At 35.9% G+C, this 72,089-nt stretch overlaps 2 protein-coding genes and 1 non-coding gene across 3 annotated transcripts; 1 reads left to right on the top strand and 2 right to left on the bottom strand.

Moving 5' to 3' along the window:
* Positions 1-13,477: 13,477 nt before the first annotated feature.
* LOC145105438 (uncharacterized) lies at positions 13,478-15,381 on the top strand. Its single transcript, XM_079042542.1, has 5 exons — positions 13,478-13,510; positions 13,599-14,242; positions 14,475-14,641; positions 14,729-14,962; positions 15,248-15,381. Exons 1-5 carry the CDS (start codon positions 13,478-13,480, stop codon positions 15,379-15,381), a joined length of 1,212 nt encoding a protein of 403 aa, XP_078898668.1.
* A 33,629-nt stretch (positions 15,382-49,010) lies between these two features.
* On the bottom strand, positions 49,011-52,734 carry LOC145168662 (uncharacterized). The gene is made up of 9 exons (XM_079087413.1): positions 52,568-52,734; positions 52,281-52,465; positions 51,698-51,879; positions 51,321-51,605; positions 51,198-51,256; positions 51,076-51,112; positions 50,215-50,286; positions 49,816-50,140; positions 49,011-49,737 (listed from the first exon to the last, which is right to left on the bottom strand). Exons 1-9 carry the CDS (start codon positions 52,656-52,658, stop codon positions 49,357-49,359), a joined length of 1,617 nt encoding a protein of 538 aa, XP_078943539.1. The 5' UTR covers positions 52,659-52,734; the 3' UTR covers positions 49,011-49,356.
* A 5,510-nt stretch (positions 52,735-58,244) lies between these two features.
* On the bottom strand, positions 58,245-58,351 carry LOC145110279 (small nucleolar RNA R71). The gene has a single exon (XR_013709664.1). It is a non-coding gene; the product is annotated as a small nucleolar RNA R71 (small nucleolar RNA).
* Positions 58,352-72,089: the final 13,738 nt, after the last annotated feature.

Raw genomic sequence — 72,089 nt, 5'->3', positions numbered from 1 at the left:
ATCACAAGAGGGATCCAATTCTGCATTGATTTCTTCTTCCAATTCTGATAAAGTATCATCATTGACATGTGTACTCTCCCCCTCGAATGATGACACGAATTCTGGATCAGAATGCTCCCCTTCGTTTGGAATTTCGGTTGAGCCAAATGATTGTGACGTTGAATTCTCCCCCTGGAATGAAGGACCTTGATCTTGTTGTGGATTCGGACCCTCCCCCTGGACTGAAGGGCGGTCATTTGAAGGTTCGCCTTCGACTGGCCTCTCGGTTGCTTTAGGATGATCAGCAGCCATCTTTTGAGCAGCATCATCAATGATTTGCTTTAGACTGTCAACCTTGTTGTCTTTCGCTGTTGATTCAGAATTAATTGCCGTTTGAGGCTCATCAAAAAGAAGCATGTATTGCTCGAAAAGATTTGAAATTGGGGCTGTTACGTGACTAGTCTTTGGAAAGATTTCCTGAGTTGTACTTTCGGTTGCCTTCATCTTCTTAACATATCTATCGTCAAAAGTGACATAGTATGTTTCTTCAATCTTCTTAGAACGCTTGTTCAGAACTCTTTATGCCTTAGAATTTAGGGAGTAACCTAGGAATATACCTTCATCATCCTTAGCATCGAACTTATTTCACTTCTCTTTAGAATTGAAGACGAAGAACCTGGAACCAAACACATGGAAGAATTTCACATTCGGTTTGTGATTGTTTAAGATCTCATAAGGAGTGTGAGAGAATTGCTTGTTTAGATATGATCGGTTCTGAGTGTAACAAGCGGCAGCGATAGCATCAGCCCAGAAATACAGAGGCAATGAAGCGAAGCTTAGCATAGTGCGAGCTGCTTCGCACAGAGATCGGCTTCTTCTTTCAACAATTCCATTCTGCTGTGGAGTATATGGGGCTGAAAAATTATGAGTCGTTCCCTTCTCAGCAAGAAAATCTTCGAAATATTTGTTTTTGAATTCCAAGTCGTTGTCGCTTCTTACGTTACGAACAACTTTCCTTAGTTGAATTTCAACCTGCTTTATGAAGAGCTTGAGCCTTGGAGTAGCCTCAGATTTTTGCTTCAAGAAAAATAACCATGTGAAGCAAGAGAAGTCATCGACAATGACCAAAATGTACTTATTTCCACCAATGCTTTCAATGGAAGAGGGACCACACAGATCGATGTGCAATAATTCCAATGGCTCTATCACTTTTGTATTGATAATGGAGGGATGACTTTGTCTACTCTGTTTTCCCAATTCACAGGCTGCACATAGATGTTCTTTGTCGAATTTGAGAACTGGAAGACCTCGAACATGATCTCCTAAAACCAGTTTGTTTATATCCTTGAAATTAAGATGAGAGAGACGTCGATGCCATAACCAGCTTTCATCTGAATGAGCCTTCGTGAGTAAGCAAACTGCTGGTTTACCTCGAATTGGATTGAGGTTTAAAGGGTGCATTTCCCCTTTTCGCTTCGATTTCAGTAGAATGTTATTTGACTTCTTCTCGACTATCTCTGAGCCTTCATCATCAAATGATACCTTCAATCCAGTCCCAACGACTAGCTGTCATACGCTAATAAGGTTATGTTGAAGCCCTTCAACATATGCGACCTTTCTAATTGAGAAATCACCATTCGTAATCATTCCATAGCCTTTAATAGTTCCAAACGAGTTGTTGCCATACTTCACAATACCACCATCCTTGAGAGACGGAAACTCCCTCAGTTCGTCCTTCCTGCCTGTCATGTGACGTGAGCAGCCACTGTCAATATACCATTCTTCGTCAAACTGCTCGTCACGCATAACCTGCAAAATATTAAGCAGATTTAGGAACCCAAAGTTTCTTGGGTCCTTGTGAGCCTTTTACAGGAGAGGGAATAGTAAGAGAAATATCAACCAAATAAGTACGTTTAATTAAAGTTGTTTCATCTTTTCTTTTTATAGTGAAAACTTTAATTTTGTTTGACTTAAATTTGACAGGCGTACGATTTGAGGTGTTGACGTCTGCATTCTTTTGGATTTCTTTTGGACGTCTGTCATCTTCTGGAAAGAGATTTCCTTTCCCCTTTAAATCCTTGAAAGAATTAGAACGAGAAGAGTTAGGTTTAGAAGTGACATCGGATCTTCTGTTCATTTGATTGGTCTTGCAGGGTTGAGAAACGTAACCGCTCTTTCGGTTGTTATTGGGTTGAGGACCGAAACCGTTCTTTCGGTTGTTATTGGGTTGAGGACCGAAACTGTTCTTTCGGTTGTTATTGGATTGAGGACCGAAACCGTTCTTTCGGTTGTTATTGGGTTGAGGACCGAAACCGTTCTTTCGGTTGATGTGGTTCTGAGAACCGAAGCTCTCCCTTCGGTTCTTTTCATTTGAGGGACCGAAACCACCCTTTCGGTTCCTTACTTCCTGCGAACCGGTGCTTTCCTTTTTGTTCCTTACCTCCTTTTGTTTAGAAGGTTTTTCATAGCGAACATAATTAGGATTTTGAGATCTCCAGAACAGCTTCCTTTCGGTAAGGTTTTTCTTATACCTCACATTTCTTTGATGCTTTCTGTCTCTCACCTGTTTTGGGTTTCTGTGAATGTTAGCCTTTTTCTCAGAACTTTGAATATTAGCTTTGCACTTAGGTAAATTAGTTTCGTTTGAAATTACTACTTGCTCGTCTGAGGACATTTTAGTCCCACTTGTGCTCGGCTTGTCAAAACGAGTAGGATCATTAAGTGGTTCGGCTACATATCTGCCTTTCACTCTCCATGAGGTTTTCTGTGACAGACCTACTGTTTCATCAGCATTGTCAATAGGTGCTGACCAGAAAAATTCATCGCATCCGTCAGCATTATCTTCGGCTACTATCGCCGTCAGTTCGGCTGTTTGTTGCTGAGTTACTCCATTAACTTTGTATACCTGATTTGGAGTGGATTGTACCGTTTGATACACAACTGCTTTTTCTTTAAGGACTTTGGTCTTGTTTTTGGACAAACGATCGAATTCCACTGAATTTTCAGAAATCAGATTTTTGTGGGTTTTAGTTTCGCTTTTGACAAACTCAGAACAGTCCACCGCATCCTCTACCGAGATTTCACTCAGATCATCATCCTCATTAAGTTCAGATGCATTTTCAACATCAATTTTATTTTCTGAACTTAATTTGGCATTCAACGAGTCAAATTTCTGTACAGTTTCGGCTCTTAACTTCAATCTATCATTCTCATCTAACAGATTTTTGAGCATGTCCTTATGGTCCTTGGACTTTATGTAGGATTCAATTTTATCAAGACCGATTTTGTATGCAGGAGAGATCTCATCAGATGATACAACGCTTTCACAGTTGTATGCTTCAGCATCAATTTCATCCTCCTTTAACTCAAGAAAGGGCAAAATCATGCGATGTATCTTCTTTCCTATTTCACAATCGAGATGCAATTGAGTGATATTAAAATAAAGCCTTTAAGCAATCAAACAAAACACATTTCTTTGTTTTAAAAGTTTAAGATTGTCTCTTTGCAAATAAATCGACTCATCCTTAGACCTAATCAACTCTTTTTCCTTCAGCTCAATCCACATCCTCCTTTCCTCACTCTTCGACGATACCCTGCTAATTTCATCAGTCAGGTTAGAGTTTGTGACACGGGTTTGAGAGAGACTGCTACTTATACTAGTGAATTTTGATTTTAAGTTATTTAGTTCCTTTTCATAGTCATTAACAGGTATTTTTAGAGAAGCAAGAATATATTGTACCTTCTTGATCAACTCATCACATTCATTTATATGGGCACTAACAGGTTTCGCAGCAAAACACCTGTCCTCTCGCTCCTTCTCGCCTTCTATTCCTCCATCAGTGGTATATTCTCTTATCTGGGATACACCTTCGGTCACCATTAAACACCTTCGAGTAGCATGTTCTTCTTTTACCAGCATCGCCTTGCCATGAGTGGGTTTTCTCACTTCTTCGTCCTCTGAGTCTGTGGACCATACTTCCACACCACCGAATTCATCACGGTTGTATGTATCCTGCACAATCAAAGCATTCATAGTTTTATTGTTAGCAGCAGACTTTCTTTTCTTGATTTCCTCCAGTCGTCTCAAGAGGCTTGCTTCCTCATCGTCATCATCTGTCTTTTCTGCCCTCTTTTTCAGCATGCAGTCCTTGGCAAAGTGATTCTTGCCTCCACAATAATGGCAATCGAATCCTGAGTCTCCACCAATTTTTACTTCTTTCTTGGACTCTTCTGATTTTGATGTTGTCTTCGGTTCCTCCTTGACCTTTTCAGCGCTGTAACTTCCCTTCCAATTTCGGTTTTTGTTGGCTGGTAACTTCCTTTTAATGAACTTTCTAGGATTAGACACCATCAGGGCATACTCTTCACTGGTTAGATCATAGTCAGAAAGATCTAATTCCTCCTCTTCTTCAACAGAACTTTTTCCTTTAGAAACAAGGGCTAACGAACCCAAGCTAGACACCACACTCGTTTCCTTAGTCAGAGCACTTTCATGGGATTTCAGAATTCCCACCAGTTTCGCCAGAGAATACGATTTAAACTGTTCATGTGCCTTTACTGTTGACACAACCGCCATCCATTCGGGTCTAAGACCGTTCATGAAGGTAACTTTCTGTTCAATAACTTTCCTTTCGATCCCATGCTTTATCATCTTACTCAAGAGATGATTAAAACGATCAAAAGCCTGAACCAGTTTCTCTTCGGGCTTTTGTTTGAAATCACCAAACTCTGAAAGCAAAAGAGTTTGAATCGAATGTTCCAGATCTGCGTCGGTGGAATACAATTCTTTTAGCCTGTCCCATATCTCTTTAGCTGTAGTGCAAGAATTCACCAAACGAAACGTATCTGACTGCAATGCAAACCTAATCATTCTTAAGGCTTTAATGTTACATTTAAACTTATCTTTCTCGTCTTGAGGAATGTCTTTCACATCACTCACAAGCTGATTGTACTCCTTTTGAGTTTTGACAATCCTTGAGCTGTTTGTATGAGCAAACGGGCCAATAGTGATAGCTTCCCAGATCAAGTACCCATCATCTTCTGAGCCAATCACATAATCTTCGAAGTGATGTGTCCAAACCTCATAATCTTGAGTGTACAAGATTGGAATCCTAGTCGTTGATCCGATACTGTTGGAGATGTTGATTGGATTGGTTTGCGAATCATCCATGGACATTGTGATGAAGTTTGATCGATAACCTGTTTAAGATCAGACTTGTAATTTATCGTTAGGGTAAGATCGACAATTAATGAGACACGCCAATATGGAATGACGGCTCAATTAATATCAATCAATGCGGAAAAACCCTGATAACTTCTTCAACAGAAGAGATGCGTATGAATTACACAGTCTCCTGCTCTGATACCAATTGATGAGAATTAATCTAAGATCGATTAGATCTTTCACAGGTAAAAGATAAAGATCAAACAAAACAAACACAATAACAGAATCAACAATATTCTTATGATTCAAATATAGTCACGCCTCAGCAGAGCTCTATGAAGAACTTCCACTGTAGAGGCGAGCTAGGGTTTACAATACTCAAAAAGAATAAAAAGCAAAGCGTTTTTCTGCAAAGACTGCATGCATGCAGCTTAAATACTAAACCCTAGAGAAAACATGCACGGTTGGACAGGCCTAAACCGGCAATCAAAATTGGGCTAAGGACCGAGCCCATGACGCAACACTATAAGCCCAACAGGAGCCATTAGGATTAGAGCCAGAAGCAGCATTGTTTGAAGACATCTGAAAGAAGAGAACAAGATTAGTTTAGATATTAAGAGAGTCCTTAATAAAACACCCAAATGTAATATTAAGGCTAGGATCCAATCACAATATATTATAACTTAGAAGAGGTATGCCGTAATCCAAGCTATAACATATTTGAAAGGTAGGTGAATGACGATTCACCAATTTCCACCATGAAAAACGAAATACAGATATTAGGTTTTTAATTGGTTCTTAGAAATTCCTAGATTCTTTTGAGATTCAATGAACTTTTCAAAGGCATGTTTCAATCTCGAGTGTGCCCTCCAAGTTTTGTGACTGGGATACCGAGGATCAGAAAACGAGGTGTGAAGTAACCATGCAAATCACTTGGTACACTCAATGTTTATTACTCAATCGATGTGCCGGTTAACCACACGAGCTCCACCGACCTATAATAAACTTTAAGTCACCCTTTACCTACCTTGTTAAGTCCAAGTTAGTGTGCCGGTTAACCACACGAGCTCCACTAACGACTTAAACAAAGTGTAAAGTGTAATTTCATGGATTAGCACCTTATTCACATTTTCCTAAAGTAACTAAGATTGGGAATTTAATAAAAGCATTTAGTTACTTTATAATATTCATCATACTTTTAATGAGAATTTATAAGTCCTTGTCCTACCCGTTCGGCTAATGACCCTCCACCGATCAAGGAAGCGGTGGGTGAGAGTGGACACCCATTAAGTTGCCATTTTATAGGCAACAACCTTATACCCCCCTTATAGACCGGCTTCGTGAATGAGGCGTACTAGCGGTAAGACGACTTGTCGTTATACATATATATATATATATATTAGTAACTTATAATATTATAAAGTATAAGGGTTGAATTTTAACTTTTAAAATTCTAAGGGTTGGAACTAAAGTTTTAATCAAGACTTTACACGTTCCAAAACTTGAGGGCAAGTTTTGTAACACATTATGATCATGAATTAAACTACCATGAAGGTTACAAACAATTCTTATGATCATCTAATCTTCATAAGTTCAAGAACATGAATATGAACACTTTCAAGAATAAAAAATTACACTTAAAAAAAACTTGTAATTTTAATAATTGCCATTGTAAATGGATTAGCATAAACATTACACCATCTAAAACAAGCTTTAAAACATCAAAACAGTTTAGGGTAATGTTTCTAGTCCATTTCCAGCAACAAATGTGCAAACTTTCATACGAGCAGAAAACAGAAAAACGATTTTTTTTTCAAGCTGTTTGCGCACAAAAAAAAACAACAAACAAACCTAGTCTCTGATACCACTGATGGGTTTTTGAGCATTCTAACACTTCCTAAGTGTACATGCAACCCTAATAACCTTGGATCTATGTTTGTCTAATAATCATGCAAAGTTGAATTCCAAGGTTATATTCCTATCTAGCATACATGGGGAACATTTTTAACTTGAATGAAAGATAGAATAACTTACCTTGTTGTTGATTATGATCCTTGAAACCTTGTGAGCCTAGCACCCCAAGTGTGATGCCTCAAATGCTTCACACAACACCAAATGCAAAGGAGTAAACTTTGAGAGAATCTTACACTTGCAAAATCGGCTCTAGCCCTCTTGTTTCTTAGTGTCGCCAATTTTGGTGGAGAATGGGTTTCTTATATAGTGTTGACACATCTAGGGTTACACCATGTAAACCCTAATGTGTCATGACTCTTCACTTCCATGACCCATGGGTTTGTAACACACATGGAGCATCCATGGAGCATCCTAAGGATGGAACCCAACTTGATAATCCATGGAGCCTCTTAGCCCACTATATAAGATATGGAAGATTTACATAATCTACCCATATATTTAATTAGTTATCTTTTGATCACTTAATTAATTCTAAATAAATTCTTGATCAAACTAATTAAATAATATTATTAATATATTAGAACTTATAATATATTAATAAACCATAAGTTTTATTTCTCTCATTTTAGTTTATCCAATTGCATGGTGCCATGCAACCCAAATGGACCATGCCGGGTCGGGTCAAGTACATACCAGAAATAGTTATGGACTTAGACACCTTATCCAACATCTCCCCCTGGAAAGGCATGTCGTTTGGTTTTGGTGTAGACGAACCCTCCCCCTGGAGTATTGAGCTTTCTTTTGGAGGGTCATCAGTAGCTGGATGTTCACAGAATTCATTAGCTTCGCTTTGATTCTGCTTCTCGGTTGGCTGATGAGGCTCGTTTTCCATGACTTTAGCAGCTTCATCGATTATTATCTTCAAGTTATCGATTTTGTTATCTGCTGCTTTTGCTTCTGAGTTGATCGCCTTTTCTGGTTCATCAAAAAGTAGCATGTACTCATCGAACAGGTTAGCAATAGGAACCGAGACTGGACCAGATTTTGGAAAGATTTCCTCCGTTGGACTTTCTGTTATTCGCATTTTCTTCATACAATTGTCGTCAAAAGTGACATAATAGGTTTCTTCAATCTTCTTTGAGCGTTTATTTAGAACCCTATATGCTTTTGAAGTAAGCGAATAACCAAGAAAGATTCCTTCGTCTGCCTTGACATCAAATTTGTTTCGGTTCGCTTTGGAATTGAAAATAAAGCATCGGGAACCGAACACGTGGAAAAACTTCACATTGGGCTTACGATTATTCAAAATCTCGTATGGAGTGATGGAGAATCGTTTGTTTAGGAAGGATCGGTTCTGAGTGTAACATGCAGCAGCAATTGCATCCGCCCAGAAATATAGAGGAAGAGAGGCGAAGCTCAGCATGGTTCTCGCCGCTTCACATAAAGAATGGTTTCGCCTTTCGACGATCCCATTCTGCTGTGGAGTATAGGGAGCAGACAAGTTGTGAGTTACTCCCTTTTCAGCCAGAAAATCTTCAAAGTCTTTATTCTTGAACTCAAGACCATTATCCCTTCGAATGTTTCGAACCACCTTTCGCAGCTGTACTTCCACTTGTTTGATGAAAACCTGCAGCTTGGGAGTCGCTTCTGATTTCTGTTTAAGAAAGAAAACCCATGTGAAGCGAGAAAAATCATCTACAATTACAAGTATAAACTCACTACCACCGAAGCTTTCGATAGCCGAAGGGCCACATAGATCGATGTGCAGTAGTTCCAGAGGATCGATGATCTTTGTATTGATTCGAGAGGGGTGACTTTTACGACTTTGCTTGCCCATCTCGCATGCTGCGCACAGATGTTCTTTGTCAAATTTAAGAACAGGAAGTCCACGCACGTGATCACCGAGCACCAGTTTATTGATATCTTTGAAGTTCAGGTGCGATAGTCTTCGGTGCCACAACCAGCTTTCATCTGAGTTCGCCTTCCACAGCAAACATATTGCAGGCTTTCCTTTTATTAGGTTGAGATTTAGAGGATACATTTCCCCTTTTTCTCAGATTTCAACAGGACTTTCTTCGTTTGCTTTTCAATTATGTCTGAGCCCTCATCGTCAAACGAGCCTTTTAAACCGGTTCCTACGACTAGTTGAGAAACACTGATGAGGTTGTGCTGCAGTCCTTCCACGTAGGCCACTTTTCGTATTGAGAACTCTCCGTTGGTGATCATCCCATATCCTTTAATCGTTCCGAAAGAGTTGTTTCCGTATTTCACACATCTACCATCCTTAAGGGACCGAAACTCCCTAAGCTCTTCCCTGCTTCCAGTCATGTGACGAGAGCAGCCACTGTCAATATACCATTCTTCGTCAAACTGCTCGTCACTGATAACCTGCAAAATTAAGCAGATTTAGGAACCCAAAGTCTCTTGGGTCCTTGTGAGTCTTTTACAGAATAGGGAATTGCAACTGAAAGATCAACCATATATGTTCTTTTTATTAAGGTGGTTTCACCTTTACGTTTGATGGTGTAAACTTTGATTTTATTTTTATCTTGTTTTAACCGGTGTATGGTATTGTTAGTAGGTTTCTCAGTAGAGGTTTTCTTGGAAGTTCTAGGGGTAGCTGACTTTTTGGTGTGTTGGATTTCAGTATCTGAGTACAGCTTTCCCTTTACTTTGACATCCTTCACAGAGTTGGGTTTCGGATGAGAGTGAGGAGGATGGGATTTAGGACCGAAACTTGACTTTCGGTTCTGAGCTCTTGTGTTGGGACCGAAACTGGACCTTCAGTTTTTGGCGTAGTAGGAGCTGGGACCAAAACTTGTCTTTTGGTTCTCGTGACCACAAGTATTAGGGCCGAAACGGGTCGTTAGGTTCGCCTGACGGTACGATTGATGTTGATTGCTAGAATGAGACTTGGCATGTGCTTCCTTTTTTAGAGTAGAAGCTTTTTCAGAGCGAACATAAGAGGGGTTTTTTTAGTGCCAAAATTGCTTTCTCTCATTGAGATTTTTCATGTATCTTTTGTTCCTCTGTCGTTTCCGTTCAGTAAGTTGCTCTTGAGTCAAGTGAATGTTGGCCTTAGGTTCGCTTTCTTCTCATGAGCACCGGTTGTTGTTGATGAATCGTTGGTAGCTTTCAGTGGTTCCTCTGGTATATCTTTTGTACCACTTGTGCTGGGTTTATCGAAGCTTGAGGGCTTGTTGAGGGGTTCGGGTATGTATCGTCCCTTAACTCTCCATGAGGTTTGCTCTGACAGACCAACCGTTTCGTCTGCATTATCGATGGGAGCTGACCAGAAGAAGTTATCACACCCTTCAGCATTATCCATGTCAACCATGGAGGTCAACTCAGCTGTTTGTTTCTTAGTCACTCAAGTGACTACATACACATGGTTTGGTGTAGTTTGCACTTTCTGATAAACAACAGCCTTTTCCTTGAGTTTCTTGGATATGTCTTTTGACACTCGAGCGTATTCAACCGAATTTTCAGCTATGAGTGGTTTGGCTGCATCGGGTTCGCTTTTAAGAAATTCTGAACAATCGACCTCATCTTCTACAGAGATTTCACTCATCTCACTTTCCTCATCAAATTCAGAAGTGGTTTCCAAATTTATTTTATTTTCTGAACTCAATTTGGCGTTGGATGAGTCAAACTTCTGTATAGTTTCGGTCTTTATCTTTAATTTATCGTTGTCGTCCAGTAAATTCTTAAGCATGCATTTATGTTCTTTAGACTCAATGAAAGATTCAATTTTGTCCAGTCCATATTTGTAAGTGACAGAAACTTCATCTGAGGACATTATAGATTCACATTCAGCAATGACTTCGTCCTCCTTAAATTCAAGGAAAGGCAAAATCATTTTATGAATTTGTTTTCCTATCTCACAATCTAAATGTAAATGAGTGATGTTAGTATATAAGCGCTTAGCAATCAAATAGAAAACATTTCTTTGTTTCAAAAATTTTAAATTGTCTCTTTGCAAATAAATAAGTTCATCCCTAGCCCTACTTAACTCTAACTCCTTCTGCTGAATCCACATCCTTCTCTCCTCACTCTTGGAAGACTCCCTGCTGAGTTTGTCAGTTAGGTTAGAATTAGCTAGGCAAGTTTGCATAAGACTTCCACTAAAATTTGAAAACTTGAATTTTAATTCATTTAAATCTTTTTCATAGTTTGTTATTGGCACTTTATGAGATTCTAGGATAGTTTGTACCTTCTTGATCAATTGATCGCAGTCGTTGATCTTTTAACTCATGGGCTTGGCAGCGAAACATCTGTCTTCCATGACCTTCGCTTCCTCATGCTTACTTTCGATTGTAACCATTAAGCATCTCCCAGCCGACTCAGCAATTCCTTCTCTCCCCACAAATGCTCTTCCATGCGAGGGTCTTCGTACCTCTTCATCCTCAGAATCTGTGGACCAGATTTCCACTCCACCGAACTCATCATCAATAACATTTTCCTGAACAATCAAAGCATTCATAGAAACGTTAGTAGCTTTCTTCTTCTTTATCTCCTCCAGCTTTCTCATGTAGTAAGTCTCGTCATCTTCGCCATCCTTCTTCTCAGCTATCTTCCTTAGCATGCAATCCTTGGCAAAGTGGTTCTTGCCATGACAGTAGTTGCAATCGTACCCTGAGTCTCCCACAAGCTTATTCTCCTTCTTTTCATCGTCCTTTTGAGTGGTGATCTTCGGTTCTTCTTTCACTTTTTCATAACTATAGCTTCCCTACCAGTTTCGGTTCTTGTTGATCGGGAACTTTCTGCGAGCAAACTTCTTTGGGTTTGTGACCATCATAGCATATTCTTCGTTGGATAGATCACATTCTGACAGATCAGATTCCTCCTCTTCGTTTGCTACATTATTGCTTTTAGAAACGAGGGCCAGTGAACCCACACCCGAAACTACCTTCGCTTCCTTTGTCACAACGCTTTCATGAGATTTTAGAATACCCATCAGTTTCGCCAGTGAATATGATTTAAATTGCTCATGAGCCTTCACAGTCAAAACTACCGCCATCCATTCGGGCCTTAATCCATTCATGAAGGTAACCTTTTGTTCAATTACCTTCCTTTCAATGGCATGCTTCATCATCTTACTGAGCAGATGATTGAAGCGCTCGAATGTCTGAACAAGCTTCTCTTCAGGTTTTTGTTTGAAAGCACCAAACTCATAGAGCAAAAGGGTTTGGATTGAGTGCTCTAGATCTTCATCAGTTGAATATAATTCTTTCAACCTATCCCATATTTCTTTAGCTGTTGTGCATGCACTAACCAGACGAAAAGTGTCAGATTGCAAAGCGAATCTTATCATTCTCATGGCTTTAACGTTGCACAGCACTTTGTCTTTTTCGTCTTGAGGGATCTTATCTACGTCCGGCAAGAGTTGGTTATACTCCTTTTTAGTCTTGACCGTTCGGTTTCTTCCAGAGTGAACAAATGGACCCAATGTTATTGCTTCCCAGATGAGATAACCGTTGTCTTCAGATCCAACGATATAGTCTTCAAAGTGATGCGCCCATACTTCATAATCTTGAGTGTAGAGAATGGGAACCCTCGTAGTGGATCCTATACTGTTGGAGATGTTGATTGAATTGACTTGAGAATCATCGTGAGACATGATGATGAACTTCTTCTTTTAATCTGCTTGAATCATACTTGTAAAGTTGAAACTAGGGTTTTATCGAACAACAGATACACCGTCGACAAGATGAAGACGGCTTCTATATATTCAATAAAAGCGGAAACCCTAATTGATTCTTCAAACAGAAGAGATGTGTATATATTACACAGTCTCCCGCTCTGTTACCAATTGATGAGAATATTGAGTTATAGATCGATAGATTCCAAACAGAAAAACAAGAATGAAGTAATCAAAGAACACAAGAATGGATCAAATAGTGTCGAATGATTAATAACTCACACCTCAGAAGAGCTCGATGAAGAACTTCGACTGTAGAGGTGTGCTAGGGTTACAATGCAAAGTAATTAATGAGATCCACAGACTTAAAGCAATACATGCATGCAATATATAAATGCTAACCCTAATGATTATCCACGGTTGGACAGGCCCAAACCGGGTAAACTAAATGGACTAACGAACCGAGCCCATGACGCAACACTTAGACCCAATATATATATATATATATATATATATATATATATATATATATATATATATATATATATATATATATATATATATATATGGAACAAATGGGCTTGTTATTGGACTAGGCTTATTTGGACTAAGATTTTGGGTTTCTAAAATATTCAAAAAAATTTCTACTGGGATTGAAAAATATATTATTATCTAAATAGTTATTTTTTTTAAAAAAGTTATTAATAATATATATTTTTAAATAAAATTTAGGTTATTAATTAATATTTTTATTTTTTTTTTAATTTTTGCTGGAAAAAATGGAGAATATTTCAGAATTTTCAACGAACCAAGTATATCTCTAATCTTATTTACTTATCTGTAATTAATTGATGTGTTTTATTAATTTTTTTAACATGAGTTTTTTTTTTCAATTGTTAGGTCTTTAGATCTCGTGCGGATTTAATGACGTGGGTGCAAAATGTGGCACGTTCACGAGGTTACGTTATCGTCACTAAACGATCAAACGCAATAACTAAGGACTTCATTTCTAAAATAGTACTTGGTTGTGATCGTGGTGGTATAGCCAGGAATAAAAATGCGCAAACAAAAAAAATTAATTGTCCATTCGAATTGATAGGAAAGTATTTGAAGGCACACGATGGTTGGAAGTTAAGGGTCGTACGTGACGAACAAAATCACGAACCATCAATGTACATGGAGGGTCATCCTTTTGCAATGCGTTTTCCGGATAAAGAAGCTCTTTTGGTGCGAGATTTGACAGAGTTGGATGTGAAACCGCGAAATATTTTGCCAACACTAAAAGTGCAAAATCAAAATAATGTGTCTGCGTTGAGAACTATATATAATTTTGTCCAGAAGTTGGGGAGATCTCGGCGAAAAGGTAGAACCCCGATGCAGAATGTTATGCACATTTTGCAAACTAAAGGGTACAACTTACTGTATCGTGTAAACACGGTTACTAACGAGTTAGAAGAGCTATTTTTTATTCATCCAATATCGTTAAAGATGTGGCAAGTATTTCCATATGTGGTGTTGATGGATGCTACATATAAAACAAACAAGTATAACCTTCCTTTCTAGAAATTGTTGGTGTCACTTCTACAAACAAGACGTTTTCCATAGCCTTTGCATTCATGCATAATGAAAAACGAGCAACTATATATGGGCATTGACTTGTTTGAAATTGACGATTAATGATTCTTTGTGCCCTCGTGTTATCGTCACTCATAGAGCTTTGGCATTGATGAAAGCATGCGGAGATGTTTCTCCACAAAGTAATCATTTACTTTGTAGGTGGAATATATTCAACGATATAACAAAGCATTGCAGACAACGAATCAAACCACAAAAGACATGGAATTCTTTTCATCTAAAGTGGAAGAAATTAGTCGAATCTCCAACACTAAATGCATACATGCAAAATTATGCAGACCTTCAAACATTATTGTTCGAACATGCAGGTATTATTCATATATTATTTGAAGTCTTAATTTTTTTAATAACTATTATTAATTCATTGAAAGTAATTTTTTTTCTTTGTCTTTTAGATGTTTTAGATTATCTTTATACTGTTTGGTTGGGGAAGTATGCTGAAAGATTTGTATCGTTGCGGACTAACAAACATGTCAATTTTAGAAATTCAACAACAAATAGAGTCGAGAGCCAACACGGCAAGCTCAAAAAACACCTGGAATCTGTGAAATGTGATTTGGACAAATTCATACGTGTTATTGAAAAAGTTTTACAATCACAAGCAATCGCTATCAAAGAAACTTTCACACGTTGCATAATCACCTATATGCCAAGGTTTAAGGATCGGATATTTGAAGTACTGCGAAAACATGTTTCAGTGCATGTTATGGATAAAATCTTGGAAGAACTTCATCGGTCAAAAAGAGTTGTACCAACTCCTTAGAATTGTGGATGTTAATTGCGGACATGTTTTGGATTACCATGTGCTCACGAACTTGTGAACTATGTTGGTACAGGTATGTTTAAACTATTGGATAAAATTGAAATTTTTATACTTATAACCACTTTATGATATTTTGTCTCTTTGACTATAGGTTCACCTATTCCATTAGATTCGATTGATGATTTTTGGAGAAAGCTTGATTTGAAGCCTTTTATATCTATGGAATATGGTGATCTTAATGTTGATCATCGTATGCAAAGGTTTAAAGAAATATACAACAATTAACCATATCATATCAAGTACAATTATTTAAGGAGGATGGAGGAGATAACAGATCCATCAACAAATTTGATCAATGAACCTTCGGTTAAAAACATAATCGTGGACGCCCAAAAGTAAAGCGTGTCTAGCATCAAAGTCAAGCTCCTTACAGATACAGTTGTTCAGACTTAAATCAGGAGCCACCACGGTATAGTTCATCATTCATGGACTTGAACGATGATCCGGCCAAGCATAGTTCATTCTCCATGGGTTCGTACAAGGAACCAATAGGAAAATGGTCATACAACATAGACTTAAATGAGGAACCAATAGGTCAATGTTCATACAACATAGACTTAAACGAGGGACCAATAGGGCAATGTTCATACCAGACAGACTTGAACGAGGATCTGATAGGCCAATGTTCATACAAGATTGAATTGAACGAGGAACCACCATTGGGACATAATTCATTGTTGGAGGAAATTTCATCTATATTTCATCCATACATCACACATATACAACATGTATTGGGTGATGGAAATTGTGGTTTTTATCAGTATTCGTTTGTCTTGGGTATGCTGAAGATCAGTGGCTTTACATTTGTCAACAATTGTTAGACGAGTTATTGACTTCATATGACGACTATGCAAGAGTTTTTGTTGGATGCGATGAAGTAGTTACTTCATTGTCTTTCTTTATGAAGACTAAGTCAGCACCAACAAAACATTGGATGCTTATGCCTGGGACAGGCATCTTGATAGCAAACATGTTTGGTGTGATCGTTCAATTTTTGACCACTGAAGGCCCCGTAACTTTTTTTTCCTCTTTGGATAGGTCTTAGAGAGTTTCAAAATCATCGAGTCTTTACATTTGCACTTGTGTACACCAATCATTATGTGATGATACAATTGGAAGGAAAGTATTCAATGCCTCCCATTGCGGCATTGTGGATCCGCCACAAAGCCTCGTCAGCAACCGAATGACAAACTATGCATAAGTCGCGGCTAAAACTTTATAAGCATCTGAAACCTACTGAAAGATCTTTTATGACTATAAATGATTAGTTGTTGCTTATTTTTTTTTCAAATTTTTGCTATGTAATATTTGAAATTTAAAAGAAAAAAAAGATTGATGAGGATTTTTTTAGAATATATTTTTCTTATAGTAATATTTATATTATTGTCTTATTAAAAAACTTATATCGTTGTTGTCTTATTTATCTTATAGAAAAATAAGTTTGAAAATTATCAATAATGATAATAATAAAGTAAGTAATGTTAATATAATGATTAAGTAATAAGGTTAACAATAATAATATAATAATTAAACAATAAAGTTAATTTAATGATTATATTATAATAAAGTAAAAAATAATAATTAGTCAAATTATGAGATAAAAAGTTAGTCAAATAATAATGGCCTATAACTTAAGATTAATTAGATTAGAGTGGAGTGTCCATATCATCACCCACTGATATTTAATTAGTTAGCAACATGGCGGTTAAACCAAGAAAAGAAAATATAATATCGCCATTTTTATAGGGAAACATATTTAACCTTTAATCGTTTCAACTTTCAACAATTTACTTGTTGCCCAATGATAGAATATTATAAATATCTTACCACGATAATTAAAATTCTTAGTCTAGAAAAATAAAAAATAAAATATTTTTGTTGTTTTTTATAATATACCTATTTTCAAAAATTAAAAGGTAGAATTGGTAGCAATTATGAGATAAACAAAAAAAACTCAAAACCAATTATTGTACAAGTATAGAAAGCAGAGTATCACTAAACCACAATGTCATTGAATCATGTAGCAATTAGGGTTTCCACCATCTATGAACAACTAAATTTCTTTCTGATATCAATAGAATTTCGAAAACATGTTGTTCAAACTATACATCAAACAATGTCTTACCATAATCAATCTCCAGCTTTGGACATAACGGAGAGCCGACTAGGCATCAGTTGAAAATCACACCACCGTCTCTGCTGGTGTGAGGACGGACGAATCAACGACGCTAAATCTTGCTTCACCAAATCTCCTTCCACCGTTCCAATTCTCACTAGTAAATTCGTCATTTCCGATCTCCGGGCATAGAATATGTGCAAGTGATATAACAACTCACTGTTGATGTTCTTTCCATTTCTCGCACTAACAATCTTATGCAAACTACACCGGAATGATCTAGGAACACATGCAAGTCTTCTTCTGTCGATTACTCCACTCCTTGTTGCCATCCCTGTGATTCCCGCTCTGATTCTTCTCTCTAGACGATGAAGACACGACTGCAATATCAGTGGAAGCGTTGCGATGGTCAACTGAAAATGGAACGGAGGTAGACCAATACGCAACCGCGGTGAATTCTGATTAATAGGGCACGCCACCTATCACTGATCTGATTAGGTGATGAAGATCTTTTCGGAGACATGAAACTCGACATTAACGTAGAGGAAAATGAGGATATTTCGGAGGAACAGAAGTTTCCGGAATGCGAAATTGATTTTTGAACCTGTTTGGGTATGATTGATGCTCCATAAGATTTTGTATTTAAAGAATCATCATTGAATGTACAAATGAAATTGAAAAGTTGGGAATTAGGGTTCTTGTTTTTGAGTGATGAGAGTTTGGGTTTTTAATTTGGCAAAGCTAGTGCAACTGGAGAAGGCATCGTTTATATATAGTAAGTCGTGTTTTGAGAGAGATGGCAAAATCATGATTAGAGTTCGTTCTAGTGGCCTTTTAATTTTGAAGTTTTGGTCACAGGAAAATATTCCTAACGTTCCGGTGGTAGTTTGAACATCAATGGAGGTTATGAGAAGTAGGTTCCCAAAGCAAAGTTGTTGATGGTGAAAATATATCTTTTAACTTTCGCATCCAACTGAACTTACTAGATCTTGATTGTTTTTTCAACTCTGTGTTAAACGTTTGGCCTTCAACATCAACATCATCATCTTCTAGTCGGATGCATGGATCTAAATTAATTTTTTTCCAAAAGTTATGAATGGAATCAAGTGGTATTGGATTTTCATTTTATAAATATAGCGCTTGTTCGTGCGCACATGGTAGCCCGTAACTAGTACGCATTTGACATCCACAAATTTAAAGGAATTTTATTTGTTCAAATTCCTTGAAAATTATTTCAAGTGCATGAATTGAAACATTACCAACCAAATATCTGAAAATTGGACGAACGAAATGATGTCGTGCAATAATCATTCTCCGTCCTAAACTTGCTTTGATAGCATAGTCATGTGATTGAACAACATCATGAATTCTTTGTAATACTGTCGTTAAATCTAATTGTGATGAGTTCAAGTGTTGTTTTACTTTGGCATGCTGACTCTCCACTCTATTGGTTGTGTAATTCCCAAAATGGAGAAATTCGTCGGTCCAAACATATACAAACTTTTATTTATATTGTGTCAACCACGTTTTCTTCAAAGTAATAACTTCTGAAACATAATACACTTACATCAATTTTGATATACATATATATATATATATATATATATATATATATATATATATATATATATAAACTAGCCGTTTACCCACACCAAGCGATGGGTGCAAATAGTTCCTTTCTACAATTATTTCTACTCGGAAACATGTATGATTGGGCACCCAGCTTTGATATGAAGGTAATGAAAAGGTAAACCCCTAACATTGAAATCTAATTTGCTTTGGACCATATATGTAAGAAAAAAGAAGTTTGGAACGAAAACCAAGAATCTGGGAAACCATAAGGACCATTTATGTAACCTTTTCGTGAATAGTTTTCTTTTGCATAGTTGTAACCTTTTGGTGAATAGTTTTTTCAAGAACATGAAATATTAAAAAGAACACACAATGCACAAGCAAATAGTTAATTTTGGTGAGTAGGTTTATTTAGGGTTTACGGTTTTGGATTTAATGATACAAATTTTAGGTTTAGAGTTTTGGGTTTAAGGTTTTTCATTTTGGGTTTTGGGATTAGGTATAAGAGAGATTTGGTTTGGTTAAGTCATTTCCTTATGTTTAGGTAGAAACAGATTTCCATCCCTTATTTTTTATAGAATAATTTGTTTTTATATGAAAAAGATCTTGATGGTCGGTAGTCATATGTAGGTACATAAATTGGCAAAAGGTGATCAATCGATCTTCGATCCGTAATTTTTTTATCGAATAAGTTAATAAAAAATGACTAAAATGAGAGGGTGTTAATTTGGAGCAAGGAATGGAAGACACTCACATAAATTACATGGAATCGGTCGCGGAACCGGATCTGACAATTTATAAAATGTTGGAACCAGTTGCACAACTATTTAAAATTTGGAACCTCTTTGAAGTCGGCCAAAATAGTTCCAATATCATCAGGTTCCTTATCTTACATGTTTCATATTTTATCAAATTTTATGAGTTTAATGTAATCTCATTTTTTATAAACATAGTCCACATCTTTTTTTCACAATGTGAGACAAACTCAAGGAGTATATTACTCCCATTTCATGATCAATCCTCCTAAAGTCTCAACCACATTATATTTTCCTTATATATACCAAGTTAGGACTCTTAAAAAGGATATTTGATCTAAAAAATTACTCAATTCTCCAAATAATTATTTGGATTAAATAAATATATGGATGAATGTTAAGTAGAAATATGAATATCAAAAAATGAATAGGACACAAGTATTATTGGAATTGGGTTAAACCATTTGTCCAACACATATCAATTAAATTATAAATACTTTTTATAGTTTTTTAAAATACATGTAATATATTCAAATAGATATCGTATGAATAACTAAATGGAGAAAGGTAGTTACTCCAAAAGAGCAAATCAAATTTTGAACTTCACAACCTGAACTTGCAATGTGCAATTTGAAAGTAAAATTTGCAAGCCTTTTGATAAAATTAAACTTCAAAGTAAATGGAGTTACAAATTATTAATTATATCAAACGTTGAATGAACCTATGTCACATACAAGTATTTGGATCTTTTTCTCAACAGCTCTAAGAAGATCCAGATTATGGTGGTACATCGTGCAACCATTCAAGTTCAGTACTCCCATGGTCTCTCACCAGCTGACCAAGCGGCCAAGAAAATCATGGATATTTCATACACTCATACATATCAGATCATGCCATACACACATACAGATCAGATGACACACACATGTGCTGAGAGATTCAGTGGAGATATATTTTTGAATCTTATGTTTTGAGGCCAGGAGTGAGGGAGCTATAACCTGGTAATCATGATGGAGAGAATGCCGACATTAAACCCAAATTCAAGAATCAAGAGTATAGATTAGGGAATTTTGAGTATATTAAAAAATGTCCTTGAGTTTAGTTGATCTTTTCTGTTTTGGAGTGTCCATAACTTCGTGTGTGCCGAACTCCATATTTCACTTCAAAGTGTGTCCATAACCTTGATTTTTTACCATGCAACCTGAAGATAACTGGTTTTCTTCTTATGCATCCTATTTCCAAATGAGCTTTTAAAGGTAAGAAAGAAGACAAATCATTGTATTACATATTAAAGGGAGGGGATGAAATATAGAACGATGGAGGGTAAAAATGGCAATATAACAATATTCAGAATAAAGGTGAAAGATATAATGATGGAGGGTAATATGGTCATTTGCTGTTTTCAACAATTCTATTGAAGTTTTGTCTCCTATCAGGGTCTCCTAATGCCATTAACATGTGTTGTTAATAAAGAATTAATGTGAAAGTATGAAATTAGTCATTGCATATAGGATTTCAACATTCAAAACTTAAGAACAAAATATGACAGAGGAACATAACGTAACCAAATTTGACTAATTCTTAAATTCCTTTAAATCACATTACAAATCAAAGTAAAACTGATAGTTTGAGATCATAAAGAATTAATTCACATGAAATGCAAAAAGAAAAAAGAAAACAAATGCAATTTAACATGAAATTGATAACTTCATTATTATTTGAACCAAAAAAGTTTTAATTTAAAAATTCAAGAGTCAATATAATAAAACCCCATCTAACTAACGGGTCATAATTCTTAATTTGAACAAAAACCCATAACTTATCACTAAATTACATCAGAGTACTTCGTTGTTAGGCTCTTATCTTATCACCAAAAGATATTAAACCCCAATTATTTAAATCAAGATTTTTAAGAAAGAAAGAATGGATAAGAAAAGAAAATACGCTCTTTTGAGAAACATCTATGTTACCTCCTTTGAGAAGCATCTTCCAATATAATTTTGGATGTTTAAGCTGGTGCCACTATCCATGAAGCTCTGTGGCTCTGTAGATACTGAATCAATAATATGAGAAGAAAATGAACAAACAAGTCCGAATTATAGAACTTGGTCAAGGGGACAACGACAAATGAGTCAAATATATCATAAAACCAAAATCACTATCCAATCAACAGAAAAGTTAATCTAATTTCAGTTAATACAAAATTAAAAATTACGTCAAGCTTGTTAACAAAAATTGGAAATTTTATAGGAATCGCCTTTAGTGTTGACTGTACTGATGAACATAGAGATAACATCTTATGTGCATCCAAAGAAACAAAGGATGCTTGTAAAATTGAAAAGGGATCAATCCTGCATTCAACGACAAATAAAGATAGGTACTTGTGAAGAATATTTGTGAAGAATATCTGGTGGAATGTCCTAAATGAACAAATTTGTTATAGATTCACCGCCAAATGAAAATCCTGCATTCACATCACATACAAATCAATTAAATATCTAAAAGAGGTTTAAGCATAAGGACCAAATGAACGTTATGCTGCAGAAAAACAATCAATACAGGAAAGATGAGAACAATTGCTTACCTTCAAATCGGAATCGAGAGTGAAAGAAAGATAGAATCGTGCTTGCCTTAAAATCTATATCGAGAGAGAAAAATAGGAAATAGCGAAGGATGAGAGTAGTGGTGGTGGTGGTTGCGTTAGCTGCCGATAAAGGTGGTGGTAGCGACCTTGATTAGGCTTCGATTCATGGTGGTGTTGAGAAATTTCAATACCAATCATCTTCCAATGGATGCCAATGTTTAAATAAAATAGAAACACTGTGGGATAAATAGACAAATATAAAGAAATTTCAAAATAAAAACAATAAAATACCTATATCCTGAAATCATGAAAGTTCAGATTCAAGAATCAAATTTAAGAGATGATGTATGCCTTCTTGGGAGCGAGTTCCCGACTAGTGAAGTGGTCCAAGCAGATGATTTTGTCTATGTTTCTCCCGAAATCATGATATGATAAGTTTTGATTTAAAAAAATGAATCGCCCACTCTTCCTGGAGCGAAGATGGGATCGAAAGTAGAAAACACGGCTCCATCTGTTCGATCATTCTCCCTTTTAACTACCATAGAAGTCATAATCTTCTGGTTGCATGAGTGCGATTTTGAAGTTGAATGATGACCTACAAAATCTTGATTGAGTGGATCAGGCAACAAACAGATGGTTGGGGTGTAGAGGGATAATCGAGCAAATGGTTGTGTATGTATGTAGTGGTGAACAGTGGTGGTGGTTTAGGGGGAGCAGCAAATGGCGACGTAGTAGGAGGCCAAAGGCTGTTTTTTTTTTTCAAGAGGATGCAATCACCGGTGGTAGAGTTCGACGGTTAGGGTTTCTAGAGAGACCCATGCAAGATAAATGTGATGAGGGAGTGATGAGGAGCTTCTATTCGAATGTGTCTATATATGAACAATAAACGAAACTGCCGAGATACATGGAAATGTTGAGATGAGAGGAGCCAGGTCAAAACTCGAAACAATAACCCCTTGATAATAGGGGCGATAAGAGCTTTCTTGAATTTTCTAAATGTTAACCCGATAAGCTATGATTTCTCTGAAAGGCAAAAATTTGTTGTAAATGATGCTTTAAAGGTTATACCTCTTAAAATTCAGTATTGTAGGCTAAATGCTTATTAAGGTATAAAGATTAGGGTGAACATGGGTCGGTTTGGGTCGGTTTTGACCTAAAACCGAACCCAACCCAATAGTATCGGTTTTTAAATACATAAAACCGAATCCTAAACCCAAACCTACGGGTTCGGTTTCTCGGTTTTCCGGATCGGTTTCGGGTTTAAACTTAAACCTATTCCAAACAAAACTTTTAAGAATTGATAGCTTGGTATTCCCCTTATCTATATCTATATCTATATCTATATCTATATCTATCTATATCTATATCATACATACTTATAAAGCTAACATTTTTTCTTGAATCTCATGCATTTGAAACCCCCTTTTTTAACTTCCTCAAACCACATGCATTTGAAACCCCCTTTTTTAACTAGTTCAACTCAAAAGTTTTTCTTAATTATGATTTAACACTCAAAAGTTTTATAACTTATATTATGTTTAATTAGCATTTAATGAAAAGTTTACTATAAAAAGGCCAATCTTTTGTGCATTTTGTGTTATATCAAATCTTACATGTAAGAAGGATGTCATAAGAAAATGAAAAGAAAAGTTTTCAATAGGCACAATTCTTTTAGAACGTATTTGCAGTGATGGAGTCCCTAAAAGAGCTCTACAAGTCAAGGTTGTGGATGAATGTATCATTTTTTACTCATCATTTGATCGTGTTATATTTTTTTTCCAGTAATATAAACCATACCATTGAAAATCATATTTTTAGAGATATTTTGTTTTCTCAAACCATATTGATTTGAAACCTACATAACTTTTCATATTCGTTAATTAAAACCATTTATAGTATTTATAAATTTCCAATAAATTTTTTGCATTCTCTTATTATATATGTAGTTATATTAGTACATTTTTCTTACAAAAAGTCGTCATTTGGTTGAAGATATTGTGATTCAAAAGTTTTCATATAGTTGAAGCATTCACGATCCAAATATGATGATTTGAAGAAATGGATTATGTCGCATCGATGGTAATTGTAATAAGATTTTTTCTTTCAACCAAAACAAATGAAGCTTTTCTATTATTTCTTTATATTTAGTTTCTCATTTAATCTTTATATGTGATTTGTGTGTATTAATCATTCTTGAATGTGACTCTCCAAACATCAATGTTTTGTTTGGAATATCTTTCTGATTCTTCTTTTTCAAGAAATATATTTTGATTGCAGGTTAGTGAAGAATTGTCATCAAGTTTCTATGGTTGAATGGTGTTAAATGAAGAAAGAAGATTCATAAAACAGAAATATATTTTGATTATGTTTATTTTCTATTATTTTTTTTCTTGGGTTGTCCTACGCAACATATTTAAAAGACAATATTTAAAAGATAACATAGTCTTTAACATTTGATATGTAATTATGATAGACTTATCATGATATGTTCTTCATATGAAAGTAATTTATCCATATTACTACGACAAGAATTACATATGACATTTACGAATATATATATATATATATATATATATATATATATATATATATATATATATATATATTATGTGATTTGTTTAACATGTATATGCACCTGTGTATGTTATAAATTTATAATTAAATATATTTATGTTTAATAATTGAAGGGATTAAAATGATGCATCAAAACCAATTATTTAGACGAATATAATAATAATAATAATAATAATAATAATAATAATAATAAATACACATTTCCAAATACCGCATTCATTTGAAACTCACACTACAACTCAAGAGTTTTCTAATTTATGTATATTTATTAGTTACCACTCAAGAGTTATTAACTTATGATTATTAATTAGTAATCACTAATAACTTTTTATTTTCCTTTCTTTTATAAGGTTGTAATGTTTTGCTCATTAACAACATTAATGTATTTGAAGAGATTTGTGATTTAAATATGAAGAGTTAATATAAATGTTATAATAGATGTTTTAGTGTTTTTATGTTATTAAAAATTATAGTGTTTATTTTTCATATTTTTTATTATTCGTTGTATATATATATATATATATATATATATATATATATATATATATATATATATATATATATATACATATATATATATATATATATATATATATATATCTTTTTTAATACAAATGTTATAATAGATGTTTTTCTATTTTTATGTTACTAAAAGTTGCAGTTCGTATTTTTGTTCATAGGTTTTGTTACCCGTTATATTATCATTCATTTGATATATAATTTACACAATTTTAAACGGTTTATAAAATTATCAAATAATTGTATATATCACAATGACTTAAAAATTAAACTATAATGTTTAATAAAACTAATATGTTAACTAAATGTTTGCTTTACTACTAACATTTTGTTTCAAAGTAGAAATATTAAATAATAATTTGGTAATAGTTATTATTTTAACTATATAATTCTATTCTCGCGCAACGCGCAGTGATTCGCCTAGTCTATATCTATCTATATCATACATACTTATAAAGCTAGCATTTTTTCTTGAATCTCATGCATTTGAAACCCCCTTTTTTAACTTCCTCAAACCACATTCATTTGAAACCCCCTTATTTAACTAGTGCAACTCAAAAGTTTTCTTAATTATGATTTAACACTCAAAATTTTTATAACTTATAATATGTTTAATTAGCATTTAGTGAATTTTTTACTATAAAAAGGCCAATCTTTTGTGTCTTTTGTGTTATATAAAATCTTACATGTAAGAAGGATTTGAAGATATTGTGATTCAAAAGTTTTCATATAGTTGAAGCATTCACGATCCAAATATGATGATTTGAAGAAATTGTTATGTCGCATCGATGGTAATTTTAATATGATTTTTTCTTTCAACCAAAACAAATGAAGCTTTTCTATTCTTTCTTTATATTCAGTTTCTCATTTAATGTTTATATGTGATTTGTGTGTATTACTCAATCTTAAATGTGACTCTCCAAACATCAATGTTTTTGTTGGAATATCTTTCTGATTCTTCTTTTTCAAGAAAAATATTTTGATTGCAGGTTAGTGAAGAATTGTCATCAAGTTTCTATCGTTGAAAGGTGTTAAATGAAGAAAGAAGATTCATAAAATGGATATAGGTTTTTTTGTTTGAGCAAAGTTGACGAATGTTAGTTTTTTCTTTTGATTTAAATGTATGTTTATGTAACATCTTTATTTATATATTCAACCACGCAATGCTCTTATTTATTTGATTGTAGTTTTTCTATTTTGATTATGTTTACTTTCTATTATTTTTTTGTTGGGTTATCCTACACAACATATTTAAAAGACAATATTTAAAAGATAACATAATTTTGAACATTTGATATGTAATTATGATAGACTTATCATGATATGTACTTCATATGAAAGTAATTTATCCATATTACTACGACAATTATTACATATGACATTTACGAAAATATATATATTATATGTGATTTGTTTAACATGTATATGCACTTATGTATGTTATAAATTTATAATTAAAATCTTTATGTTTAATAATTGAAGGGATTAAAATGATACATCAAAACCAATTATTTAGACGAATATAATAATAATAATAACAATAATAATAATAATAATAATAATAATAATAAATATACATTTCCAAGTACCGCATTCATTTGAAACTCACACTACAAGTCAAGAGTTTTCTAATTTATGTATATTTATTAGTTACAACTCAAGAGTTTTTAACTTATGATTATTAATTACTAATCACTAATAACTTTTTATTTTCCTTTCTTTTATAAGGTTGTAAAGTTTTCCTCATTAAAAACATTAATGTATTTAAAGAGATTTGTGATTTAAATATGAAGACTTAATATAAATGTTATAATAGATGTTTTAGTGTTTTTATGTTATTAAAAGTTATAGTGTTTATTTTTCATATTTTTTTTATTCGTTGTATATATATCTTTTTTAATACAAATGTTATAATAGATGTTTTTCTATTTATGTTACTAAAAGTTACAGTTCAGATTTTTGTTCATACGTTTTGTTACCCGTTATATCACAATGACTTAAAAATTAAACTATAATGTTTAATAAAACTAATATGTTAACTATATGTTTGCTTTACTACTAACATTTTGTTTCAAAGTAGAAATATTAAATAATAATTTGGTAAAAGTTATTATTTTAACTATATAATTCTATTCTCGCGCAACGCGCGAGGATTCGCCTAGTATCTTATAAAGCTAGCATTTCTCCTTGAACCCCACGCATTTGAAACTCCCATATATTTTTCCTTTCACCACATTCATTTGAAACTCCCATGACTTTTCAATTTCTTTCTAATAATAATTATAAGTTGGTTAATAAGGTTCAATAAAATATCAAACATAAAGTGTAATCATATGTAAACTAAATTGCAATATTAAAATAATATATTTACTTCTTATAAAGTTATGTTTTTAACTTTTAACATATTATACTTAATTTATTAGTTTAATATATTGTTGGATGTAAACGATTATCATTTTAAAGATACAATTTTGGAACAATTTGTATAAAATAGTTAAACTATTAATTTAAATATAACATTACATGGTCAACTTAAATGTAATTTTAGTTTACCTTAAACAGCCCAAAAAATATTTTGTAATAGTTAAAAGTGATAAATTGTAGTGTCTTTCTAATAATGATTATAAGTTGATTAATAATGTTAAATAAATATCAAACCTAAAGTATAATCATAAATAAACCAAATTTCAATTTTAAAATAATATATTTGCTTCTACTTATAAAGTTATGTCTTTAACTTTTAACATATTATATTAAATTTATTAGATTTAAAATGTTGTTGTATGTAAACCATTATCAGTTTAAACCTACAACTTTGGAACAGTTTAGACAAAATACTTAAATTGTTAATTTAAATATAACATTACAGTGTCAACTTAAATATAAATTTCAATTCCACTTAAAAAAAATCAAAAAATATTTTGTGAATAGTTAAAAGTGATAAGTTATAGTGATAAATGCAAAAAAACTAAATTGTAATATCAATTTAACTAAAATATTTCTTAAAGATATTTTTATAATCATTAAAAATTTTCAAATAAGTAGCTTAAAATAACTTACAAAAATAATAGTTAAATATAACTATATATAAATGATTATATTGTTACCTTTAAAATCAAAAAACAATGTTTGATGTTTTAAATAAATATAATGATAGAAATTAAAACATTAAGCAAATAAATTTTAAAAACTTTATTAATAATAACAATAACTATAAATAACATCAAACCATATATTATATTTAATTTTATTCATGTGTAACTCGTGGGTAGCAGTTATTCAAACGATTGAGATAATGCAGTTATAATAGATGTATATATTATCATATAATTCAAAATAATCAATATATTATATCAATTTAGTATACGAATTATATATTATATTTAACAACAACATTATTGTTATATTTTAAAAAAACATACATTTGTAAAGACTTCAACTATATAGGTGTTTTTGCGCAACGCGCGGACATTCGCCTAGTATCTTATAAAGCTAGCATTTTTTCCTTGAACCTCATGCATTTTAAACTCCCATGCATTTTTCCTTTCACCACATTCATTTTAAACTCCCATGACTTTTCAATTTCTTTCTAATAATAATTATAGGTTGGTTAATAAGGTTAAATAAATATCAAAGCTAAAGTGTAATCATATATAAACTAAATTTCAATATTAAAATAAGATATTTACTTCTACTTATAAAGTTATGTTTTTAACTTTTAACATATTATACGTAATTTATTAGTTTTTATCTATTGTTTGATGTAAACGATTATCATTTTAAATATACAATTTTGGAACAATTTTTATAAAATAGTTAACTTATTAATTTAAATATAACATTACAGGGTCAACTTAAATATAAATTTTAGTTTACCTTAGACAACCAAAAAAATATTGTAAACAGTTAAAAGTGAAAAATTGTTGTGTCTTTCTAATAATGATTATAAGTTGGTTAATAAGGTTAAATAAATATCAAACCTAAAGTATAATCATAAATAAACTAAATTTCAATTTTAAAATAATATATTTACTTCTACTTATAAAGTTATGTCTTTAACTTTTAACATATTATATTCAATTTATTAGATTTAAAATGGTGTTGTATGTAAACCATTATGAGTTTAAAGCTACAACGTTTGAACAGTTTAGACAAAATACTTAAATTGTTAATTTAAATATAACATTACAATGTCAACTTAAATATAACTTTCAGTTCCACTTAAAAAAACCAAAGAATATTTTGTAAATAGTTAAAGGTGATAAATTGTAGTAATAAATGCAAAAACTAAATTGTAATCTCAATTTAACTAAAATATTTCCTAAAGATATTTTGATAATCATTAAAAGTTTTCAAATAAGTAGCTTAAAATAACTTACAATAACAATAGTTCAAAATAATTATATATAAATGATTATATTGTTACCTTTAAAATCAAAAAACAATGTTTCATGTTTTAAATAATTATAATGATAGAAATTAAAACATTAAGCAAATAAATTTTAAAATTTTTATTAACAATAACAATAATTATAAATAACATTAAACCATATATTATATTTAATATTATTCATGTGTAACTCGCGTGTAGAAGTTATTCAAACGATTGAGATAATGCAGTTATAATAAATGTATATATTATCATATAATTCAAAATAATCAATATATTATATCAATTTAGTATATGAATTATTATATCAAATTTAACAACAACATTATTGTTATATTTTAAAAAACATATATTTGTAAAGACTTCAACTATATAGGTACTTCTGCGCAACGCGCGAACATTCGCCTAGTATACTTATAAAGGAAACATTTTTCTTTCACCACATTCATTTGAAACTCTCATGCAATTTTCTTTTCTCCACATTCATTTGAAACTCCCATGACTTTTCAAATTCTTTCTAATAGTAATTATAAGTTGGTTAATAAGATTAAATAAATATCAAACCTATAGTGTAATCATATATAAACTAAATTTCAATATTAAAAAAATATTTTTACTTCTACTTATAAAGTTATGTTTTTTAACTTTTAACATATTATACTTAATTTATTAGTTTTAATATATTGTTGGATGTAACCATTATCATTTTAAAGCTACATTTTTTGAACAATTTGTATAAAATACTTAAAATATAAATATAAATATAACGTTACAGGATCAACTTAAATATAAATTTTAGTTTGACTTAAACAACCCAAAGAATATTTTGTAAATAGTTAAAAGTGATAAATTGTAGTGTCATTTTAATAACGATTATAAGTTGATTAATAAGGTTAAATAAATATCAAACCTAAAGTATAATCATTAATAAACTAAATTTCAATATTAAAATAATATCTTTACTTCTACTTATAAAGTTATGTCTTTAACTTTTAACATATTATACTTAATTTATTAGATTTAATATCTTGTTATATGTAAGCCATTATCAATTTAAAGCTACAACTTTTGAATAGTTTGGACAAAATACTTAAATTGTTAATTTAAATATAACATTACAATGTCAACTTAAATATAAATTTCAGTTCCACTTAAAAAACCCAATGGATATTTTGTGAATAGTTAAAAGTGATAAATTGTAGTGCTAAATGCAAAAAACTAAATTATAATCTCAATTTAACTAAAATATTTCCTAAAGATATTTGTATAATCGTTAAAAGTTATCAAATAAGTAGCTTAAAATAACTTACAATAACAATAGTTAAAAATAACTCTATATAAATGATTATATTGTTACCTTTAAAATCAAAAAACAATGTTTGATGTTTTAAATAATTATAATGACAGAAATTAAAACGTTAAGCAAATAAAATTAAAAAAATTAATTAACAATAAAAACAACTATAAATAACTTTAAACCATATCTTATATTTAATTTTATTCATGTGTAACTCACGGGTAGAAGTCATTCAAACGGTTGAGATTCTTCAGTTATAATAGATGTATATATTATCATATAATTCAAAATAATCAATATATTATATCAATTTAGTATACGAATTATTATATTAAATTTAACAACAACGTTATTGTTATATTTAAAAAAACATATATATTTGTAAAGATTTCAACTATATAGGGGTTTATGCGCAACGCGCAGACATACGTCTAGTATAGGAGATGAAGATGGCGTGGTTTTATATGAGGTCAATGTGGGACAGGTTCTGAACTTAAATAAAGAATTTAGAATGGATGTGGGATAAGCTTGGTGAACAGAACAAAATAAATCACACGTAAACGACGATATTCGAACATGTGTGCTTTAGATGTTACATCCAGCGCCTTAACCAGCTGGAGTAGTTCATGATTTTGTTTAATTTCCCTTCAGTAATATATAATATCTATATAATACGTATTTTTTATATATCATTATATAATTCGGTTCGTTTCGGTTTCTATCGGTTTTTATATATATTAAAAACCGAAACCGACCCATTATTTCGGTTTTTAAAAAACTTAAACCCAAACCGCCGGTTTCTATTTCGGTTTCGATTTTGTCGGTTTTTTTCTGTTTTTCGGTTTTTTGGTTCGGTTTTGCTCATATATATATATATATATATATATATATATATATATATATATATATATATATATATATATATATATATATATATATATATATATAGGAGTAGGATCAATTGAGAACACCAAAAAGGTTGAGAACGCGAGAACACATCTGGCCCATCTAAATATTCAAATCTAAGGCTATTATCAAACGAGTAATTTATGTTAATTCTAAAACTATTGGTAGTAAAATGTAACTTTTAAAATGGCATAAGGGTATAACAGTAATTGAAACTTTAGGTCAATCCTATAATTTCTCATTCCCACTCTTGTTTCCATTAAAGATTGCCGTCTCCCTATCCCCTCTCAAACGATTTTCGTAGCCCTAGTATAACCTTCATACCAGCCGCCATCTTCTCTAAAACACCGTTGCCATCTTCTCTGCCTCACCATCGTATCTCGCAACCATCACAACCAGCGTTAGCAACATCGCTTCGCCATTACAGCCTCTTGGCCTCGTCAATTTAATATATTTCATCAGCCTCCATAGCCCCTCATCCTCTCCACGACAGTTTGAGTTGAAGCTTACAATAGTCACATACACCTTACTTTCTAATTATGCTTCATAATACGACCATCGACATCTTCAAATATATGATTTTCATATTTTTTCAACCCTGGCCACAATACCTCTCCAGCTACTGTTAAAACCACCTTGCCTCCTCTATCCCTTTAACACCCTTATCGCTTCTAGCCACCAGGGAAAACCTAACTCTTGAAACCTCTGCGATAACGTCTCTTGCATCACTTCACCTATCCCATCTTTCTTTAGTGTTTTTATCATCTGGTTGTTTCATGTATAAGGTTTAGAGAAAGAAGATGTTCAGACTCTAGGGTTCAGATCAAGAGGACAGCTTTGGAGCCAAGGTTTGATTACATGTCATTATGTGGTTTCTTCTGATGAATAGCGACTACTGTTTTCATCATTTAACTAATTTTTATTATCATGTATGCCTTTACATTTGTGCTCCTTTGTTAATTGTATGCCATATTCCTTGTCAAAGTTCTTTTTTATATTTTTTCAAATCTTGAAGCGAAGAGAAAAAAATGTTGACAGGTTGGAGCAAGTGATTTTGATGTGTATACAAAGGACCAACAACTCAGCAAGTATGTCCATAAAACTAAGTTTTCTAAGGAACCCTTAATGTTCCTTAATATTTTTTGATTTTTTTTTTTCAACTAATATATTATTCATATATGAATAAAACTCTATTCATATATGAATAAATAATATTAAATAAATTTCCAGAAAATATTATATTATAGGATAGGAAATAAAAAAACTTAGAAAAGTACTAAACTGTTAATAAAGGTTTCAAGCAATCGAAGTTAGTGACATAAAAAAATGATTCTCAGTTCACTCCCATATATAAGTTTTTACTATGAAAGTATTTAAGAAACTTGAAAAAAAGATTCATTCTCTTTGATATAATTTGATTTATTGTTAATGATTACAACTGTGTTTTATTCACTTAGGATCAAAATTATGTTTGATTAATGAGTTAAACATTTACTTTAGACGATTACACATAATTGTTTCTTTAATATTTTTGCAGATAGAATGAATAAATATGCATATAGTGGGAGATTTACCAAATGAAACACCGACACCAACGCCTCTCTCGGAAGAAGTGAAAATGTGTTTTATTTATTTATGATTGTCATTGTAGGACTAGTTGTCGTTTCATTCATTTTAATATTTTGTTGATCTTTTTATTGTCTTTACATGTTATTGTCATTTTTGTAGATATTGATCGAAGAAAAAGGAATGCTAGAATTTTTTAGGTATCGTGTCTACTCCTTCTCATGCTCGTTACATAAGCTCGCAAGTCATTTGATTCAAATAGAAGAAAGGGGTTGCGACTGATTCAAGAAAATGATTGATATAGGGATGAATTTTGCAATTTTTTTTCCTTTGAAGTGGGTTAATCACTCTTGAATATACTTATGTATAAATGTATGAAACTAGTATTGACATATTCTTTTATGAATATAAATATATAAATGTATAAACTCAATCTTTGGAAAATTTATTTTATGAATATAAGTTTAGTTGTATTGATTTTTTTATCTGTTACCATATTCATGTATGATTAGTAGTTTATTTAAGAGTAAAAACATATATTTTTATAGTTACAAATGTTTTATTCATATATGATTGAAAATATTTTGATGAATAATAAATTAGAAAAAAATTTATTTGACATAAAAATTAATATGAATTATCTTTATCACTTATTAATAAAAGAAATAAAAAATCAGTTAATATTTTATTTTAGGTAAATAATCATTATCGCTAAGTTTTAGGAAATTAAGATTTGTATTTAATTTGTTTAAATTAAAATAAATACACAATTACTAATATACCCTTATAATATGATTGGTCCAGAAGTGTTCTCGTGTTCTTAACCTTTTTGGTGTTCTCATTTGATCCTCCCCCTATATATATATATATATATATATATATATATATATATATATATATATATATATATATATATATATATATATATATATATATATATATATATATATATATATATATACTAACAAATCTAAAAGATATGTTAAATAAATACCTTTATAGTTCAGCAGAATGTTTTCGACTTGTATGAGATTGGAATTGTATGCTTCCTCAGTTTCAGATTCAACTAATTTTTTCCAACCTTTATAAAAGGAGGTCCAACAACGACGATGCACTAAACACGTTTTATATTTTTTTCTTAATGCTTGTATTGATATGTCATCTACAAAGTAATCCTTTAGCTTCTGGAAATACATTATTGCATGCATTCATGCAAGCCATGTCTCTATCTTTGACAATTACACGTGGAAACATGCATCTATCTATTGTTGATTTTAAACACTCTAGTGCCCAAGTGTAATTGGATTCTATTTCCTTATGCATGTAGACAAATGCTACGCAAAAGGTCTGATTAGTTGGAGTTACACCAACTATTTCAAGGAGGGGAATCCCATATCTATTTGTTTTGTATGTCGCATCCATTAACATGACATGTAGGAAAGCACGTCACATCTCCAATGATCTTTGGTGAGCAAAAAAAATCTTGAAGCTCGTTGGTTGATGTATCGACGCGACTGTAGTAGATATAGCCATTCTCAGCCAAGAAAGACATAACAACTTGCATTTGAGTTTTGCCACTATTCTCCTTCATCCTGAATTTTTAGCGTGCATTATAGATAGTTGGAAGAATGGATAATTTTTCTACATTTTGCTACTTTAATGTAGATAATATATCTTTTGGTTTCACATTTTTTTCTTATCAAATCTTCCACTAATCGAGTTTCATCTTCAGAAAGACACCTTGGATATGGGTGACCTTCTAAATATAAGGCAGGCTCGTGATTATGTATTTCACATATGGCTTTTAATGACCAACAATTATCTTTTGATGAATACTTGCCTTTTAGTGCAAATGGACAATTTATTTTTTTGGTACCGGTATTTTTTGTGGATGTTTTTTTTACTTTTATATGTACCGTTGCGATCACACTGAAAAATAATATTTAAGTTAGCAGTAGATCTTTTTATTATGATAACGTAACCAAGTCCACGCCCTGTATTTTGCACCAAGTCTATTAGTTGTTGACGAGAATTAAATACCTAAAAAATATTTATTTGATTAGATACAAGTAAACTTATTGATTAATAACCATATTAATAAATCTAAAACTTTATACCATGCTAGTTTCAAATTCTGATGTGTCACTGATGAAGTAAGTATTTTCATTCTCATCATCTTGAGATGCATTGTTTGAGTAAATATCATTAGCCTAATCAATACGTACAAATATAAATATGTGATTTATAAAAACAAAAATATATGAATAATAATAAATGAACATACCTCATAATTTAACTCATCAAACGATGGCAAATATTTGGGCCAACTCATTTTTTTACTTAGTCTATCGTTTTCAAAATATCGTACAATGAAAATGAAGTTTGGGACACATTCGTTTATAGAACTTTAGGCATGAAAAGGAATATTATATACATTATTGGGTAAGTTAAATGACCATATATGTAAATATACTTATATTATTTTGATTTGATCGTATTGGGATTCATTTACACCGCACTGAAATAAAAATGAAGTATTTATTGTAAATGCAGGTTAAGTTAAAGGACCATAAATGTAAATATAGATATATTATTTTGATTTGATCGTAGTGGTCTTCATTTACACCGCACTGAAATAAAGATAGGATATTTAATGTAAACGTAGGGTAAGTTAAAGGACCAAAAATGTAAATATAGTTATATTATTTTGATTTGATCGTAATGGTCTTCATTTACACCATACTGAAATAAAGATAGAGTATTTATTGTAATTGTAAGGTAAATTAAGGGACCATAAATGTAAATATAGTTATATTATTTTGATTTGATCTGGCCTTCTTTTAAACCGCAATGAAATAAATATAAGGTATTTATTGTAAATGTAAGGTAAGTTAAAGGACCATAAATGTAAATATAGTTATATTATTTTGATTTGATGTAGTGATCTTCATTTACACCACACTGAAATAAAGATATGATATTTATTATAAATATGGGTAAGTTAAAAGACCATAAATGTAAATATAGTTATATTATTTTGATTTGATTGTAATAGTCTTCATTTACACCGCGCTGAAATAAAGATTAGGTATTTACTGTAAATGTAAGGTAAATTAAAGAACCATAAATGTAAATATAGTTATATTATTTTGATTTAATCCGTTTTCATTTACACCGCACTGAAATAAAAATTGAGTATTTATTGTAAATGTAAGGTAAGTTAAAGGACAATAAATGTAAATATAGTTATATTATATTGATTTGATCGTGTAAAGAATAAATTATTTATTGTAAATATAGAGTAAGTTAAAAGACCATAAATATAAATATAGTTTTGTGAGGTCAAAATTAAATCATTCAGATTGTCAAATGTTTATAACTAACCAAACATAATTACAATTATTTTTAATCAAACGTAACTATAATAAATAAGACTTAGTATTTATTTATCATTGTTTCGCCAAACACAGTCATATTTTAATTTTTTTTAGAAATATGTTAATGTTAATATTAACAATAAAACATGTTTATATATATATATATATATATATATATATATATATATATATATATATATATATATATATATATATATATATATATATTGTAACAACCCAAAACTTTACTAAAAATTTAAACTTTTCAAAACCAATCCGGGTAAATCAAATTATTCAAATATCAACATAGTTCACAAATTGTTTTCAAAATGTTTTCATATCAGAGTTCCCAGAAATCCCAAATCATCAAATGTGAGGATGTGTACGTCACGCCTTCGCCTTGCCCTGGTCACCTGAAGTACCTAAAACAAAAAATCAATAAATGTAAGCTCGAAGGCCTAGTGAGTTACCCCCAAAATACCAACATATACCACACAGCAAAATAATAACAAACAACATGTATAACGAGCCTTTAGCATGACTGGACCGCCTCGCAGGGCCTACAGCCTATCTGGACCGCTCCCGAGCCTTCGGCATGACTGGACCGCCTCGCAGGGCCTACAACCTATCCGGACCGCTCGTCGGGCCTTTGGCCTGACTGGACCGCCTCCTCAGGGCCTGCAGCCTATCCGGACCGCTCCGGGTATGTTGGCCTACAGCACGAAGCAGGACCGCCTCAACCCAACCCCATACAAACAATCATGTGCACATGGATAACATCAATAGCATGCATATAATAGTCAAACCAATCTAACATATCACAAGCATAGCAATGATCCTAATACATTCCATAAAGGGCCGGCCTTGGTGCCTTAGTCCCTGTTGATATAGTGAGGATAACTCACCTAGCAAGTAGTGCGACGCTGAACTGAGAGTCTCCAACCGCTATCTCACCGACCCCCTCAACTACCTAAAATGATGAATTCTAAATTAATAAGCGGGGTCTCAAAATTGCTAAATGGTCCATATTGTGCATTTCCCTAATTTGGGCCCAAGGCCAAATTATCAATCCATTACCCCATACCCATATGCACAAGCCCAAACAATGGCCCAATTTTCCCAATTGGGCCTAACCTCCTAATTGGGCCTTACCATAGGACCCTTATCAGAACTGTCCCAATCTTCAAATATTCAGGGCCCAACAAGGCCCAAGTCAAAAAGTCTAACAGCGGCCCAAACCGAAGCCCAAATGTCAAAAGCCCAATCAGAAAACGTACGCGGGGCGTACCCCTCCGGTACGCGGGGTGTACTCCTGCTCTATGTTGACCGCCATCGGGGTGGTTGACCCCGTACGCTGGGCGTACAGGAATTACGCTGGGCGTACGCGAGTTTCACCAAAACCCTAACAAGTGCTTAATGGCTTAAGCACTTAAGCCCAAATTCCAGATCCATCGACCAAATGTGCCATAGAACCATAAGGTTTCGAACTTTATCACTTTGGACGTCTAGAAAGTTCTTAACACATGGTCTTAATCCATTAAGACCTTCCTACTTCATGCATGAGGCAAACCTAGCTATTGGGACCTTATTTTTATTACTTAGGGCCTCTTCAAATGTCTGAAAGGACAACCCATTTCGACCAAATCATCTCATGCACCATTTTGGGACTTTTGGGACAAGAATGCTTCCGTAAAGCTAAAACGACTAGATCTATATCATACAAGTATAAAGTTCCAAGCTTTTTACCTTCTGGAGCTTCTAGTGCACAACACCACTTCAGATCTATAGCCTTGTTCTCCTTCTCCAACTCCTTGGTGCAATGACTTCACCTTCAAAGGTTCAAAAATGCACACCAACTCACACTCACACACAAAACTAGGGTTTGGAACGTTGTCTGGGATATGGAGGCTGAGGATAATCATAGGGATGAGCTATAAGGGTGTTTATATAGTCCCGAACCCTAAATATTAGGGTTCTCACCTGACGTGAGTACGCCCAGCGTACTAGGGCGCGCCTAGTACGCTTAGCGTACCCTTATGTATGCTCAACGTACTCCTTCCTGACTTAAAGTTGCAACTTTAGCCCTCATACTTCTCATGGCCCAACTCAACCAACTCTAGGGACCACAAATGGCAATTAATAAAAGAAGAGGGATTCGAAATATACCTGCAAAGTTCGGGGTGTTACAACTCTCCCCCACTTGACCTAGACTTCGTCCCCGAAGTCTGCTGCAACGAATAGATCTGGGTAGTATTCCCGCATTTCAGACTCTGGCTCCTAAGTCCACTCGGATCCCTTCCGATTCCGCCACTGCACCTTTACCAGAGGTATTTCCTTGTTACGCAAAGTTTTTATCTTCCTTTCTAAAATAGCCACCGCCTGCTCCACGTAGTTCAGACGTTCGTCAACCTGAACATCATCCAACGACACTACCGCATCCTCATCCAATATGCACTTCCGCAACTGGGAAACGTGAAAAGTGTTGTGTATCTGGCTGAGCTCCTCCGGAAGGTCCAGTCTATAAGCAACCTTGCCAACCCTGGCAATAACTCAAAATGGTCCAATAAATCGGGGGCCTAATTTCCCCCTCTTCCTGAAGAGGATCACACCCTTCCAGGGTGAGACCTTTAAGAGCACCATATCACTGACCTGAAACTCCAACTCAAATCGACGCCGGTCAGCGTAGCTCTTCTGCCGACTCTGAGCGGCCTGCAGTCGCTGTCTGATCTATTGATTCCTCTCGGTAGTTTGCAGAACTACCTTGGTCCGACCCATTACCCTGTGACCCACCTCTCCCCAACAGACTGGGGTACGACATCTACTCCCATACAACAGCTCATAAGGTGGGGCGCCAATGCTGGAATGATAGCTGTTATTGTATGAGAACTCAACGAGGGGTAAGTAGGAGTCCCAGCTCCCATCGAAGTCAATAACACAGGCTCTCAACATGTCCTCAAGAGTCTGTATGGTCCGCTCACTTTGGCCGTCCGTCTGTGGATGATAAGCTGTACTGAAGTGCAGTCGTGTGCCCAGTTCCTCGTGGAACTTCTGCCAGAATCGGGAGGTGAACCGAACATCACGGTCTGATATGATAGAGACTGAAACCCCATGCCGCGCAACAATCTCGCGGATGTATAGCCCGGCCAACTTCTCGGCCGATGAGCTCTCCCGAATAGCCAGAAAGTGGGCACTCTTGATCAGTCGATCCACGATGACCCATATGGCGTCGAAACCCCTTGCCGTCTTTGGCAGCTTGGTGATAAAATCCATCGTGATCTGCTCCCATTTCCACATGGGAACCTCAAGAGGCTGCAACTTGCCATGTGGCCTCTGGTGCTCAGCCTTGACCATCCTGCAGGTCAGGCACCTCTCCACGTACCAAGCGATCTCCCGCTTCATGCACGACCACCAATAACTCAAACACAAATCCCGGTACATCTTGGTGGCCCCGGGTGAATAGAAATGCGAGACTTACGAGCCTCCTCCAGAACAATCTGTTTGACCCCACCAGACATCGGAACCCAGACCCGACCACAACGGGTCAACAATCCCCTGATATCCTGCACAAACCGGGTGTTCTCACCCTTAATCCTCTCTAGTTTCCAATTCTCCCGACGCATACCCTCTGCCTGAGCCCAAGAGTGGGGAATCCATTGATATCCTCATGCATGTCACGGAAATTGAAGGTCCGGCTGCCTTGCGGCTCAGAGCGTCCGGAACCACGTTCGCTTTACCAGGGTGGTAAAGGATCTCATAGTCGTAGTCCTTGACTACATCTATCCACCTGCGCTGCCCCATATTCAGGTTCGGTTGGTCCATAATATACCTCAGGCTCTTGTGGTCAGTGTAGATGGTACAACGGACCCCATAGAGGTAATTTCTCCAAATCTTGAGAGCAAAAACTACTGCTCCCAACTGCAAATCATGTGGGGGGTATCTCGACTCGTACGGCTTCAGCTGCCGCAAAGCGTAGGCTATCACCCTTCCCCTCTAAATGAGGACCACTCCCAGACCTGTGATGGATGCATCATAGTATACCACAAAGTCCTCCACTCCCTCGGGGAGGGTCAAGACTGGGGCCTCACATAAACATTGTCTGAGGGTCTCAAACGCCCTCTGCTGCTCAGGGCACCACCGAAAATCCACCCCCTTCTTCGTCAGACGAGTGAGGGGTACTGCAATCTTGGAGAAATCATGTATGAACCTCCGAGCGATCGAGCATCGGTCTGCAGACCCCGTTCATCAGGTCCATAAATATCGCCGGCGCATTGGTGAGCCCAAAAGGCATCACCACAAAGTCGTAATGTCTATACCGATTCCTGAACGCGGTCTTCTGCACATCCTCCTCCCTCACTCTGACCTGATGGTATCCGGACCTCAAATCAATCTTGGAGAACCACGATGCCCTCTGCAACTGATCAAATATGTCGTCTATCCTTGGGAGTGGGTAACGGTTTTTCACCGTCAACTTGTTCAACTCCCTGTAGTCTATGCACATCCGGTGCGATCCCTCCTTCTTCTTTACGGAGAGCATCGGTGCTCCCCACGGATAACTGCTTGGACGAATGAACTGCTTGCCCAGCAGTTCCTGCAGCTGTGATGGCAGCTCATGCATCTCCGGTGGTGCCAACTGGTACGGCGCCTTGGCGACAGGGGCCGCACCAGGCACTAGGTCGATCCTGAACTCGACCTGTCTCTCCAGAAGCACTCCGGGTAACTCCTCCGGAAACACGTCAGCAAACTCCCTGACTACTGGGACCTATGCAACTGAAAGCTGATCGCTGACCTGCGTATCAAACACATACGCTAGATAACCCGCACACCCATGCTGAATGTACTGCCGAGCCTTGGCAGCTGAACAAAACTCGAAACCCGATCTGGTGCCCTCACCATAAATTGGCAACTCTCCCCCACTTGGGGTTCGAACTACAACCCGCTGACCCTCGCAGTTGATCATGGCACCGAACCGACTCAGCCAATCCATGCCTACTATCACGCCGACATCCCCCATGGGGATAGGAATCAAGTCAATCGAAAAGGGTACCCAAAATATCTCTAATGTGCAACCTCGGTAGACTGAAGAAGCAGAAACCCCGAGTTCGTTGGCGATAGAAACTAGCAATGGACACTCAAGCTTCCCGACCGGCAAACCGAACTCTCTACCGAAAGTCTGAGAAACGAACGACCGACTCGCACCCCAGTCGAATAATACCAAAGCAGGTAAGGAGTTCACTAAAAACGTACCTAATACAGGTATACATATACATAAGCATAAAATAGATATACTCAACGAGATAGAAGGATAGAAAGATACCAGCCACCACATCTGGTGCTGCTCTGGCCTCCTCGGCTGTGAGCTGGAAGGCGCGTCCCCGAGCCTTCGGGGGCTCTGCTCCGCCCTGCCTCCCATCAGTGATCCTCAATGTAGCCGGCGCTGGAGCCTGCGCCGGCCACTGGCAGCTAACTACGGACAGTTGGTCTTTACATGACCAACCTGATGACAGTGAAAACAAATCCTCATATCCGGGGGAGGGACGGGCTGGCGACACTCTCGCGCGTAGTGCCCCTCCTTGCCACATTTATAGCATCCAGTACTCAATCGACATGCTCCAGTATGAACCTTCCCACACTTCCCACAAGTGCGGGCACGTTGCCCTCCGGTCCTGGTATCAGCGGCCTTGAACCGCTTCGGCGCCGGTTACGCCTGCCCTGGGGCCTGTCTCAACTCTCGTAACTGTAACTCAATCTCCAGCTCACGCCGCCTCGCGGCCTCCTGAAGCTCCAACAAGGTATCACATATTTGTGTCGCAACAAACTGTCTGATATCAGTCTTGAGCATGCTCAGATATCGAGTCATCTGAGCCTGCTCAGAAGCAAACTCCGGGCAGAACATCGCCCTCTCAGTAAACAACCTAGTGATCTCTGTCACCAACTCTGTGCCCTAACGCAGGTCTAAGAAATCCTGTGCTAGTCTCTCCCTCTCCACCCGTGGAACATAATGGGTACTGAACATGTCTCTGAACTGATCCCAAGAAATCGCAACTCGCTGCTCCTCAGTGTATGATCCGGTAACCAAAATCCAGCAATCCTTCGCTTCAGACCATAACAGGTTCAGAGCACACCTCACCCTCTGATCAGCCGGGCATGAGCACGTGAAGAAACATCCCTTCACTTCTGACAACCATCTCATAGCGACGATCGGATCCTGAACCCCATCGAAAGTAAGGGGCTTCGTACTGTCGAAGTCCCGGTACTGAAATGCCCGGACAGCTCCTCCCCCTGCCGCCGTTACAGCCGATGTCGCTGCAGCGGCAACCGTCTCAGCTAGGGCTGCATAGCACTCATCAAAATACTCAACCATGGCAGTCTTAATAGACCCAAACATCTCCGGTAACTACGCCTGGAACAGAGTAGCAACCTCATCATGCAGAATCTCACGAATCCTGGCATCGAACTCATCCGTCCCCATCTGACCGATGACTTCGGGCGGTACCGATCCATCCAGACCGCCAGCTCCTGACCCCGATCCTGATCTGGATCCAGCCCCAAAGCGTCTCGTAACCACCATACTGAAAATATAACAAGAAAGATATCAGATAATCCTCATAATAACTAGGAACCAACTCCCAACTAACCCTAGGGATTATGACTTCCTTGACATGTGTATGGGTCCTGTGCTTTCAGTAGTAGGGTCCCATACTACCTTCCACACCTACCCATATTTGTTTCAAGTATCATCATAATGCCCTAGTATACACATGCATGGTGTCCACTCAATCCTCGCTCCTAGTGAAGGGCTAATTGCTTCATAACTGACCTACCGGCCTCCTACAACTCACCCATGAAACTTCCACCAACCCTGCAACACTAGTGTATGCTAGCCATACATAACGCTTGACCGTATAGACTTTCGAATATCCGATCCTACCCTAAGCCCCCAATAAAACAAGAACAGAACACAAGGCCAAATCAAACATTCTCAGGCTATAAGATCTTAATTATGTATAACCGTGATGCATACACTAACCGATTACAGTAATGATGTCAATCTCATCTAAAGGAAACCCTAGGCTAGCAGGTATCACATAATCAGACAATTATATCATGCAATTTCCGGAAGATCTCAAGCCTAGTACTAGCATGCTGTTCTAACATATCACATAATCAAATCACTGTATGGTATTTTGGGGTCTACTTACTAGCTCCGGCTGACAGTAGACATCACATCCCCTTTATTGATTTTAAAATTCATTTGAAAATCATTTTGAAAATCTTTTCCTTGATTTGAGACTGGATTCACACGAGTGCTCCTCCAATTCACTCAAACCAAGGCTCTGATACCAACTTGTAACAACCCAAAAATTTACTAAAAATTTAAAGTTTTCAAAACCAATCCGGGTAAATAAAATTATTTAAACATCAACATAGTTCACAAATTGTTTTCAAAATGTTTTCATATCAGAGTTCCCAGAAATCCCAAATCATAAAATGTGAGGATGTGTACGTCACGCCTTCGCCTTACCCTGGTCACCTGAAGTACCTGAAACAAAAAATCAATAAATGTAAGCTTGAAGGCCTAGTGAGTTACCCCCAAAATACCAACATATACCACCCAGCAAAATAATAACAAACAGCATGTAGAACGAGCCTTCAGCATGACTGGACCGCCTTGCAGGGCCTACAACCTATATGGACCGCTCCCGAGCCTTCGGTATGACTGGACCGCCTCGCAGGACCTACAGCCTATCAGGACCGCTCGTCAGGCCTTCGGCCTGAATGGACCGCCTCCTCAGGGCCTGCAGCCTATCCGGACCGCCCCAGGTATGTTGGCCTATAGCACGAAGCAGGTCCACCTCAACCCAACCCCATACAAACAATCATGTGCACATGGATAACATCAATAGTATGCATATAACGATCAAACTGATCTAATAGATCACAAGCATATCAATGATCCTAATACAATCCATAGAGGGTCGGCCTTGGTGCCTTAGACCCTGTTGATATAGTGAGGATAACTCACCTAGCAAGTAGTGCGACGCTGAACTGAGAGTCTCCAACCGCTATCTCACCGACCCCTTCAACTGCCTAAAATGATGAATACTAAATTAATAAGTGGGGTCTCAAAATTGCCAAATGGTCCATATTGTCCATTTCCCTAATTTGGGCCCAAGGCCAAATTATCAATCCATTACCCCATACCCATATGCACAAGCCCAAACAATGGCCTAATTTTCCCAATTGGGCCTAACCTCCTAACTGGGCCTTACCATAGGACCCTTATCAGAACTGTCCCAATCTTCAAATATTTAGGGCCCAACAAGGCCCAAGTCAAAAAGTCTAACAGCGGCCCAAACCGAAGCCCAAATGTCAAAAGCCCAATCAGAAGATGTACGCGGGGCGTACTCCTGCTCTATGTTAACCGCCATCGGGGTGGTATACCCCGTACGTTGGGCGTACGCGGGTATCACCAAAACCCTAACAAGTGCTTAATGGCTTAAGCACTTAAGCCCAAATTCTTGATCCATCGACCAAATGTGCCATAGAACCATAAAGTTTTGAACTTTATCACTTTGGACGTCCAGAAAGTTCTTAACACATGGTCTTAATCCATTAAGACCTTCCTACTTGATGCATGAGGCAAACCTAGATATTGGGACCTCATTTTTATCACTTAGGACCTCTTCAAAGGTCTGAAAGGACAACCCACTTCGACCAAATCATCTCATGCACCATTTTGGGACTTTTCGGACAAGAATGCATCCATAAAGCTAAAATGACTAGATCTATACCATACAAGTATAAAGTTCCAAGTTTTTTACCTTCTGGAGCTTCTAGTGCACAACACCACTTCAGATCTATAGCCTTGTTCTCCTTCTCCAACTCCTCGGTGCAATGACTTCACCTTCAAAGGTTCAAAAATGCACACCAACTCACACTCACACACAAAACTAGGGTTTGGAACGTTTTCTGGGATATGGAGGCTGAGGATAATCATAGGGATGAGCTATAAGGGTGTTTATATAGTCCCGAACCCTAAATATTAGGGTTCTCACCTGACGTGAGTACGCCCAGCATACTAGGGCGCGCCTAGTACGCTTAGCGTACCCTTATGTACGCTCAGCGTACTCCTTCCTGACTTAAAGTTGCAACTTTAGCCCTCATACTTCTCATGACCCAACTCAACCAACTCCAGGGACCACAAATGGCAATTAATAAAAGAAGAGGGATTCGAAATATACCTGCAAAGTTCGGGGTGTTACAACTCTCCCCCACTTGACCTAGACTTCGTCCCCGAAGTCTGCTGCAACGAATAGATCTGGGTAGTGTTCCCGCATTTCAGACTCTGGCTCCTAAGTCCACTCGGAACTATATAATCCTCGATTAATCCCCGATTAATCCCTTAACACCAGTCGACCGTCGAGCTACCGTCGAGCGATTTTTACAACCTTGATATATATATATATATATATATATATATATATATATATATATATATATATATATATATTAAAATATCAATATATACTAAATTGAAGCAATAAGGATTGAAATTAATTTTTTAAAATAGAAAAGAATATAAAATGAAAATATGTTTTAATTAGAAGGGTTAAAGATGTTAAAATTATTTAATCTTTAATAAATGGGAAGTGATTCGTAAAGTGATTGTTTGATGTGGTGTGATAAAAATTGTTATGTAATAATTATCTACAAGTCCCATCAAATTGAGTTTATTTTACCCAAAATCAAAATGGTTTGGTTTTGACCGGAAAGTGGTTTTTCACCCATGAATCGGGTGCGCATAGCAATGCCCAACAATGAAACATGAACTCACTTTGATCTACAAAATGCATTAATTAATCATTTATGGAAAAAAATATTTTAACACATGAAATGTAACAGTTTTTTAAATTTTATAATCCTGGGAAAAGGTTAAAGCCCCAAAAGAAATGGGTGGACTGGGAATTGGATCACTGAAAGCTCTAAATTTAGTTTTGATTATGAAATGGTGGTGGCGACTCAAGATTGATCCCTCTCAATTATGGGCTCGGGTGATTAATGGAATTCATAACTTACGAAATAAACCATCCAATATAATCTCAAAAAAAACCATTGCAGGGACGTGGAACAATGTAGCTGGTATCAAAGAAGATCTCAAAGAATTGGGCATTAATATGGATGAAGTGATGGTGAAACATATAGGGAAAGGGGATAATACTCTATTTTGGCTTGACCAGTGGATAGGGTCGCAACCACTAAAACTAGCCTTCCCGGAGTTGTATCAGTTGGAGAGACAGAAATCGTGTAAAGTTGTGGATAGAATCCAAGTTGGTCATCACATCTGGAACTGGAAATCAATCCCATCTTCGCCTGATCAGGTACATGAGTTACATGCTTTATCCTCTCTTATTGGAAATTTTCAACCCTCGAGGGCGATGGATAGATGGAAGTGTCGCATATCACCAGATGGCATTTACCATGTTGATATACTAAGGAAAAATGATCGACAAACCAACACCCACGATCTCAACAAGAAACATTGACTGGATTGGAGAAGTTCCTATAAAAGTTCTATGTTTCATATGACGTGCATATCAGGGGAGAATTCCAACCCTTTGGGAGCTGAGAAAAAGGGGATTACTTCACGGATCTTCCTCTTGTAACTACTGTAAATCGGATGAGGAAGATGCTACTCATGTCCTCATTAGATACCCTTTTGCTTCAACGGTGTGGGAGTGTATCCTTAGATGGTGTGATATCCCAGTGTCACCCCAGTTTACATCAGTCATGGATATAATTGAATTCGCTAAGACTGGATCTCCTTGCCAAAGGAAGAGAAATACATTGATTAGTATATGCTATGGAACACTTTGGTGGATCTGGAAGGCAAGGTGTGACCGGACCTTTAAAGAAAATCATATAAATCCGATCAAGGTGGCTGATATCATAAAATCTCAGGTCTTTACATGGATTAAACATAGAAAGGCGAAGTGCAAATATAGTTGGAATGAATGGTCTAGCTGCCCATTCCGTTGATTGTATTATGCAACTTGTTTTTTCATATTTCTTGTACTTTGTCTTTCTATCTGCCCCGTCTAGTTTCTTGCTGGGCGGGTGTCAGCTTTTATAATATATTTGCCGGTTAAAAAAAATGTTATATTTCTAATAAATGAATAGGTTGTGTTTGTTGAAATGTGAGTGTTATATATTTCTTTTAACATGTGTATAATATTTCTATAAATGAGTGTGTATATTTATTAAAATGTGTTATGAATAAAATTATTTATTTGATAAATGTTTGTTTTATTAATATCACAATTAATTTAAATTACTTTATATGAACTATTTATTTGGTTGTATTTATTTAAAATATAAATTTTAAAATTTTACAACAATAAAATTTTAGATAAATTGTAAAACCTTTTAAATTTAAAGGGTATTAATGAAAATGTAAACAAGTTAACAAAAAGAATATACTTGAAAAATATAGAGTGAGGTAGAAGATATATCACTTAGAACTATCTTTCACTTCAAAAATAAAGTATTATTGGAAGATGTTCTAAATCTTAATCCCACATTTTTCTCTTGGACGACTGAGACATCAAAAGAGAAACGTGGACACAGCTTTCTTCTAGCGGTAAGAGAGAAACGAGATAGAAGATAGTATGGTTCGGAGGCCGATCCCCACCCAATAGTAACGGCAACAGTAAGGGTGCGGATTAGGTTAACAAACACAAAGAAGATACAGTTCACTCTAGGATTGCCTTTGGGTTCCGAACTTCATATGGGGAAGGAACTTTATTGTTTGCAAGGTCTTGATTATTTATATGGACCCAATTATCATTTAATTTGTAGAAATTTTCTGATCTATAAACCAAATAGATAGTGAGGGTGCTTAGCTGGTCGTCGGTCGGTATTGGATAACAATATTTAGAAAAAAACGAAGAGATGTGGAGAATAAAATGTTATATGATGGAATGTCACCGGTAAAGGTGAAAATCAGCGTTATGGACTTTGCAGTTTTTTTAATGATAATACAATAAATAAATCAAATAATGTTATAAGATAAATAGATAATAATAAATATCATTGACACAATTTTAAATAAATAATTTTAACATGACGAAAATAAAATATCGGATATTAATTCAAGAAACATCCACAACCAAAATATGCCAAAATGTTGTCTTTTAGAAATAAATGAATTTTTGTTGTACAGCAACCAAAGAAACCAAAGAAAATGCACGTACATAATGGACATCTTTTGCTATTTTCCTTATGTCCACCCAAAACCACCTCAATGAAGATGTATAACTCTATATGAAGATGTATAATTTTATAACATTGGAACAATATAAATACCATATTTCACAACAACTGAACAAAAGTGAACATTGAATTGTTAAACCTCCTTAAAGTTTGAGGTATCTAAGCTTAAGTTACTATTTAATGATATTTTCCTTAAAGAAAAACCGATTTCCCAAGGTTGTTTTCTATTTGTTTTTCGAGTTCGTGTTCGACTCCTTAAAATTCAACACTCATTTTACTTCCATTGTCTATTGATTGCAGCCGGACTTGGTGCAGATTGGACCATAAGTTTGGTGTATCTCCGATGCTTCCTCTCACGTGCATACAACACCCACAACACCAAAGAAAGCATCACAGCAGCAGACACCATAGCCAACCCAATGTAAATCCACTCACTGTACTTATTAAGATCTGGACAATGATCCTTGTGAATTCCCATAAAAGTCTCTCTAACAAAGCTACAGTCCAATAACCCAGCCAAAAACTGCCTAGACTCGGTCAACCCATCACTCACATTCACTGCATCCGACATCTGTTTATACATCTTTGGAGTCAACCGACCCACAGTCGTGCATGTGTCATTTAAAGAAACTTGACAAACATAATTCCTCCATACCTGCAGATGTATAAACTTGATAAATTTGAATCTTGAAAGTTTTCTTGAGTTATAATATAAAGATAGTTAATTTGTTACCATTGTGGCGTTATCGAAGCTTAGTTCACCAGTTTGACAGATTCGATCTGTTTTGTTGGCGTTTAGTGGATTACAAAGGGTGGGAACCAACGGCCCAGATTGATTGTAGCTAAGGAAATGGGCAAAAGGTGGTGGATCGATGTTGGAGACATTAGTGATGATGTTATTCACTATGGCTACCAATTGAAAGGTCACGTCTTTGCTCTGAGACAAGGTTTCTTGAGCTGTTGTATTGTCGACACATGGAAGAATATCGTCTAAAGCTGTATGAGCCATTGGGTTTTGAACCCACTCATCCATAGCAACACATGTGTCTCCCATAACACTGCAAGCGTGGATAACTATAGTTAGGTTTAAGTTGATGGATAGAAGTGTAACGAGGTAAAAAAAGTTACATACTTATGGAGTGCGAGAAATATGCCACATAAGATCAATGTAGATGTAACAAGAATCCACCCAAGAATCACCAAGCTGCAATCGTTCAGATTAATAGGTCAAGAAAATTACACGAAGATAGGATCTTGATTGAGAAAAACACATAAAGATAAGATCTTAAGCAAGAAAACCACAAAAATGTAAGAATTTAATTAAGAATACTGCATAAACATAAAATGTAATCAAGAAAACCACAAAATTTAAGATATTTACCAAGAAAACCAAAAAAAGATAAGATATTGATCAAGAAAACCACATAAAAATACGAACATGATCAACAAAACCACATTAAGGTGATATATAGCTCAAGAAAACCACATAAAGGTAGGATCTTGATCAGTAAAACCACATAAATATATAGAAAATCTTGATCAAGAAAACCACATAAATATAAGATGCTGATCAAGAAATTAAAACCACATACAGATAGGATCTTGATCAAGAAAACTGCATAAATATATGATCTTAATCAAGAAAACTAGAAAATGAGAAGAGATTGATCAAGAAAACCACTTAAAGATAAAATATTGATTAAGAAAACCACATAAAGAGATCTTGATCAAGAAAACCACAAAAAGAGAAGATATTGATGAAGCAAATCGCATATAGATAAGTTCTTGATAAAAAAACACATTAAGATCAGATCTTGATCAAGAAAACCACATTAAGATAAGATCTTGATCAAGAAAACCACAAAATGAGAAGATTTTGATCAAGAAAACCACAAAATAGAAGATCTTGATCAAGAAAGCCACATAAGATAAGATCTTAAGAAAACTGCTTAAAGATATGATCTTGAACAAGTTACTCATTATGATCACTTACATGTAAACAAGAACCTGTAGTCCAAGTATGGAGAACACTGCAATGATCAAGATTCAAGAATGTGAGTCTAAGACGCTATATTTCAAGTTAATCTTAATAAACAAGAGTGGATTTAGACTTACAAAAACCAAGAAGAGCTACAAGTAACATAACCGCAGCAATGATTATAAGAGCAAGCCTTCTGCAAGAAAACCGATACATAAGAGGCTACATGAATCTGTCAAAGAGAAACAACATTTACTTACACGTCCTTCAGAACACGTTTTATATCATTCTCATTCTTTCTAGTTTCGAATTTAAGGTTTTGTGCAGCACCCTTGATCATTTCATGGACCTTGTCGATGTGGTTTTTAATATCTGAAGGCAAAGAAGCTTGATTTACTTCAATCCCTTTTGCTACAAAAAGAATGGAGGAAACATTGTTGAGTTTGTAAACCGTATCATTGGATTGACTCACGACATAATCCAATGTATCTGTGGTGCTATCATTGAATTTCCCTTGTCCAGTGTACAAAACCACACATCCAACACTGCAATACATATTAAACCAACAATGATCGATAGCCTGAAAGACAAATGAACACACGTACGAATTCGTATTTGTGACGAGGGAGTATCTCACATTGTGGAAATGGTGAAGAGGGAGAGAAAAATAAGAGAAAGTGTATAGGCAATCCGAGAATAGCCATAAGGGCGTCTTCGAAAGCAGCAGTAGCAGCAACAAGTTAGGAGCAAGAATAGACCAAATCCAACAAACCAGATTACAGCAATTGCGAACAAGGGGACTGCAGTAAATGATACCGACTGTGTAAAAAATCGAACATTAAAACATTTTCATTAGATTTTCATGTCATGGACTCATGGCATTTTATTCAAATGATCAATAGAAAAAAAAGATCTCGTATTAATATATGTTTAAAGATGCTTAGTCAAAAAATCTTTAATTAATGCCTCTATGTGTGTTCAAACGTTTATATTATATAAAGAAGGAAGAAGAAAACAAACATCTAGCTCGAACGTGGAGAGATGTCATCACTTGTCAAAGTCAAACATTAGAATTATCGAAATTGGATCACAAAGCTTAATGCAATCATCAAATTCTTGAAACCAAAGAGAAACCCATTTCAATCTTGAAGTTAAACACCAAAGATTTTGACCACAAAGAATCAAGAACAAGTGAAGTAATTAAAACGTAATAGACTTACAGAAACGTAATGTTCATTACTGATATTCCAACCACCGGTGTAGTATTTGAAATCGTTGTTGGGATCTTTTCTTCTTGTTCTCTTATCCGCCAATATCAAAGACGAGTTTTCATCATTACTCCCCGTTTCAAGAACAGCCCGTTCAGTTTCTCGATGAATTACACCAGACCTGCCATTAATCACACCTACAGAAGTACATAGCTCGATAAGAAGTCAAATAAAAAACACATTATATACGGAAACTCTCAAAACCCATGGAATAGCAAGAAAAACAACACATTGATTACCTGAAGATTGAAGAATATGTGAACCTCCATGAGGTACTAACGTAAATAAGATGGGTAGCAGAAGAAATAAGAGTGGATTCGGAGATAGCATGATGGGTTTTTGTGGTGATTTTTGATGTGTTAATTGTTTGTATGCATTTGGAACAAAAGGAGTCGAAGTAGGGTGGGTGTCTTATTATGGCTTATGACTTATGAGCTGGATTATTGGCGTAGAAATGGTCGCGTGGCATGTTCGAATGTGCGTTTTTAATTGTTATGGCCGACCCTTGAGAGGGATTTGCATGTTTGAGAATTCGAACTCGGCTAAGGATCCATACAAGAGTCAAAAATCGATGGCATTTGGCTAAAAACCAATATTGATGCCGAATATGAAAAAAAATAGTAATAAATAAATAAAAGTAAAAAAAGCTCCATGCTTTTTTAATTCTCAAGTAATGTCAAGGACTTTTATGAAGTTAATGTGAAAAGTGCAAATATGATTAATCCCAAAAATTTGAAAGTAATGTGGATACTTTAAATTTGATATAAAATGGTAGAAGCAACAATTTGTTACATAAAATAGTTAAATGAAAAAAATATTAAATTAACCTGCATTACTTTTGCCGTTAGCGAAAGAGTATTTGCAGGTGGATTTTCTTTAGGTCTTCTTGGAAATCTCTATGCGATTTCAATGATTATTTAAATGGATAATGACTTAAAAGGGTAATCTATTATTCGTTTTATACATATTTAGTCACTGACTTTTTTTTGTCAATATTTTACCATTGAGCTTGTTGAACCGTTCAAAAAACATCCTTATAACTTGCAATAGCAGGTTTAGCCGGTTTCCAGCATATTTTATTGCTCCGACAAAGCTCCGGTCATATTCTCCGGCGAACATGATTTTTCTGGCGAACTCAAGAACTCGGGTTTGTTCTCTTCTTATGTCTCTTTGTTAGATCTAAACAAATTTTGAACATAAACCCATGTGAGTGTTCGATTTTCAAACTCAACTCAAACCCGGAAATCAATTCTTCATCTTCATCTTCTTCTGTTCAAACTCAAGAACACACATCACAATTTCTCACTCTAAAAACGATTTTTGAGGTGTGTGTATGTTAGATCAGAACACGAACCAAGATCTTTAAAAATCGAACATGAAATTGTTTCTGGGGTATTAACACAAATCATATATATTCCAGATTCAAGTTCATCTTCAAGCTCGAGTTTTGGGTTTGAAAACCCTAACTCGAGTTCATCTTCAAAGCTCGTCAGACCTTCAAGAACTCGTCAGATCTTCAAGCTCGATTTTAAGAAAACCTCCACATGTGAGTGTGTTCATCTTCAAGGAACCTAAAACACACAAACTCGATTTCTTCTTTGTTCTTGGAAATCGATTTATGGGTTTGAAAACCCTAACTCGACTAAGGGTTGTTCTGAGTTTGATTTTTCGTTTTTATGTGTTTCTGGAATACCATATCAATCCTCGAGTTTGTAAGTTTCAAACATTTCGAAGGTGTGTGCATGTGTGTTCATCAAGTGTGTGTATTCATCTTCATCTATGTTCGATTTCTGGAAGAAAAAAAAACTTACCCCAAGTCTGAGTTTGTGAGCATAATGTGGAAAGAATTCAAATTGAAGATGGATTCTTCTAAAATAAACTCGAAATCTGGAGTTTTTCGGATGGATTTGTTCATTGTATGCTTCAGATCTTTATCTAGTTCATCATGGTTGTTCGTGTTCTTGAGAGCTTCTTCATATTTGAGTGTGTGTGTTTGTTCAGAACACGAACCCAGATCTGGATGTATGTATGATTTCGTTTTTTTGATAGATTTTCTATAAATGATTTATTCAGATTTGTGTGTGAGTATATGTGGGTTAGATCAGAACACGATCTTAGGCTCAAGAAATTGTTTCAGGTTGCTTAAGAACACTATGGCCGGAGGTTGAAGATGATGAACAGTGATCTGATGGAAAATCATGAATGTCGAAGTTTTTGAGTTCACCAAAAATATCAGGAACGTCGGAGAAGATGACCGGAGCTGTCAAATACGTCGGAAACCGGCTAAACCTCCAATAGTAGGTCATAAGGATGTTTTTTGAACAGTTCAACAAGTTCAATAGGAAAATGTGGACAAAAAAAAACTCGGTGACTTAATGTGTACAAATCAAAGAATATGTTACCCTTTTAAGTCATTCTCCCTTATTTAAAAGCTTGTTATCTTATGTAACGATATGGATATTTGAACTTGACAAACTATAACTTTTATCTTGTTATTTTAAGATTAAGTATTTTAAAAATATTTTATTGGACTTTGAGGCCCGGTTAAGCCCAAACAAAATAACAAGCTGACCAACAGATGAGGCCCAATAACTTTTTGCGGCACCAACCCCCATTTGGCAAGGTGTTGGACTGTTGGTCTGTTGGACAGTCTTGCGAAGAATCCAAGTTCTAGTCATCGAACATTTAATTATTTATCATAAATTTAACTCCCATCTGATAGAGGAGCACAAATATAGTTTCTGAACCGTACTCTTATTTTTAGGATCAATCTTATTTCAGTCGGTCATTTTTTTTAGAACGGTCTTTTTTTCGATCCAAGATTTTTCTGGACTAGTGTCTTTTTATAGTTCGGTATCTCTCTTTGCATTTGTTTGTTTGTTTTTTTTTCCAATTTGGGTCTGGGTTTTTTTTCGGTTTGCATTTTGGTTTTTATATCTATACACATAAATATATAGGGAAATGTAAGGGTGGAACTAATAGGTACCAATTTATTTTTTCACTAAACCGTGTACGGTATCAATTATAGTTGATACAAAAAATTTCAACTACTACCATATCAAATATAATTGGTACAAACTTGTTTGGCTACCAACAAAATTTGATTCATTCATATTGGTAATGATATATACCAACAGTATGGTGATTTTATAAATGAGAATTTCGTGTTCTTGACAATTATGAAACTTCAATGGGGGGTTTTGTGAATAAACAGTTTTGTAATGGTTGACATTGAAACTTCAATCCAAAATGATTTTATTAAATTCTATGACAAGTTTATAAGTTAAAGCGGTGGACGAAAATTGGATACATCAATATAAGTTTAAAACGTTTAACCTTTACTAATTCCGTAAATGATAATAACAAAACTCATAAATCATAAGCATCAAACATACTAAAATTTTAAATATACAATACACACACACACACAAACACACACACACACACACACATATATATATATATATAAATTGAATTGGTTGGTATGATACTACTACGATATTGAAAACTTTGTACCAAAATCATACCATGATTTCACATTTGGTATTGGCTACCAATATCCTTGGTTCGGTTAGTAACATGTTGGTTGGTTTCCGTGATACATATTTGTCAGCCCTAAGGAAATGTTCAAATGAGAACAATTATGAAACCGAGAATGCGAGGACAAATCTAGGTCACATATTTTTTTGCCATAAAACCCTTCTACGTACCAACGCAACGGAGGAACTTAATATTCGTATGTGAATATAAACCATTACCACCGCAACTAACGCAGCTATACTGGGCCACATATTTCTTTTTGCCGCAAAACCCTCTAGCGTACCGACGTGTGATATTGCAATATTTATACATATATTTAGACATTATTTTAATACATTTTAAGTTATATTTTGGTTAATTGCAAAGATATTTGATACTTATTGAGTTAAATTATATTCTGCCCTCTAGCGTACCGGCGTGTGATATTGCAATATTTATACATATATTTACATTATTTTAATACATTTTAAGTTATATTTTGGTTAATTGCAAAGATATTTGATACTTATTGAGTTAAATTATATTCTGCAGCCAAATAAGACATTGTTGAAGAAATAGGACCAGAAAAAACACTCCCACACGACGTGGCAATTGAGTACCACACCGTGTTTATAAAGAAATTCCCGACGATTTACGAAAGCAGGAAGCTCAGGACGTGAGTCTTAGATCCTCAAGACGTGAGAAGTCAACATTCTAGAAGATATGTACATGGAAGCCAAGTTTCCTTGTCAGATACAGATTTTTACTAGCCACACGACGTGAGACCCTAATTCTCACGACGCAAGGAACACTTTTAGGAAACTATAAATACTCCTTTGCACATTCTTGAAGGGGGTTGGATCTGATTTCTTGGAGAGATAGTCGAAATCAGAAGCTAGAGAAGAGCGAAAAACAACCTTTTGGAAGAGAGAACGCTTGAAGAGTGAAGATTTGAAGATCACACATTACATTCGCTCTACATTAATCCAATCATGTTAAATTCTTATGATTTTGTGTGTTTACTTTCTGCCATGAGTAGCTAATTTAGTAGAGTTTCGTTTAGTGAGATGAAACCTAAACTATGATTTAGTTTCTTATTTTATGGATTATATGAAGTTGGATTTAAGCTTGTGTTTGATTTTTGATACCTAGCATGATAAAGCTTTAATCTTTGTTGCTTATATTCAGTTTAAGTGTAATTGAATGAACAATTTATATTGCATGAACTTGATTACCTATTAGTTTATGAACATTAAAAAGGTGGATTCAAAACTAAACAAAAGTTCTTTTAATACCTTGATAATAACCGTTCTTAGTTTAGTGTTTTAATTTAATATGAACTTGCAAAATCAGATAAAACCCCTTCTTCATATATTGGTTTTAGATTATTTTTTAGTAATTATTTTAGTATACTGAATCTGTTCCCTGTGTTCGATACCGAACTTACTTTACTATACTATAAACTAACTAGGTACACTGCCTATAGGTGCATTAGTAGATAAGTATTTAGGTTTATAAATTTAAAGCTAGATAGGTATAATCTGCACCGCATCAGGTTTTTGGCGCCGTTGCCAGGGAACGGCTATTTCAGTTATTAGTTTTACTACTTTAGGTTTATAAATCCTTGTTGTGGGGTAAAAACCGCAAAAAAGTTAATTTTCTACAATTAATAAATTTGTTGTTTTCTAACAGGACTCACGACGCGAGGAACAACCCCTCACGATGTGAGAACTGAAGATTTTCAGTTTATCGTTTATAATAGTTTTAGTTCGTTTTTACGTTTTTGTTTTGTTTTGTTTCAGTAGCTTATGACTAGGAGTACACCTTCTGATATTATACCACAACTGAAAGATCCAGAATCCGCATTCCACAAAAAGAAAGACAAGGCGACCGGTGATCGAGTAGCAAGTCTCAATCAGATAGATTTACAAGCTTCGAGAACACTCCTAACAAGCAAGAGTCCGGATACGAGTCAGGGCCAGAAAGCGAATCCAAAGACGAGCCAAACAATAACACAATGGAGGACATAACGACCATGACGATGGATGAGTATAAGAAAAGGATACGTGAAAGCGGACCGGGACTTGTACATCCTACAATTCCAAACACCGCCAACTTCGAGCTAAAGGGACACATCCTTTCCGCGCTAAAATATATTCCATTTTATTGGAAAGACCATGAAGACGCTTACAATTACATCGATGAAGTTAATGACATTGCCAATTACTTTAATTTTCCGAATGTACCACGAGATACGGTGTTGTTAAGAATGCTTTCGGTCACTTTAAAGGAGCGGCTAAGGATTGGTTAAATGCATTTACACCCGGTGCAATAACAACCTGGGCACAAATGGTTGAAGAATTCATACAACAACTTTGACCACCAACAAAGGTTGCAAACGTTAAAAAGGCTATCACGAATTTCGAACAAAATGTTGGGGAATCCTTGTATGAAGCATGCGAACGCTATAAGGGGTTACTAAGAAATTGTCCCCATAATGATCTTAATGTGCAACGAGAAGTATCAATCTTCTATGACGAGATAAATGTAACAACTAGGCAACTCCTCGATTCTCAAGGACCACTCACAAAGAAGAATCCCGTTGAAATTAAAGAGTTAATAGAAGAATTTTCAAAGCAGTCAAGGGAATACCACAAACCTCGAGAAGACAAGACAAGAGATACAAAGATGGAAATGGTGCTTGGGAAGAATTAGCTTCGGTGTTAGAAAAATTAGAGTCCATGGATCGGAGAATGACGAAGATGGATCAATCCATACACGCAATACGTGTGGGTTGTGAAAATTGCAATGGGCCACACTGCACAAGGGATTGTGATTTAGATGAAAACGGGAATAGAAAGGTTCAAGTTTGTTATTCTAGTGGAGATCGATTTAATGAAGATTGGAGAAAGCCAAAGAAAGAATGGTTGTCTAATGAAGAATACAATAAGCAAAAAGAAGAAAAATATAGGCAAAATGGACGGGGCTTCTACCAAAAAGAACAACCACCACCCAAGAAGAAGGTGGACTTTGAGTTAATGCTTAATAGGTTCATGGAGGCTTCTGAAAAAAGACACGATGCAAATGATATTACTATTAGAAACCAACAACCTTCCGTCAAAAACATTGATACTCTACTCGGGAAATTGGCTACACTAGTTAAAGAACGATTACCACCTAAAATTCCCGATAAAAAGACGCAACCTCATGTAATGGCCATATCCACTGAAGAAGATACCATCTCTTTAGATTTTAGAAGCATTAGATGAAGTCACAAAGCAACTCGAGTCAAATCCAAATCGAATGAAAATCGAAGAAAAAAGTGGTGTTGATGCCCTGTTCTCACGACGTGAGGAACAACCCCTCACGACGTGGGATCAGTCTGATCAGAAAAACTCCTCTCTTGTGAAGACATATCAACTTCCACTACCTTTTCCTTCTCGAGTTAGATTACATCCATTGGAACAAGAACAAAAGAAGTTCATAAATTAAGTCAAGAGCATACCAATCAATAATCCTTTTGTTAAATCATTAGCCAAAATACCCGAATATGAAAAGTTTCTTCAAAATCTCCTCAACACTCTTCAACATCCACTGAAGAAGATACCATCTCTTTAGATTTTAGAAGCATTAGATGAAGTCACAAAGCAACTCGAGTCAAATCCAAATCGAATGAAAATCGAAGAAAAAAGTGGTGTTGATGCCCTGTTCTCACGACGTGAGGAACAACCCCTCACGACGTGGGATCAGTCTGATCAGAAAAACTCCTCTCTTGTGAAGACATATCAACTTCCACTACCTTTTCCTTCTCGAGTTAGATTACATCCATTGGAACAAGAACAAAAGAAGTTCATAAATTAAGTCAAGAGCATACCAATCAATAATCCTTTTGTTAAAGCATTAGCCAAAATACCCGAATATGAAAAGTTTCTTCAAAATCTCCTCAACACTCTTCAACAAATAGGGAAAACATCCAAGGTTGTTCTTAATGAGAAATGTTCAACAGTGATTATGGAAGGAATACCAAAGAAAATGGTAGATCCCGGACACCTTACTTTACGATGCGAATTTGGAAATAACACGACGAAATTCGCGTTCGCCGATTCAGGAGCAAGCATTAATTTAATGCTATATTCTTTTTATCCAAAGCTTGACCTTCCAGAATTGAAGACCACAAGGATGACAATTCATATGGCAAATCTTTGGGTGACTCATCATCGATGCATAATTAAAGATATATTAGTAAAAATTGGAAAATTTGTTTTTACAATGGACTTTGTCGTGATAGGTATGAAAGAGGACGAATATGTTCCTATTATCCTTGGACACCCATAAATTAACACCGCGCGATCCTTGGTAGATGTTCGTGAATCAAAGCTCACCTTGCTAGTGGGGAAAGAGAAGTTGACACTCGGAGTTGAAGAAGGATTCTGGAAGTCTAAAGCTCAAAATGAAGTGTTCTTCATGGGTGAAGAGAATGAGCTTGAAGAGTTAGAGGAATTAATGGAAGAAGAGGTCCAAAAAAGAGAAAAGCCTAAAGAACAAGTCAAGCCCACTAAACCAAGAGCCCCGATACTGATCATCTTTGAGGTCTTTGCCTTTACTACACCAAACATACAAGAAGAAGAGGTTTGTGAAAGCGAAGAGCTAAGTTCAAGTGATGAAGAGGACGATCATGAAAGAAAGGAGGTAAATGTTGATACTATGGAGATGGACAACACGGGACTAGATGAAAACCAAGAGAAGAACTCGAATGATGAAAAATACCAAGGAGTTAATAGAAAGCTTGAGGCGTGCAACATTCAAACAAAGAAAGAAAATTCGAAGAAAGCATACATAACACAGGTTCAAGCCTACAAAAGGAGGTGGAAGGAGCAAAAAGAGCAAACAAAGATCACACTCCCAACCGCCACAACATAGGGCCGTAAAAAGAAGCGCTTCTCGAGAGGCAACCGAGCTCGGTTTGCATTTTCTTTTCTTCTTTTATTTATTTGTTTTTGCATTTTTGGATAATTATATTTGTCATTCTCTGTCTTTGAAATCAAGTGTGGGATCCAAATCGTAAGTGAAAACCTTTTTTTTTCTTTCGAAAAATAATAATAATAAATAAATAAATCAATCACGAAAATATATATATATATATATATATATATATATATATATATATATATATATATATATATATATATATATACTTATTAATAGAAGCCCGATAAATTGGCCACTCGAAACTCACGACGTCAGCCCATACATCTCACGACGCGAGGATTAAAAACACAGGACCCTTACTTTAAACAGATTAGAAACCATTTGACTAATTTGTTCTTTACCACTTACGACGTGAGTTCCGAATCTGGTCCCCCCCACTTCGATTTTGACCACCAATCTTATTTTTCTACTACTTGCTTACGTTAACATCTCCCAAGGTATGGTTTCTATGTTCCTTCATTGTTATTTCCACCGATTTTAAGTATTTAGGACTTAGGGTTTATATTTAAGTTAAATTTAGTCACCAATTCCCTTGATTTGGTATGAAATAGGACTTGAATGCTGGATTTTCGGGCATTAAACTACCACTAGAGAAAACCCTTAGTGATTTTTGGACTCGTTTTTGCCTGCATATGGACGGATCTCAAAACTGCCATCGTTCGTTGCTCACGACGTGAGGGTTGCACCTCACGACGTGAGCTACAGTACCACCTTAATCTTCCGACTGTTTTTGACAATTTTACTTTGCTTTTGGTTTTTTGATTTGTTTTCTGTTTATTTTACATGAATTATGGGACCAAGAAGGGCAATTCCCCAAGAGCAAGAAAATGTTGATGTTTCTAGTTTCCACCCGCTTTATCGGTTCCCGAAAAATGTTTTACAAGCGATGTTGAACAATTACTCAAACCGTTTGGGTTGGCTATACAATCGGGAGTTTGCTCTAACTCCTGTTATTGATTGAACTTGGTTACACGGGATTGGAATTGTAGCTGAATTGGTATGATATTAGCAAAAGCAATATATGGGAAATGGGTTTACTTTCAGGTGCAATGGGTGGCTCAATATTTTATCGACACAAGAGCCGTTTTTTCGTGAACTATCCATTGAGTTCTTTTCCACGATCAATTTTGAAGAACGGACGAGTGATCCTACATACAACCGGGCTCTTGCATTTTGGTTAGGAGGCGTTTATAGAGAGTGTAGCTTGCTTAAGTTTGCTTGGCAAATGGGGTTATACACGGAGGATGAGACGTGCTCACCAAATTTCATATTATTTTTACAAGATTGTGTTTGGGATTTCACAACCGGAATGATTGATTTGCAGTTTTGGAGGACTATTGCAAATTATGAATATATTTCTGGAGATTCTCATGAAGGGCACATTAGATCACCCATTCATCGTTTTCTTGCATCGTTTGATCACGTTCACAATAAATCACAAACATCACGGTAATAAATTACCCTCCCAAAATCTCTTTTACCTTTGGAGCATTATTACACCGGGCGTATTTTGTGATCTTCCCGTTATGTTAGCAAGAGTTTTGGGAACTAAAGCGGTAAATTCAAGAGACAGTAGTCTAGTTACGGGAGGTCATTTAGTTACACACTTGGCACGTTCTTATGGGATCTTGAGTACAAAATTTGTTTGAAATTAAACGCGTTATAAGGATTCCGATCTCATGACTTAATTTTTGGGTCTAATGCATGTTGTGGTCAATTTGGGTGGAGGATATGGCATACTCCTGGAGGATGAAGAAGGACCATTAGAGCAACCCGAGGAACAACCGAGACCACGGGGATGTAGAAATGTGAGGGCGAGTGGAGACCGAGTCAACCTCAACTACAATTTGAGGGAGGCGCTCCACCGACCCATTTCAAAGTCGAGTTTATACTTGTTTAGACAATCTTTGAGGGGGAGTGAACTATCAAAACCAATCCATGGACGTATTGTTTTCACACTTCCACATCGAGCGTTCACCCACCATGCCACCTAATTATCCTTACATACCAACTTGGGAAGAGCTTTGGGAATTGGGACAAAACGATGGTGCCGGCCTAGTAGAGCGGGAAGAGATGTTGGCGATGCACAAAACCCGAATCCGATCCGGATCCGGATCCGAATCCGATCCGGTTTCGCTTACGTCATCAAAAATCCGATCCTGTCAAAATCCGATCCGAATCCGGTCAAAATCCGATCCGGTTCCAACCAAAATCCGAATCCGATTCTAATCCGATTTGAAACCGGTTTAAACCGATTTTAGTGGGTTTTAATCGGGGGCAGATTTGGATCCGGTTTTTAGTGAATCCAGTTTATGATCCGGTATCAAATCCGATTTGGAATATAGGATTAGGATCTGATTGAAAATCCGGTTTTAAATCCGATCCGATCCGGTTTGGTCAAAACCGGTTTTGACCCAATCCGATTTTGGATTGGATCCAGTTTTGAATAGTGAAACCGGTTTTTGTGTGCATCTCTGGAGATTATGAATAAATTTTATCCTTTTTATTTGAATTTTTATTTTGTTTTCTTAGTTTATTTTTGGTGTGTTTAATTTGTATGTTTTAATTTGGTTTGTTTTTAAATACATGTAACCGAATGGTAGATGTTGGTTTTCTTGTTACTCCCAATGGTTTGTTTTATTCACAGAATTATTAGAATTTCAAAAGAAAAGAAAGTCGTGAGCGTTAGAGATAAGAATCAAAGAGCATACTTTTTTATTAGTGTGGGGTGACATTCATGTGCAAAGATAGAATAGAGAAAAGAAAGAGTTCCATAATAATGGATTTTAAAACAAGTCTTAATGAGTTAAGAGGACAATGGATGTTCACATACATAGAAGGATGTTAAAAAAATGCATTTTGTCAAGACCCAGTTCTCACAACGTGATCTTCTACTTCTCATGTCGTGAGGCAGATACCACCGCAATTAGGAATTCGATTTGAACCAAGCTCACGTCGTGAGCTCTCAATTCTCACGTCGTGAGTCATCAGATATCGCGCATTAAACTCTTTTCTTTCAACCTTACAATGTGGCGTATGCTTTCCCATATTGAGACGCATTACTTTGAAGATTTTATGCACCACACTTTTTGAAGATACAAGTTTTTGATTTGCATTTTCTTCGGCACATTAATAAGTACTAGCAAATTCCAGTTCTAGTTACATATTCAAGATGTTCAAGCTTTCCACACGCTATCAAAACATAAATCTGCCCACTACTACCCCATGGGAGTCTGTTCTTTTTTCTTCCTTTATTACTGCATTTATGTGCTTAAATAGGTTTATGCATACAATGAGGTCATTGTATGAAATACGTGTGGGGTAAGGGGTCGAAAAAGGAATTTAAGTTTAAATTATTATTTTTTTGCTACATTAGGAAAATTTAAAAATTTATGAACTTGAAAAATGGTTTAACTGGAAATCTAGTGATAATTAAAAAATTAAGTTGCTAGCGTTGCGTGGGACGATCAAATGCAAAATCAAATGTTTAATTGAGCCAACATATGTTATAGTATATTTGTGGTAGTTTGAATGACATAAAATGTTTTGCAGTGTGTACCAGGAATGTATCCAGGAGAGCTTATGTAGTCATTGCACCTTAGATTAATATCTCTAACCAATAAAGGTTGAAGTTAAGCTCCCTTGCTTAAGCATGTAGGATTTTTAGATTTGAGTGAAAAAAAAGTGATATATAAAAAAAAGAGAGAGTGAGAGAAAGACAAAATTGAAAAAGTGAAAGAATTTTGAAGAAGCTATCAAAGTATGAAGATCAAAAATTGAAGATGCCAAAAAAAAATCAAACAAAAAAGTGTTGAATTCAACGAAATCAAATATCAAATATCAAAGAAAATATGATATCCAAGAGCTTCATTATGGTATCAAAATTGTAATTTTTCTTTATAGGTTATTGTATCATATGTATGCTTGGGAGTTTAACCAAAAATACCTTGAGGTTAAGAAAGTTTTATGAGGATGGATTCGGGGGGTTGAAAAAATGAGTGTCGTATAAACTAAGGGGTGAATGTTCATAAGGATTGTGAGTATTTAGGATTGGGAAGTATTTAGGAACTTTAGACATAAATATGCCATTACGGTATTGGTGTAATGACTGGGTTCTAAATGGATTGTCTTATGTGATGTTGGTGATAAAGGTTTAACTTAAAAGATTAGTTTTACTTAAGGACAAGCAAAACATAAGTGTGGGGTATTTTGATATTGACATATTTATACATATATTTAGACATTATTTTAATACATTTAAAGTTATATTTTGGTTAATTGCAAAGATATTTGATACTAATTGAGTTAAATTACATTTTGTAGTTAAATAAGACATTCTTGAAGAAAAAGGACTAGAAATGAAAAATATTGGAACTTGGAATGACTGGAGCTAAAAAGGGAGCTTAATAGAGCTTAAAAAGAAGAAGAACTAATCAAAAACACTCCCACACGACGTGGCCATTGAGTACCACATCGTGTTTATAAGGAAATTCCCGATGATTTATGAAAGCAGGAAGGTGACAACGCGGGCCTTAGATCCTCACGACGTGAGATGTAACAACCCGATATTTTTAAATCAATGTAACATTCAAAAAGTCAAATGTAATGAACAGTTGGAATCAACGAAATTAGCGTAAAAAATGAAGTGTTCTAAAATCTAAATTGGGATGCATAAAGCATTAGATATCGTGCCAAGGTTTCCAAAAACATAAAGAACACTCAAATCCGAGTTATAATGAAGGAGTTATGACCAATCGAAAATCCAAGACACACCCGGTAAAACACTGCTAAACGTAAAAAGTGAAACTTCAATAAAATGATTTTTAACCTTAGGTATCTAAACGAAAGTCGTAGATTACGTTAAACCTTAAACATACATAAAAAGAACGCCCAAATCTGACTTCGTATGAGGAAGTTATGATTTTTCTAAATTTCGGAACAACGGTAGACAGCTAAAAACTCGAAATAAAGATGGAGCGATTTTTAGCCGACGCAACCTAAACAAGAGTTCAAGGTCTCTACAATAGTAGTACAATGGTAAAAAGACACACGAAAACGGACGTCGGATAAAGAAGTTATGGATTTTTAACGGGATTATCGTGTCCCGGCCTATTAAATAAAATATAATTATAAATAAATTCAAAATTAGCCAACGAAGTCTAAATGAAAGTTGTAGAGTATTTTCTCACCTTCGCGTGCATATAAAGAACGTAAAAATCAGAGTTCGTATGCGAAAGTTACGGATTTTACAAGTTCGAAGTGCACAAACCGAGACGATTTACGCCCAGCGTACCCTCGTACGCCCAGCGTACTCGGATGCTAGGCTCCGGATCGTCCACGTCGCCCCTCTACGCCTCTATGCCCGTCCCATCCGAAGTCCGGCAGTCGATGAGGCGGTAAGCAGTGACGCACGAGTACCCCCCACGTAACCTCGTACGCCCAACGTACCGAGGGTCTTCAACCCCTATAAAAGGGATGCGAGGGTTCCGGGCATTTGTGCTCATTTTCTCTCCTTTTCTTGCGTTTTTACTCTGTTTTGCGTGCAAGAAATATCCCGAAGCCCCGGTTTTCACACCCAAGTTCCGAAGGAAGGATTTACACCCCCGAGATTCCCGATAACCCCGAGAAATCCGCTTTCTCCTGTCAAAGTTCTGCTCGGTTTTCGTCTCACTTTCTTCAATCTATCAGGTGAGTTCATACCCCTACTTTTTACGTCTTTTCATATTTTAGGGGGGAGGGGAATACAAGTGCAATACGGGAAAAACTTATCATTTTATACGGATTCAAATACACCATCTACATTTTATAAATGTTAGAATAACTTTTATATCAACGTTATACTTTACATGCAAAGTTAATATTACATCGAGTTTTTATCACCAAACGGAACACACTTTCGGAAAAACTATAATGGATATAGTTTGCGGGTTATTCATTACATCTTTACGTAAACATTGTAAAAATGAAATACTTTCATCTACATGAGTTATAGACTTTCTTTTCGTAAATCTATTAATACTAAGTGTTGTGAGACATTCAACTTCAACGTACTCACAAGTACGCATTTCAAGTCCTGTATTATAAACCATAATCTCTTGGAGGGAGAGCGTGGTACTTGTGTATAGATCTATATGGGATTGACAATCCCGGACCTAAACTGTTAGCTATAGTTAGACCGGCAGGTCTGGGGTGAGAAACGTCATAACACTACAACGCCTGAAGAATGTTGTTACAGGCAGTCAGGGTCAATAGCATGGTTATAAAACTCACACGGAAGTATTAAAATAAGTTTGATTTACGTGACTTTCGATGCATACTTTAAATACATTATTTGGGTATAAACGCACATTCACCATTTGAGCACAAAAGATACTATTGCAAAACCAGTCGTTGGATCTTTTCAGACTATATATAGAAAATATTGGATTTTCTGGAAAACACGTTCAGTTATTTTTACAAAAAGGGCATACAAATTTTCAGTACAGAACTCTTGTGAACTCACCAACTTAATTGTTGACACTTTTTCAAAACTACTTGTATTTCTCAGGGAATCAGTAATACAGGTAACCATCAGCTTTTGGAGAAGGAACGCTAAGGCGTCTATTAGCGAAACATTTTAAATCATCATATTTGTAATATTCTTTTGAAACATGTATTACAAGCAACAATGTAAGTTTTTATTATATTTATGATGGTTGTGTTTACTTTCTTTACAATATTCAACTGTTATGATACTACGTGAAGTCAGCCACCCCCGAATGTTTCCGCCATCCTGGTTTGGGGGTGTGACAGATTGGTATCAGAGCATTATTTATAGTGAACTAAGTATATCGAACCACATAAGATATACAAACTATAAATGCAAAGGGACCAAAAACCCTCTGACAAAACGTTTTCATAAACGATACTTTTAATAAATTAAAGTGATACACATTTTTTTATAAAAATATAAGTACACGCATGCATCAGTCTCGTATCATAGCAAAGTTTTATAAAGAAGTATTAAGACAAGTTGCGACACTACGACTAGGCCTCGGGGTATGTAAATCAAATCGAGAATAAATATAGCCTGATCAACTATATTTATCCTGGATGTGACCAACGTATGTCGAGGAATGGTCGTAGTAAGCAACAAGTCGAAAACTTACCGAATTAAATACTAGAATCAAACTCACGAATTTGAAATACTATAGGAGTATTTTGTAAAAACTAAAAGAACTGTTATAATCATGCGAATCTCAGTATTTAATTAGAAATAGGAATCGTCGAATAAAATTTACCGTTATCGAAAATTTCCCTTCTTACTCCCGAGTTTTATAAAATTCTCTTGCCCCTATTCTCGATCAGACGAAATGGCAGGTTTTCACATTCCCGGGGATCCCTACTACCCTAACCAGGGTAATGGAGGCTGGATTGAGGAAGAACCCGAACATGATTCCGAAGAGGAAATTCCCGAAGAAGAACCCGAAGAAGAATCCGAAGAGGATCCTGAGGAAGACCCAGACGAAGATACAGAAGAGGAAGGAGATGGTGGGAGCACAGACTCGGAGCCCGAGATCTACAATCCTCCCCGAGGAGCAGCCAATCCCCCAAGGAACTTTCAGGGCCCGGCGCCCCGCTGGGCTGTGGATCTGAAGCGATGGAGCAGGGAACAAGGGCAACGCCCACCCTACGGCATGGCCCGAGGCTTTTAAAACCTCCGCAACGGGGGTTCAGCTGACAGGGCACTCCCTGTCATGGTCCGACGCATTGCCAACCAATGCGAGCAAGCAAGAGTAAATGCCAACCAACTCTTGGACATTGGGGCCACCGCTGTTGTCACCGCGGTACGTCTTCGTCGTCTGGACGAAGAGCATGAGCAAACAATAGAGCACACCTTTTCCCTGCAGAAGGACATCACTGCTACTAGAACCGAAGTGAGGGAGCTCCGTAGGAGCCAAGCCGCAATGGAGAGGCGCTTCATCGAGGCTGAACGTCAAGCAGCCCGAGCTAAGGCTTCCACAACCACATACCATGGTCCGCAGCGTGCCACCCGCTCAGAGTAGAGCGCGTACTTCTGGCGCTATGTATATACCTATCAAATAAGTGTTGGTGCTACTCTTTCCTTTAAGAATGTAAACCCGACGAATTGTGAGAACGCAGTTTGGGGGTCAGAATGCGGTCAAATTTTCCCATTTTCATTGATGTACCCTAGACCTATATAAGGTCAAATTTTCCTGATCGTTGTATCATATACTAATATCAATGAAATTGACACGCATTTATTATTTCCTTGAGTATTCCATTAAATTCTTAAAAGAAGCATACACTTATTTTTGAAAGTTTCCATTTACATGCGAAAACCAGAAATGTTCAGAACTAAAACCTTCCATAATCATTTCTAATGACTTATCAAGAATTTGTCTCTTAACTTGTAGCAGAATCATGCCATCAAGGAGAAATCCCCGACGTTTCAATACAAACGGAACACTAGCACCACCTCCACCACCCCCTCCATCGATGGATGCTGCTACCTTTCAGGCTGCTATAACAGCCGCCGTAACCGCAACAATGGCACAAATGAGTAACAACGGATCAGGAGGAGAGATAAATAGCTCTACTAATGGCCAAAACCAAGGTCGCTCCGGGGAATGTACTTACAAAGACTTCTCCAACAGCAAACCCATCCCCTTTAATGGATCTGGGGGAGTGATGGCTCTATCCGAATGGATAGATAAAACGGAAGCTGTGTTCGAGATATGCTCATGCCCCGAGGAAAGCAAAGTAAAATTTGCCGCCTGTACTTTCTCCGAGCGAGCCCTAACGTGGTGGAATGGCCACGTCAAGTCACTAACTCTGGTGGTGGCAAACTCAATGGGTTGGGAGAACCTGAAACTGATGCTACTACGAGAGTACTGCCCAAGGGGCGAGATTCAGAAGCTCGAACAGGAGCTTTGTAGCCTTACGATGGTAGGCTCGGACATCACAAGCTATACGAATAGGTTCAGTGATTTGACAATACTTTGCCCAAGAATGATGATTTTGGAAAGCCAAAAGGTGGAAAGGTATATCTGGGGGCTGTCGCCCCAGCTTCGAGGAAGTGTGCTAGCTTCCAAACCCACGACGTTCGACAGCGCCAAGGAACTGGCACAATCTCTCGTTGATCATGGGGTCTGCCAAAGTATCACGACCGTCGTCCCGGAACCAACCAAAGGAAGCAACAACAATGACAACAATGCCAACAACAACAACAAGAAGAAGTTTTGGAACAAGAGGAAAGGTCAAACTTCGCAAGAACCATCAAAGAAACAAATAGTGGCGGTCCATGCCGCTACTGCCCCCACTGCTGTTCCCGCTACCCCCGCGCCGACAAAACAAAATGCTGGGAATCTGCCAAAGTGCAACAAATGCAATTACCATCACCACGGTAATTGCCGGGAAATGCACTGTAAAAACTGCGACAAAAAAGGGCACACTGCCCGTTTCTGTAAGGCACCGGCGCGACCAATCACCCAAGTTCCTGGTACTAGAGTAAGCCAGGCATGTTATGGGTGTGGGGAAACTGGGCACTTCACGAGGGATTGCCCTAAGGCAAAGAATGCTGGCGGTGTAGGAAGAGTGCTGGCAATAGGGCAGAACGAGGCAATAGCCGATCCCACGGTGGTTACGGGTACGTTTCTCCTCAACGACATTTATGCATGCATACTCTTTGACTATGGTGCGGAGAGAAGTTTCGTGAGTCATAAATTCAAACACTTACTTAATCAAAAACCCCAAGCACTCAATAAAATATTCATAGTAGAAATGGCAAAGGGTAAAACGGAAAGCGCAAACGATATGTACATAGGCTGTACGTTAAATTTAAACGAACACTCGTTCCAAATCGACCTTATACCGATTACTATAAGAAGTTTTGATGTCATCATCGGTATGGACTGGTTAAGCCTTCACCATGCCGATATACTTTGTCACGAAAGGGCCGTTCGCCTCAATCTGCCAAGCGGCAAAACTCTTGTCATTTATGGTGACAAACCCAGTGCAAATTTACAAATCATCTCATGCGTCAAAGCCCAAAAATACCTTCACAAGGAATATCATGCCTTTCTAGCCCACATAGTAGACAAGAAACGAGAAGTGAAGGACATTAAAGACATTCCGGAAGTCTGCAATTTCCCCGACATTTTTCCTGAAGATCTTCCAGGAATCCCACCAGAACGTCAAGTCGAGTTCAGGATCGACTTGATTCCCGGAGCTACCCCAGTAGGAAAATCGCCATACCGTCTAGTACCGGCTGAAATGCAGGAGTTATCTGGCAAGCTGAACGAGCTTCTAAACAAGGGATTCATCAGACCGAGCTTCTCACCTTGGGGAGCACCAGTCTTGTTCGTAAAGAAGAAGGACGGATCTTTTCGCATGTCCATTGGTTACCGGGAGCTGACCAAACTCACGATCAAGAACCGATATCCCTTACCACGCATAGACGATCTATTCGACCAACTACAAGGAGCGAGCTACTTCTCGAAGATCGACTTAAGATCAGGGTATCACCAGCTGCGAGTTCTGGAAGGAGACATTCCCAAAACGGCATTCCGAACTCGCTATGGTCACTACGAGTTTGTAGTGATTCCCTTTGGATTGACAAATGCACCGGCGGTATTCATGGACTTGATGAACCGAGTATGTCGTCCCTTCCTGGATAAATTTTTGATCGTGTTCATAGATGACATACTCATCTATTCTAGGAGCAAGGAGGAACATAGCCAACATCTCCGACAAGTCTTAGAAACATTAAGGACAGAGAAGCTTTACGCAAAATTCTCAAAGTGCGAGTTTTGGATTCGGAAAGTAGATTTCCTAGGTCACGTGGTCAGCGAGGAGGGAATACACGTGGACCCTTCCAAAATCAAGGCAATCGAGAACTGGACAACTCCAAGGACTCCAACGGAAATCCGACAATTCTTGGGCCTCGCCGGGTATTACCGAAGGTTCATACAAAAATTCTCAAAGATTGCTAAGCCACTTACCACCCTGACTCAGAAAGGTGTAACCTTCAGCTGGGGAGAGAAACAAGACGTTGCATTCCAAACATTAAAGCGAGCCCTATGTAGTGCACCTATATTATCTTTGCCAGAAGGAACAGAAGACTTCGTGGTCTACTGTGATGCGTCAAACCAGGGACTTGGATGTGTCCTGATGCAACGAGGGAAGGTCATCACATACGCCTCGAGACAACTCAAGACGCACGAAGTCAATTATACCACGCACGATCTCGAA

The sequence above is a fragment of the Lactuca virosa genome, chromosome 4 (assembly GCF_052849685.1).
Source record: "Lactuca virosa cultivar CGN04683 chromosome 4, Lactuca_virosa_CGN04683_v6, whole genome shotgun sequence".
Taxonomy (NCBI): domain Eukaryota; kingdom Viridiplantae; phylum Streptophyta; class Magnoliopsida; order Asterales; family Asteraceae; genus Lactuca; species Lactuca virosa.
Note: the sequence above shows the minus strand (reverse complement) of the source record. Positions and strands in the feature narration are given on the sequence as shown.

Coding starts and splice junctions, on each gene's coding strand:
- LOC145105438 (XM_079042542.1), top strand. CDS start 13,478: ATGGAGAATATTTCAGAATTTTCAACGAACCAA. Junction 13,511..13,598: donor CAGAATTTTCAACGAACCAA/GTATATCTCTAA, acceptor TTCAATTGTTAG/GTCTTTAGATCTCGTGCGGA. Junction 14,642..14,728: donor ATTATTGTTCGAACATGCAG/GTATTATTCATA, acceptor TTTGTCTTTTAG/ATGTTTTAGATTATCTTTAT.
- LOC145168662 (XM_079087413.1), bottom strand. CDS start 52,658: ATGCTATCTCCGAATCCACTCTTATTTCTTCTGCTACCCATCTTATTT. Junction 51,257..51,320: donor AAACGTGTTCTGAAGGACGT/GTAAGTAAATGT, acceptor GTTTTCTTGCAG/AAGGCTTGCTCTTATAATCA. Junction 51,113..51,197: donor TGTAGCTCTTCTTGGTTTTT/GTAAGTCTAAAT, acceptor TGATCATTGCAG/TGTTCTCCATACTTGGACTA.